Below are 69,428 nucleotides of genomic sequence, written 5' to 3' on the forward strand. Positions count from 1 at the left end.
CACCCCAGCAGGGGCTGGCCAGCCTCCTGGAGGAAGTGGCCAAAGCAGAAGGCAGCTAGGGAGCGAGGAGGGGAGGGGATGATGTTAGGGGAGGAAGTGCCAGGTCTTAGGATTGGAGGGGGCAGGCAGGGGAGGAAGGCAGAGATCCAAGCCAGGGCTCCCCCCATATCCCAGGTTCGGGGAGGCCTAGTGTTCCCAGAATCACAATGAGGTCCCTGGATAAGGGCTGGTGGGGGGGATGGAGGAGGGTGGGGGCTAGAAGTGGGTGGTTGGCCTGTCAGGGCGTGCCAGAGTGTGTGTGGGGTCCCTGTCTCCAGGCTGGAAAGCTAGGCCCAACCCCATGTTGGCCCAACCCCACAGCTGGGTATAAGGCCTGAGCTACTATGTAGCAAGTGCTATTCCACTCTGTGTGTGTGTGTGTGTGTGTGTGTGTGTGTGTGTGTGTGTGTGTGTGTGCTTGCTGGGGGTGGTCCTGGAAGCCTGGCTATGCGGCCTATCTCTTGTGGGAAGGGTATGTAACTGATTTGTTGCATGAAGTATGTGTTGTTGGGGTGTGTGTACGTTTCACGGCTTGTGGTCTGCGTGCTTGTGTGTGGTCTGTGGCTGAACTCTGTGTGTGTGTGTGTCTTCACACACTCAGGAGCCAACAGGTTCGGTGTGGGTTCTAGGTGTGGATGCTCTTAACGCTAGACCCACCGTGGGCTGTGCCTACACAGTGTGGTGGGTATGACTGGCCCGATCACAGCTGCCCCCATGTGTCAGGCTGTGTGCCCGTGTGTGCCAGCCACACACGCGTGTATGTGTTTTTCCAGGGCACCTGGACACTCCCTCTGCCAGCCTGTCAGTGGGCAGGTGTTGCTGTGCTTTGGCCTTGGCCGCCGGGCTGTGTGTCTCTCTGTGTGGACCGCCTCGTCCTGCTGGTCGTCGCTGTCCCCGAGTGTGCCAATCATCGCCTGCTTCGACTTGGTTTGCTCAGATGGTGTGTGTGTGTGTGTGTGTGTGTGCCCGTGTCTGGGCGTCCCTGTGGCCAGGGTGACAGGGCTGTGTGTGTGTCTAGACTGGCCCGGAGAGCTGGTGTGTGTGTGTGGGGGGGTGACTGCACACACATTCCTCCCCCCCACCCGCCCCCTGTCTGGCCAGTCGGGGTCATGTTTACTCTGCCCCCAGCCCGTGTCTGCCCAGCTCTCCAGGGAGGGGCCGGCCTTCCCGCCTGTCCAGCCGGCCGGCCATCTACAGGATGTATCCGAGACACTGTCTCCAGCCCCTCCCTCGGGCCACCCTCGGGTCAGGGTCAGGACCCAGGCGTGTAGGGTAGCAGAGACTGGGAGCTGCCTCCAGCCAGCGTGGTGGCGGCCGTGGGTGGGCGGGTGGGTAGGTGGAGGGTGGTCCCTGTCAAGGCACCAGAACCAGGGTGAGGGGGCAGGGAGGAGGCAGCGACGGGCCCAACAGGTTCCGGCTCATTCCTGCCCCGCCTCTCACTTCCTGGGTGCCCGCCCTGGGCTGAACAGGGTGAACCCCATGGCCTCCAAGTGGAGTGCCTGGGTGAGCCTGAAGTCTTAGGTTGGCACTGGGTGGGGGGACACCAGGGGATCTCAGGTGGGAGTAGCCCCCTCCCCCACTCCAGTTAAACGTGTCCACCTCTTCTCTCATTCACTTCCTCCAGTAAGCTGGACGTAATTATACCCCCTTCTCAGATGCGATCGGGGAGACTGAGGCCCCAGCCGGCCACAAGAGCAAAGACAAGGTTTTGAATCCAACCTGTGGGTGCCACCAACCCCAGACCCCTGGGCAGTAAATGCGGCCCCTCCTCCCTCTCTCCTGGGGTATACACGTGGGCCAGAGGAGGAACCAGGCCCCCAGGAGGCCTGGCTCAAGGGGGGGGGGCGCCTGCCTGCCTGCCTGCCGCAGGCTTGCTCTGAGTCAAAATGGGCCGCTGGTTGACATGAATAAGAAAACGGCTTTAACCGTTTCATCGCCACGGTCGGCTCTGCCAAAAAACTTCCTGTGGGCTGGGGGGGGGGGGGGTTGGTGGGGGGTGGCTAGAGGGAAGGGCAGGGTTCCCGGAGGTCTGGGGTGAGGGTGGCTCTGCGAACTGGGGTGGCCACAGAGGAGGGGGAGGGGAGCACACGGTCCTCCTGGCATCAGGGCCTGCCTGGAGGGGTGTGTGTGTGTGGGGGGGTGTCCTAGACTCGGCAGCCCCCTCCCCAAGGGCTTGAGTCACACCCGGGGAAAGCCGGGAGGGGTGAGTCACGGGGTTGCAGGGGGGAGGCAGGAGCAGAGAAGGGGGTTGTGGGGAGCCAGGCCGGCTGCGGCCAGGGGACCCCCGGGCTGGCCTGAGTCACACACATGCGGTGGCCTCGCTGACCCCAGCCCCCCATCTAGGGCCATCGAGGGGCGGGAAGCCCAGGGCCGGGTGGCCCCAGGAGCCAGAGGAAGGGCAGCAGGAGGGGGGACAGGAAGCCGGGCTGAGCGGGAAGAGCTGGTTGCCGCGGTAACTGCGCGGGGGATGGGGGGCTGTCTCAGCTGCACCGGGGTGCCGGAGTGGGGGGTCCTCCCCCAGCGGGGAATGCCCCCTGCGCGCTGGGGAAGCCCCCGCGCGCCCGGCCGAGGGGCCTGGAGTTTCAGGTCGGGGCAGGAAGGGGTTAACGGCGGGCCCCCTCCCGGGTTTCACCCGCACCCCTCTCCCCAGCCACGCGCCCCCGCGCGCGCACGCACGCACGCACGCACACGCACACAGCCGGCTCCCCGCTCCCCGCCCTCCGGCACCATCCTCTCAGGGCCCGCGCTCGCTCGCACGCACGCACGCACGACCGCGTCGGTCGGGCTCCACACGCGCACGGAGCGACCCCCGTCGTGGCTCGCGTCACGCACGACGCACGCGCCCCCCGCAGCGCGCGGAGGGGCCTTTCCTGCCCAGGACGCGGGGCGCCGGCGGGGGCGGGCTGTGCGCGCGCGTGCGCGTCCTGGAGCGCTGGCCGAGCGGGGTGGGGCGCTGGACAGCCCCTTGGTGCATCTCCCTCCCCATGGCCGTGCACACTGGACTTTAGGATACACCTGCCACGCGTTGGCACAGACCCGAAACCCCGCTTGCCCCCGCCAGCCAGGCGGCCAAGCATGGCCAGGGGTCACACTGGTCACACCCCGGACATCCCAGACGCAGATGGTCACGTAGGCGCCCTGGGTCATACGGCATTTGCCTTAGGGACCCGGGTCACGGGCGGATAGGTGACAGACACTCCGAGAAGCAGAGACATGGCCAGACCAAGGAGGGCCGTGCTGTCCCCTCGAGGGCTCACATACCTACGCTTGTGGGTACCTGAGCGTGCCGCAGTGGGGATGGGGTGGGGAAGGAGGACAAAGTCCAGGACACACGCAGGACTTGGCAGGACAAAAGTGGTCACAGATGTGTCGCTTAGAGCCACACGGAGGCTTGCGGCTGGCGTGAGGTTGTGACTGTCATTGCCTCCCCCTATACAGCGGAATGATGGGTCTAGAGACCCTGGTGGGGGTCCCGCACGGAGTAGGCACAGATTTGGGGTGCAGTAGGCACAACCAGAGAAAGCTAGCCGTGCCCTGTCTGCGTGAGCCACCCTGGGCTGAGAGATATACAGGGGTGTGTGCCGGTCTCCTGCCATGACCGCCACACACGCACACAGCCTGGTGTACAAGCCCCAGCATCCCGAGACCCGGGGACACACACACACCCCTGCGCACACTCAGAGATGGCATCTCACACCACCCCAGACAAGCCACACACCCAAACACTGTGTGGGTGAGGGGAAGGACAGCAGAGGAGGGCCTGGCTGGGTGTAGGCGGTCTGTGGCCCACCTGGGGGTCGGGGGGGGGGTGGGGATGCTGTGTTTTCCTTTGGGGACCTGGCAGCCTGTATGTAAAGGAGGGTGTCTCTCCCCTCTTTCCCCTTCTCCCCTCCCCCTGGGTAGGGAGAGGCCAGCCCCAATGGCTGGGTCCCTGCCCAGATGTGCAGGCCGGAGGGGCCGGGCCGGGGTCCAGCTGTGGCCGCAGGGAGGGGTTGAGTCACTGGTGCTTCCCAGCAGTTGCAGCCCAGGCTGGGGCCCAGCTGTTCCTGGAAGCAGGCTGCACTGGGGTGGGGTGGGGGTTGGGGTGGGGTCCCCAAACCAGCTGGAGGCCGGGCTAGGGGTGCTGCTGGGCTGCAGTGCACACTGGTGGGGGGCTTCAGATGACCCAAGGTCGCCTAAAACAGGGGTGGGGGAGGGCTTGCAGCTTGCCTCCCGGCAGTAGGAGGAGACTCCTGACCCGGAGTGGGAGTCGCTAGTGAGTTCAAACTCCTTGGGTTCCCCTCCAAAGGTGTGATTCCTTCCACACCCCCCTCAAAAAAAAAAAAACTGTTTTAAGAGGAACATCACACACCCAATTCCCTTTCCCCAAATCGTTGGCTTCCCAGCATTCCCTGAACATCTTGATCCGTGTGTCTGAAATGTCTGGGGACTCCAGCGCACCCAGCCTCTTCTTCCCTGGCTCCTGGCTCACCTCCCCCTGCTGTCAGGAGGCCAGGGTGGTCTGGTGTGTCCCCCCACCCACCCAGCCTCTCCTGGTGGGTGCCGGTTGGCAGGGTGGTCTGGTTTGTCCCCCCCCTCCACACACAGCCTCTCCTGGTGGGTGCCGGTTGGCAGGGTGGTGGTCTGGTGTGTCCCCCCACACACCCAGCCTCTCCTGGTGGGTGCCAGTTGGCAGGGTGGTCTGGTTTGTCCCCCCCTCCACACACAGCTTCTCCTGGTGGGTGCTGGTTGGCAGGGTGGTCTGGTGTGTCCTCCCCCACCCAGCCTCTCCTGGTGGGTGCCGGTTGATGGGATGGTGGTCTGGTGAGTCCCCCCACCCACACAGTCTCTCCTGGTGGGTGCCGGTTGATGGGATGGTGGTCTGGTGTGTCCTCCCCTACCCAGCCTCTCCTGGTGGGTGCCGGTTGACAGGGTGGTGGGGAGGAGCTGGACATGTCTGCTCCCGCGTCTCAGCCCCACTCCCTGCCTGCTTCCAAAGCTGGAGTTGGGAAAACAACGCTGGAGGAGGTTATGGGCGTGTGGGTCATTTAGCCAGTCTCTGAGGACCCGAGTGGACTAGACGCGGGTGGGTGGGCGGGCGTGGAAACAGGGTCGGGGTGAAGTGGATCCCATGGATGAGGGTGGCTGTGTGGGCGGCTGCTGGCCACCCCACCCTCTCCGGACTCTGCAGTGCCCTTCCCCTCCGCAGCAGGAGCCCAGCCCCTCCCTTCGGCTACAGCTAATAACCTTTTAATTACTGCACAGACTCCGCCTACTGCGTGGGGAGGACGCGCTGCCCAGGGACCCTAGGGTCCAGGGGCTGGGTGGGGGGCTTTTCCTGATCCTGAGGCCTCAGCAGGGGGGGTGAGGGGTCGTGCAGAGCCCTCAAGGCCGTGGACTGGACACTCCGTGCGTGCTGGCCTGGGGCTGCTGACCGGCGGGATCTCGGGGTGAGTGGGTGGACACTCCCCGGGCCCAGCGGGTTCCTGTGGCCCGCACAGCCTCGGTGGGACCTGGGTGCCCAGGCTGGGCGGGTATGGACGCCAGGCGCGTCTCTAGGGGAGGAACCCAAGATCCAGGCTGGGCACATGTCCCCGTCCGTCAGCCTGGACCTGTGTCTGGCGTGTCCCCCCACCTTCGCCTGCCCAAGCAATGACCTCCAGCAGAAAGACATCATCCCGCGGGAGACAGGGGAGCGCGAGCCTGGCCCACACTGACCCCTAGTGGCCAGCGGGAGGACGGGGGAGCGTCTGACCGCTGCCCGGATCCAAGATGGCGGGGCTGGAGTCGACCACGTGCTCCGGGGGCGGGGCCTGCGCCTAGGGGGCGGGGCGGGGGCGGTGCTCTAGGCCGAGCGGGAGGTCGGACTTGCGGGCGCCCCCTGGTGACAGAGTGAAGAAAAGTGAAAATAAAGGAAAAGCTTAGAAGATCAAGAGTCTAATTCTGGGGCAGGAGTTTTCCTGAGGTGTTGCAGCGTTCAGCACCCACTCTACTCCATGAAGGCAGGCACTCAGCATTCCTCTTTCCCCTCAGCAGAGCTTGGCACAGGGTGGAGGGCCACCTGAGCTCTCAGGAGCATGGCAAGTATTTGGGGCCGAAACACATCAGCTGCTCCCCAGGACAGTGGCAACCCTCCTCTTGCCGAACTTCTGTCCAGGCTGTCGTGGTGTGAAAGGTAAGAGGCTTGGCTAGGAGTCTGTGCCCCCCGAGAAGGTTGGCTTGTCTGTGGCTCTGAGTCCAGGAGCAGCACTGAACCCACTGTTCCGCTGGGCAAACAGAGGGCAGAGGCTGTGGGTGCACCGGCCAACAAGCACCCAGAGCTTCTTCCCCAACACCTCGGGGACCCTGACTGCACCTGAGGCCGCCGTGGTCGTTGGCACGAGTCCGGCGATAGCCTGTCCAGAGACATGGACTACGTTCATGAGAAGGAGAGAGAGCGGAGGAGGCGTCTGGAATTTTGTGCAAAAACCCAGGAGGCAGGGTCAGGAAACTGGCACGGTGTGACAGGTGCGTTGTATATGCAGCGTAGGTGTGTGTGCGCTGCCTGTAGGCTGGAGTGGTCAGTCTGATACTCCTACTGCTGCCTCCTAACAAACTCTGTGGAGGATTGAGGAGCCCTCTTGGCCCTGGGGGCCCTGCTGGTGCACAGGCCTGTCCAAGTTTGTATGTCCTTCTCCTGGTTAATCCGTGTTCCAACAAAAATCTATGGATCTTTTCAAGAAAATAATTCATGCACATTGTAGCCACTGGCTCTGTGACACTGTGGAACATCTCCATGAAATCATCAAATGAAAGTGAAATAAAGATGTTCCAGAACAAACCGGAACACAACGTGTTTGTCACCGCTCATGTGGCATTACAGATCATGTGTCTGGAAAGCAGCAGAGGGCGGACCAAGTGCCTGGGCACCTGCCCCGCATGGGAGACGTGGTAGGAGCTCCCGGCTTCTGGCTTCAGGTCAGCCCAGCTCCAGCTCTTCCAACTGCTGGTGGAGGGAAAGATTGAGTCAAAGATTTCTCTGTATCTCTCCCTGTCTATGTAACTCTACACTCACACGAATAGATACATTTTGTAACAAAAGCCCATGAACTTAATGTGAAGGTAAACAATGTATCAGGCATCACCCGGTTAGTGGCAGATTGCCCCGCTTACCTGGGTTAATCTTGAACAGTTACAGCCCCTGACATTTCTGTTAGCTTTAGGTCGTGCTGTCAATACATTCCCCCCTTTTTATTTGTTGTCTTAAACACGTGCTTGTAAGGAACAGACAGACAGGCCGGACTGGATCACACCAAGACACTTTGTGTATGAACGACATCATGAAAGAGAAAACACCCCAAAGAACTCCTGGCATCAAAATACACTGACAAGTAGGAGCAACAACAACAACATCAATAGAAAGAAAACCACAGACAGTGGGCACAGAAGCTGGATATTTCTGCAGAGATAAACATGTGGCCCCAAAGCAGTGTCCAGCTCCCTGATCATCAGTAACTACAGATGTGCATCTAGATTTTTCTCCAAGAAGGCTTTGCCGGTGTCTTCGGTGTTTCCCCTAGGTTTTCTTGTGCTACATCAACGGTTTCAGGCCTCAGGTCTGAATCCTCTCGGGGTTTAAACCTGCCAGCAGGCACCAAGGTCACCAAGAGTGAGGGGATGGCGTGCTACGGCCGCAAGGACCACCAGAGACAGGCTGGCAAGGAATGTCCACTTTATTCACCAGTTGCAAGTTTTATTTTTTTATTTAAGATTTATTTACTTTTATTACAAAGTCAGATATACGGAGAGGAGGAGAGACAGAGAGGAAGATCTTCCGTCCGATGATTCACTCCCCAAGTGAGCCGCAACGGCCAGTGCTGTGCTGATCCGAAGCCAGGAACCAGGAACCTCTTCCGGTTCTTCCATGCGCGTGCAGGGTCCAAAGGTTTGGGCCGTCCTCGACTGCTTTCCCAGGCCACAAGCAGGGAGCTGGATGGGAAGTGGAGCTGCCGGGATTAGAACCGGTGCCCATATGGGATCCCGGCGCGTTCAAGGCGAAGATTTTAGCTGCTAGGCCACGCTGCCGGGCCCCAGTTACAAGTTTTAAAGATTAAGGGAGGGTAGGAGGGCATCTTCGGGCAGGCCCCCCACCCACCGAACACACTTTCATTGGCTATAAGACAGGTCTATTTCCCTTGACCTTCTGGTCATGTCAGAGGTCATGGTGCACCTGTAGGAACGGGAGTTGTGCCTCAGGTGATGGGCAAGTAGGCAGTGACCCAGGCCCACGAGGTAGCAAGCAGGGGCCCACAGAATCCTTGAAACACGATGAGGTGGTGTTTCTCTAGGGTGCAAGGTGGTTTTTGTCAAAAGAAGCACCATCCATTTTGCCAGAGACAACAGTGTTTGCATGCAAAGCATGAGTAAAGCTCACGGTGTCCAGGCCTGCTATAGTCTGTAGGCCTCTTGAGGGCAGGAGAAATAAGGAGACTGCCACAACCAAACAGGGCAGGGTTCTGAGACACCCTCCATGGCAAGCAAGCCTGTTTTGGGGAACAGAGAAAGTTGAAGAGCTTGAGATGCTGTCGGGTGATCAAAGAGCAGGGCAAACCAGCAGCAGGCAGGCAAGGTTCTAACAGTGGCCATGAGGGACAGCGGGTGAAAACCAGGCCCAGAAACTGCAGAATGTGCCCAGTGGCCATCCTAGTGTCCCTTCCTGCACGTGAATAGTTAGGACAGCATGTTTTACGCACTGGAAGAACACGGTCCCCATTCAATACTTATACATACAGAAATTGTTTTTTTTTTTTAAATTTCTTTTTATTTGAAGGCAGATTTTACAGAGACAGAGAAGGTCTTCCATCCACTGGTTCACTCCCCAAGTGGCCACAACAGCCAGAGCTGAGCCGATCCAAAGCCAGGAGCCAGGAGCCTCCTCCAGGTCTCCCACGCGGGTGCAGGGTCCCAAGGCTTTGGGCCGTCCTCGGCTGCCTTCCCAGGCCACAGGCAGGGAGCTGGATGGAAAGTGGAGCAGCCGGGACACGAACTGGAGCCCATATGGGATCCCGGTATTGCAGGCAGAGGAGTAAGCTACTAGTCCACGGTGCCAACCCAAACATGGGGATGGCTGAACAGTATAGATTGGAGGGCGGCAATGATGGAAAAGTTTTCGAGTGTACAGTACTATAGCAGAGAGATCTGGGAGCTAAATCCAATGCCCTTCGAGCATCCTGTGCTCACGAAATACCACCGAATTGGGGGTCTCACCGTCTCTCCTTTGGGTAGGAGGTAAAGCCCAAAATACTGAAGCCAGACCAGTCACAGCTTCGTCGAACCCGTGTGTGACCACAGGGAGGCGCTGTCGGCACACGGCGTCGGTTCTCTGTTCACAGCTGGGCAGTCCCCGGAGGTGGCCAGGAGGAGGTAGCTGGGCCACTCAGGCACTGTGATTTCCGCAGCTCCTCCTGTGGGGACAGGGAGGCACAAGGAGAAACAGCGGGAGCTCAGTTGGTACCTAGAGACCACGAAGTTTTCTGTCAAGTGCGACGTTCAGTAAAGACCTGCTATTTAAAAAAATTGTTTTTTCCCCTTTGACCATCATGCAAATTAAAAGTCCATTATCTCAGAAATAATGAAATACTACTGGGAAACAGTAGTAGTCACAGGCAGACGGATGACTTTGGTGAAAAATGAACTTGACAACAGGTCACGACGGGCCAACGGCAAGCACCTGCCACTTTCTCAAGACAAATGTCAAACGGGAGGACGTATCAGGAAGAGAGTGGAAAAGGGGTTCCTGACTGCAGAACGGGGGCAGGGCACCAGGGAGGGGACCCCGACTGGCTGTGGCTGCCAAGTCAGAGAACCCGAGGCAGGAACTGGGAGCCGGCACAGCTGAGTCAGGATGTCCGGCCACATCTAAGTGGTAATAGAAACTCATTGGGGGTCAGTTGGTCAGTGTGGAACAGACTGTTAGACCAGGCACGTTAGGCAGCAGACCAGCTGTCTGGGTGACGTTGGGTGTCAGGGTCATGGTTAAAGTACAAGTTTCTGATCCAAGCATTCTGAACCTGCATCTGATGTGACTTGCTGGGGGTAGGGGAGGCTGAGGGGGTCGGTGTCTAGCTCCAAAATGAGAATGAGTCTTCAGAGGTGCCCAAGGGCCGCCACAGCTCACAGACTTTGCCAGACAACTCCAGCGAGGTAGGCTCGCCCCAGCAGGATAGAGCCCCACTGCCACCCTGGGGTGGGGAGGGTTGTGTAGCTCCCCTAGAGCGTCCAGAGGAGTGAATGACCCGCAAATATGGGTCTCACTCGTCATGCCAGGAAGACCCAAAACAGGAGCTCCAGCGTGCGTTAGGAAGGTGGGGTAGCCCCAGAACAGCCATCTGTATACATCACACCTCAGCGGTTGCTCTTTGGGGTCCCTCGTGAGCCTTCCACATACACACATACCCTGTGTTAGAGCTCTCTTTTCTCCCCCAGAAAATCCAGGGACAGTTTCCGGGTCAGCAGGACCCCACCGCTCTTCACCAGGCTGCTTGGAGCCCTCAGGTGGTCCTCCAAGTCTAGATGATTCCACAAGTCAGGAGTCCTTCATCCCCGTGTCCCGGAGGCCCGTCATGGCCACCTGACTTCAACAGAACCCCTGCACCCTCAATACTCGCATTGTCCCTGGAGTGCCCCACTTTCTCTCGGCTGCATGCCCCTTCGAAACAGCCAGGACTGTCCACGTGTCACGGCCTACTGTCCACAGCGCCAGCTGGGCCAGGGCTTCCGTCTGTGCAGCCACTGTTACCTTCCAGTTCCCCGAACGGTGCTTGGCACGCGGTAGGCAACAGATTGCGAAGAGAAGATGCCGAGTTAGTCTTTGAATGTTTGCTGGCTACACTTTGAATGTTGGTGTGACAGAGAGGAAGACAGACAGAGGGGGGGGGTGCCCTTTCTGGTTTGGGTCTCAAAACCCACAAGCTTGAACCACAGGAACCTCGCGCAGTGTTTCTGTTTGCAGAGGGGCGCATGAGGAAGCTAGGGGAGGTACAGGAGGCAGGGCCTGCTGGGTCCAGGGGAGGCTGGCACGAGGAACCGCTCTTACCGTCCTGGTGTGGCCAGTGGAACGGGACATCTCGCTGCTGTCGGTTTCGGCTCCTCTCCGCAGGCCGCAGAGCCACTTCCTGTATTCCGTTCGTACCTGGAAGATGGAGGGACGCCCAGAGGGCCTCGCTCGGGAGAGAGGCCTCTCACACAGGAAGCTACTGGCGCCCAGTCCCACTGCCCTGATCTCTCGCATGAGTTTTTTGGATTGCCCTGAGCTGGGCTCGTGTTGTTCCAGTTGAAATCCCTCTGCTGTAGAACAGGTGTTCACTACAGGACCTAATGTAGATTTAGGGAAGGAACCCGTATTCCTCTGGTACCCAGCTACAGGAGAGGTCAAGGCTTCCGGGAGGCAGAGCCGACCTCTCCGAGGCCATAGGGGCAGCACCCAGAACCTTCTTGCTCTTTCTCCAGAGCCCTGACCCCAGCCACTGCAGATTCATCACAGCCCCCCTGTTATTGTGGGTCAGGCTAGAACACTTAGCTGACTTCTGGAGGGTGGGGAGCCCACGCATGAAGAGGGGGCACCCAGAGATGGGAGAGAAGTTAATCAAGCATCCAAAAGAGCCTTTACACCACCATGCGTCTGATCTGCGCGTATTTCTACCCCCTCCATGAAGGAGAGAATCCAGAAAACATCCAGCAACCTGTCCTGGCAACATCTCGGGCACCAGAGGGCTCTGCCAGACCTGGATGGTCCCGCCTCGTTTCAATTCTCAGCCCTGTGAGACGGGCATCCACCGGATCGGGAAAGAACTGGGGTTGGAGTTGGTCTCTCTCCTGAGTTTAGGGCAGGTCTGCCCATGCCTGAAGCCCCACCTCCCTGTGGATCCCCACCTCAGTGAAGTCAGGAGCGACCACACAGTGGGCCTCACAAGCTGGAGTCCCCAGGGAGCTTGTCTCGAGGGTCAGGCCTTAAGCCCACCTCCCATGGCAAAAACAGTGTGGACGGGGTCACCGTTGCACAGCAAGACCCTAAGGTTGGGATGCCGAGAAGAGACGGACAGCTGTCAGCTCAGCTGTACCCTGCCCTATTCCAACCGACGCATGCTCTTGAACGATGTGTTGGGATAGGAACGCTCTGTCCTGGAATCCCACCACCCACACAAGCGAGAGGCCTCGACCGCGATCCTGACGCCCAGCTCCAGCCAAACTGAAGGAGCACTCTCTTACAACGCACTTAGACACGGCACAAGGGACCTTACCTGGCGGTCCAAGAGACAGTGCATGACAAACAGCAGAAGCCCCTGCAGGACATTGACGATGGTGAACAAGTAGGCCATCACCGAGCCGACCGTCTCCCCCATCTCCTCCACCATGAAGTAACCGAGGCCCCAGGAACACCCCAGCACGAACAGCTGTGCGATGGCTTTGAACGTCATGAGCCTAGGGCCAGGGTGGAGAGCGAGAGGAGGGTGATGTTGGTGCAGGCGGCTCAGCAGGTGCACGCAAGACCTCAAGAGCCTCGTGCCTTGCACCTGGCCACCAAGAGAAGGACTGTCCCCTACCACGGAAGAGTCTCTCCCCTTTGCCATGAGGGAGATGCCTTCTGGATACCCATTCTGAAAACCTTGACTTCTTGACATAGTGCGGGACTTCTTCCAGTAAAGTTAGTGTGGCATGGGGGTGCTGGCGGCAAGTGGCTTTGTGTGTGTGTGTGTCTGTCTGTCTGACTGTGGCTGCATCTTCATCATGGACACTCACATGGTTTGGAGGGCAGCAAGAACAGGACAGGATGCTCTGTCCTTCCGGGATAGAGGACAGTGAGGCTTAGAGATGCTGGCTGGATCAAACCAGAAGCAGGTCTGTGGTTGGACCGGTGGTCCTGGTAGTCATACGACATCCAGCGTGTTCTTATCACAGGTAAGCTGAGGAGGCAGCTGCCTCACGTGGTTCATGGGTGGAGCTCTGGGCCTCACAGAAGCTGGGATCGCAAGCAGCAATCCCTCTGGGTTGTCATTGTCCTGAATAGTCAGACTGACCGCAAGGAGAATGAAGACCCGGGGGTGTGTGTGGGTGGGCTCTCCAGGGGTTCACAGAGAGGACAGTGTTGATATTTTGGGCATTATTTGACACGAGGGGCACACCAAGTAAGAAATAACCTTGATCCCTCTCACCCTCTAGGCTGTCCCCTCACACCGACTTTATCCAACAACAGAATTTATGGCACATCTGTGGGTTGCCACTGACCGGCTACATTCTCACCTGGTGTCCTGGATGGTGGACACCTCTTTGTTAAGGGAAGAAAGTTTGCTCCTCAGAATCCACAGGATTTGGAAGTAGAAAACCAAATTTATCTGTAGAAACAGTAGGAAAAATAAATGGGGTGTATGGCACAGCACTGAAGGAAATCCCCCAACTGGAGAGAAAGGTAGGACATCTTTTTCTGGGACTTTGTAAGCACAGGATGGACAGACCCCAGACTCTCATGTGCCCAGCAGCCCGTGGGATGCCTAGTCAGGTGGCTATGGAGTTTTATCCATTTTTAAAGATCCTGGTTCGAATGGGAGAGTGCTTTAGTAGCTATGCCAGACCAATAGGAAGTCCCAGCATGGAATAGGTACTAAGGATTTGCTGAATAAATGAACACAATGAACTGAGATGAAGTTTGCAGAAGGGACACCGGCACACTGACTGGCGTCTTCCTCTTGTCTGCACCTCATTTCCAACATGCGCGGTTTGGGAACACACCCTTGGCTTGGCCAGTCCGAGAGAGACATACGCAAAAAGGTGACGACATACCAAGATAATGGCCGCCACAGGTCCCAGAAAGCTCCAGATGAACCCGTTGTCGGGACTGAGCCAGCAGCTGCGGAAAGACGGAAAGAACTTGGGGCGGATTCTGGACGGTCCCAAGACACATTTCATCTGCGACTTGGGTTCCAGAATGAGCCGTTAGCTGTGTGCTCTGAGTTCAAGTGTCCCTGGGCTGAAAGCGGATAATCCAATTACAGGTGATGCCTGTAGTCACAGGGTAATGTCTGCCCCAGGAATCGCTTTTTTTGTCTCCGTCTTAGGTGAGCTAGCCTGACGCTCGCCTCCTTCACATACACTTGGGAGCCCTGCCTTGAGTTCATATCTGTGACATTTTCTGTGAATTTTCAACAGGAATGTGTTGAAGTCCAGATAAAGTTGGGGCAGCGCTGACACAACATTCTGGCCTGGAACCTCCCCGTGCACGGACACAGGTGGTCTGGTTCTTTGGCTCCTTGACTCTGTGGCTTGTACTTTGTGGATTTCTTCATCTAAAATTTGTACAAAAGAGTACCTAAGATCTAAAAAAAAAAAAAAAAAAAAAAAAAGATTTAAGGCTTTACGTAAGCATGGCTGTTTGATGGTTGCCATGAAGAGACGTAAAACGGAGACCTGTGGCCATACATCAGCCAGTACCGAGTCCGCACGCTACAGGGCAGTGTGGTCTGTCTTCCGTCATGGCTTGGGTTTATGGCAACGACTGGATTTCACTCTCAGGGGTCTTAGGAGGTGAGAATCTGGCCCTCCCCAAGTGCTCTGTCTGCGCGTCTCTGCGTGGGTCCCTCACCCCCAGTCTCCTCCCATCAGTTCCTCACCTCTCCAACTGCAGGCAGTCACCACCCTGTGTTTAGATCGACACTTTGGCAGCCGCGTGGAGAGCATGGACGGGGTTTGTGTGACAGTTAGGAGCTCCAAGGCTCTTTGATAAAGATGATTTTATCCTCCCACTGGACTGCCGATCTCAGAACCCCAACCATGAAGAGAAGTGCAGGTTCCATGGTCTGACCCTGGAGTGCAAGTGTCAAAGCTGAGCCTCCTCAGAGCTCAGACGGAGCAGTGGACAGCATACCCAGGTGCACATGGAGGACAGGACAGCCCACTGGAACCTGCAGAGGACACCTGGGACCACAACAAGACGGACGACAGAACAGATCGACATCTACCCCAGCCATGTGTTGGCAGTGAAAATCTGGGCTAACGGAGACTCTAAGGTGGACTATGTCAGCCAGTGAATTCTGGAGAGATTACATCGGGCTTGGGATGGCAAGACTGACAGCAATTCAGAACTGTTGAACCATCAAAACCACTTGAGCAGGACCCTGGCAGCATGCCCCACATCAGGGACCTGGGATGGGTGGGAGGCTGGGTGCAACTTCGTCTCTTTATCTCTCCCCTTACCCCAGATACATAATAATAATAATAATTATAATAATAATAACAATGTGGAAACAATGGTCTTACCCACTTTCCTGTAGCCCTTGACCCTTTGTGCCCTAATTAACTATGTAGAGATTATCAAAATAAAATAATTACAGAAAAAAAGATGATTTTATCAGTCAGTGCATGCTGTATAAATGTCCTGAGAAACTGTCCAGCACCCCAGAAATACGTATGAGGATCACATGTTCATTAGAAATGCCCGGAGCCAGCACCATGATGTAGGTTAAGCCTCTACCTATACTGCCGGCATCCTCTATGGGTGTCAGTTCAAGACCCAGCTATTCCACTTCCAGCTCCCTGCTAATGTGCCTGGGAAAGCAGTGAAGGACGGCCCAAGCACCCATGGGCTCCTGCACCCATGTGAGACCCAGAGGAAGCTCCTGGTTCCCACTTTTGGACCAACCAGTTCTAGCTGTTGCAACCATTTGGGGAGTGAATCAGCAGACAGAAGATCTCTCTGGCTCCTTCTTTCTCAGTGTAGTTCTGCCTTTTCAAGTAAAAATTAAAAAATGCAGAAAGCCTTTGTGGAGTATAAAGATATATTAATATATAAAGACATATATTTATTTGAGGGGCACAGTTGCAGACTTAGACCAAAGTTTCATCTGCTGGCTCACTCCCCAAATGGTTACAATGGCCATGGGTGAGCCAGGAGCTTCTTCCAGGTCTCCCATGTGGGTGCAGGGCCCCAAGGACTCGGCCCTCATCCACTGGTTTCCCAGGCGCATCAGCAGGGAGCAGGATCAGAATTAGAGCTTGTCGAAGGTGGCCAGTTGCTGCAATGGGTGTAAAACCCCACCAGGGAACGCCCACACCCCAAACCAGAGGGCTCAGCTTTGAGTCCCAGCTCAGCCCCCAGGTGCAGTTCCCTGTTCAGGCACAGGTCAGAAGGGAGCAGGTGACAGCTCATGTCCTTGGTCAGACGGAGCTCCCAGCTGCAGGTTCAGCTGTAGCCCAGCCCGGGCTGTGACCCGCATGCACCTTCAAATAAATCATAATTTTAAAAAAGAAAAATAATTTTAAATGACACCCACGTGTATACAGACACACGTCACACTTACTGAGTGTAGGTCCCGTAGTTTTCGTATCCAACACTTGCACACACAATGACGATGACAGCGGGGACCCCGTAGCCCAGCGGGTACATGAAGCGCTTCTTGAACCTGCTGGCGCTGGTGTAGTTGGCCACCTGGAGGTTCCTGACGGTGAGGAAGAGCCGCAGCCCCTCGAGCAGCATCCAGACGAAGGCAGCCAGGTACAGGAAGTGCAGGGCGGCCGCCACGATGGAACACAGCACCTGCGAGGGGCGGAGCGGGGGTCGGCGCGTCCACTGAGCAGGACCCACCCACCAGTCCATGCCCGCCACACCCTCCACCTCACACACTGGCCTATAGTCTGGAACCAAAACCCTGCAGCCACTTTTCCAGGAATCTCTAGTGGACATGGACACCTGCTTCTCCTACGTCCGGAGGGAATCAGGAATAAAAACAGGATGCGGGTGGGCAAGCCCCCGGACGCATTTCATCCAAATGCGCCTTTGCCCTTGGCAGGGGTGACGCAAGTCCTGGGCAGTCCCGGTGACCACACCAGAACCCTGCCTGGTATTCCAGGCCCCGCCCCAGCTGTTGAAGTATTTGAGGGAGTGAACCAGCAGATGAAAACCGTCCATCTTAGTTAAGTTGAAACGTTTCAAAACAGGTGGTAGCTCTGATCTGGAAAACATGTTTGTTATCACCCTCTGGAAAGCAACTTTCTGCGGGAAGCCCCGGTTGCAGTCTCAGCAGGATTTAGCAACGTCCCTTTACGCGCAAACTTTGCACAAATGTCTTTAAAAAGGGGGAGAGGGCGGAGGACCCAGAGAAGCTTACCTCTTGGTTACAGTTTTCCATGAATGTTTGATATCAAGGAAGCCCCAAAGGAGAGGCTGCTCTCCTAGGCGGCACTGTTGGCGTTTTTCAAAGCAGAACGTTTCAACTTTAGAAGCCCAAACGCCTTTAGACCCAACTCCATGTAAACAGTGCATTATTTAAAAGATTTGTTTTTTTAAATTTTACTTTCCTGGAGATGTGCTCGACTAGCTAATGGTACACGAAGTGGCACATGACTGATGGAGAGGCAGACAGCTCCCAGGCACACCAGGGCGGAGGTCCACGCCTCAAGCGCCTGCAGGGACCAGCTGTGTCTGGGCTTCTAGAGGGAGATTTAACGTGCACCCTGGTAGATTCTGGTGACAGCCAGTGTCCCCCCATAATTCCTGGGAGACAGGGTGCTGCCTCCAGTCAGCAGAAGATGTGAACAGGGCACACAGGAGCCCCTAAAGCCTCCTCCTCCTCCTCTCTCTCTTCTTGAAATTTACATCTTAAGCTTGGGCCCAGCACAGTAGCCTAGCAGCTATAGTCCTTGGTTTGCGTGTGCTGGATTCCATTTGGGCGCTGGTTCAAGTCCCGACTGCTCCACTTCCCATCCAGATCCCTGCTTGGGAAGGCAGATGAGGACGGCCCAAAGACTCAGGACCCTGCATCCCTGTGGGAGACCCGGAAGAAACTCTTGGCTTCAGATCAGCTCATCTCCAGCCATTGTGGCCATTTGGGGAGTGAAGCAATGGACAGAAGATCTTCCTCTCTGTCTCTCCTCCTCTTTGTATATCCGACTTTCCAATAAAAATAAATAGATCTTTTATATATATAAAAAAAGTCTTTTGTTAGCAGGGCAGAATGATACCATTATCTTTCCTCCACTGGTTTATTGCCCAAATGCCCAGTACAGGGCCAGGCCCGGGGCAGGAGCTCTGAGCTCCATCCAGGTTACCCCGTGGTTGGCAGGGACCCAAGTAGAAGAACTGGCACCTCCTACCTCCCAGGGTGCACAGGAAGAAAAACTTGGTTAGAAGTGGAGCCAGGATTTGAAGCAGGGCCGCCAAAGGCTGTGTGAGTTGCCCACGCCTTTCTTTCCAGGCCATGCCTATGTGGGTCGGCTGTGCACCCCCACGCCGAGCCCCGCCTTTCTCTACTCCCCATCCCAGGATCACCCCACATGCTCCTGTGTTGGGACTGCCCCTGTCACAGTGTCCCCGTTCGTGCTAGTGTGTGGCCATGCGCAGGTGGCTAAAATAATGTGTCTCTTCTCCTCCTGGTAGAACATGCCTGATTCATCAAGGAACTAGGCAGGTACGGGGGAGAATGAGAATGAAAATAGGAAGAAAAAAAATAGATTTTTAAAAAATTCCTTGTGGCTCCCATACCCCTCCCCCGACCACTGGATGTTGGGAATAACAGGGAATTATTTCCTGGTAGTTCTGGAAGACGGACGTACAGGATGAAAGAAAGATTTCTCTCTCTCTCTCTCTTTCTCTCTTCCAACCCCTCCCTCCCTCTCCCCCCCTCTCTCTTTTAAATCACGGGTCTCATCCAAGGTTGCCCCTCTCCAGAGTTCACATGAATCCTGTGTCTTCTCTCCCATTGTTTCTCAGGACACGATGACAGAACTTGACCGTGACAGCAAGAGGGAACGTGTTTGCATCACCCACCTGGGACTCAGTTCTTTGGATGCCCGTGAGGAAGAGGAAGTGTGCCAGGAACAGGCAGAGCGTGAGCTGCAAGTGGATGGAGGTGCCTGTGCTGCGGATAGCCGGGCACAGCAGGAAGGTGAGGGCCGCCAGGAAGAGGCAGAGCAGGGAGACGCCCAGCCCCACGTAGGTGACCACAGTAAGCACAGGGTCCTCCTGCAGGCCCCAAAGAGAAGAACCTGTTAGAGTTAAGAACTCAGGCTGCAGGCCAAGTGGCACAGTAGGTAAGCCTCTGCCTGTGATATTAGCATCCCACATGGGCAACAGTTCGAATCCCGGCTGCTCCACTTCCAATCCAGCTCCCTGCTAATGTACCTGGGAAAGCAGCGGAGGACGGCCCAGTGCCTGGTCTCTGTCACCCATGTGGGAGGCCCAGATGGGGTCCCTGGGGTCCTGCCTGCTCCAGCCCTTTGGCTATTGTGGTGTGAACCAGTGGATGGAAGATCTCTCTCCCTCCCCCTTTACAATAAATCCATCAATCCCGTAAGACAATCGCTCCCTGTGGCACCGATCTTGGTGGACAGCAGAGAGCTGCAGAGGAAACTCCATGGAGCTGCAGGTTTTCTATACCCTGTTGGCCCCTGTTGTATTCCCGGCATAGAGGAGGCACCCCATCAATCTTTTTTCAAATCAGTGAGGCTGGGCCCGGCATGATAAACATAGTGATTAAAGTCCTTGCCTTGAACGCGCCAGGATTTCATATGGGCTCCGGTTCTAATCCCAGCAGCTCCACTTCCCATCCAGCTCCCTGCTTGTGGCCTGGGAAAGCAGTCGAGGACGGCCCAGAGCACTGGGACCCTGCACCCGCATGGGAGACGCGGAAGAAGCTCCTGGCTCCCGACTTCGGACTTGCTCAGCTCCAGCCATTGTGGCCACTTGGGGAGTGAACCATCAAACGGAAGACCTTCCTCTCTGTCTCTCCTCCTCTCTATATATCTGCCTTTTCCAATAAAAATAAATAAATAAAATAAAATCAATGAGGCCTTGCCTACGCAGCCTGCAGCCTGCAACCTGGCAGCTGTCACACTGGAAAGGCTTACTTGAGAAAGTTCAATAAAGGTCTGTGACCATGGACTCGGCTGCGATCTGTGTGGTCTGACCTGGGGAGCGGGGCAGGTCAAATCAGGACCCTGTGTTATGGAACAGTCACCACTCAACTGCCAGTTGTTGTGGATGTGAGCCCTCTGGGGGCTTCCACTGCCTTCGCCCCTGCAGGTGGTCACGATGCGCCACCCCCCGGGCACAGTGCACACGCACTGAAGATGACGGGGTGCAGGGGCGCCAGCCCTTCTGCCCTGTGGGCTTGGGGCTTCTCAGAAACATCTCAGGTGAAGTCACCACCTGACTCCTTACCTTAGGAAAAAAAAAAATTATTTGGAGCCGACACAGTGGCATAACAGGCGAATCCCCCACCATCCCACATGGCTACCAGTTCATGTCCCAGCTGCTCCACTTCCCATCCAGCTCCCTGCCTGTGGCCTGGGAAAGCAGTCAAGGATGGTCCAAAGCCTTGGGACCCTGCACCTTCATGGCAGACCTGGAAGAAACTCCTGGCTCCTGGCTTTGGATCAGCTCAGCTCCAGCCATTGTGGCCACTTGGGGAGTGAACCAGTGAATGAAAGATCTATTTCTCTATCTAACTCTTTCAGCCAGGGCAGAGGCAGGAGCCAGGAACTCTGTCCTAGTCTCCACAGGCAGGACGGGGGCCTGGGTACTCGGTCCCTCTTCTGCTGCCTTGCCAGCTGCGTCCACAGGGAGCTGGATTGGAAGTGGAGCAGCTGGGATTTGAACCGGTGCCCATGTGGGATGCCAATGTCGCAAGCAGAGGCTTAACCTGCTGTGCCACTTGGTCTGGAGCCCGAGTTCTTAAATTATCTCACTTAAGAAAGAATGTCTTTCTGTGAATTAGGACAGTAGGGATTGGACGTAAAGCAGCCAGGACTCGAACTCGTGTCCATGTGGGATGCTGGCATTTCACGTGGTGGCTTAAGCTGCTGTATCCATCACAATACCACATACCACAATACCACTGCTTGTCTAAGATATGCAGACAACAGCCCACACCTTCTAAGGTAGAAAACTTTGAGTTTTTTAGAGAGAGTGAGATCCTGCCCACTGATTCACTCCCCTAAGTGGCGGTGCCCCCCAGGGGATGGGGGGGACAAGACCCAGAGAAGGAAATGCCATCCAGGGTCCCCACATGGGGTGGAAGGAGCCCAGTGAGTGCCCATCGCTGGCTGCCCCTCGGGGGTCTGCCTGCATCGGCACAGACTCGTGGCAGGAGCAGCCCGGGCAGTACAGCATGGGTGTGACGCCTCTGCCCACCTCCCCATCCTCCATCCTCGAGTTTGGATACCTTGGGCGTCAGAGCCATGAGCACAGCAAAGCTGGACAGGTGGGAGCAGCTGCACACGGTGTGGGTCTCGTTGCTGTAGACGTGTGAGCAGCCGTCGGTGGACCAGCTCCCTCCCTCCGCCGAGGCCGCCCAATAGACACAGAAGTACATCCAGTTTGCACCACCGTCAGTCTGTCAAAAGAACGGCACAAAAGCAGGTGTCTTCAGATTCATCGCTAGTCCCACCGCACCTTAAGTTGCACGCTGGGCCACATCTGGGGGCAACATCTGGGGGCAAACGTCTTCCCAGCACACCACACCTGCTGCGGGATTTCCCCCCACATGGTCGTCTCAGGTCCCTGGGGACTGTCCCTTCTGGCCTGCCACCCTCCCAGTGGGTGCTGGCAGCAGCCACAGGATAACCCTGCACCACCACCAGCAGCCCCCTTCCCTGCCTCTTTCCTTTGTAGAATCCCAATGTTTGCCTCGATCAGTGTGCTTCTGAAAGTTCATGGGAAACAAAGCTTATTTTTTTTTTTTTTTTGCGGGAAAGTGTTTTTGAAATCCGTGCACACGAGGGCTCTTCCAAAAGGTTTGAGTGTTGATTGCTGCCTGTGCTGATGCGGCAGCCGAGGATGGCTCAGTTCCACGCGCCACACCACGACATCCGTGCTCAGCTTGCTGGAGAGCTTGCCAGCATATGCAAGAGCGATCTCTCTCTCTCTCTCTCACTGTCTTTCAATCAGAAGAAAGTACACACTTGCACAAAGTCATGGCAAGTGCACACGATGAGAAGTAAGTGTGAATTTCCAAGTGTCTCACGCCAGCATAATCGTCCAATTGCATTTTTCACAAACTAAAATAAGCACCATCATGAAGCTGATAGATACACCCATAATCTCACAGGATTACTAATTTTTTCATGGGGTGAGGACGCTTAGGGCTGGCACAGTGACTCATCAGGCTAATCCTCTGCCTGCAGCAGCGTGAGGATCTCATATGGCCGCCAGTTCAAGTCCCGGCTGCTCCACTTCCCATCCAGCTCCCTGCCTGTGGCCTGGGACAGCAGTGGAGGACGGCCCAAAGCCTTGGGACCCTGCACCCGCGTGGGAGACCCTGGGGGAAGCTCCTGGCTCCTGGCTTCGGATTGGCTCAGCTCCGGCCGTTGCGGTCACTTGGGGAGTGAATCATCAGACCGAAGATCTTCCTCTCTGTCTCTCTTCCTCTCTGTATATCTGACTTTGCAATAAAAATAAATACATCTCTTAAAAAATACATAAGTAAATTCTGAGTTGCTGATTTCAATTCCTACAGGGGCAGATTGCCAGGGGTGGGACTGCAGGCCCATGATCATTCCACCTCTAACTTTTTTTTTTGAAAACTCTCCCCACCTCTTCCCCAACTTTCTCCCAAACCATTTGCACCCCTACCAGTAGGTGTCACAGCACTCCTTTGCTCCACGTGCTGGTCTGTGCTTACCACCGGCCTCACTCAGTGTGGAAGACAGCCCCTGGGTCTCTGCTTGCCTAGCCTATATGGGGCCGTAGGCACATGGCACTCCGTGTCCCCAGAGGAACTCCTGATGGGAGTCTCAGCTAACCAATCACAGGGTCGTTGTTGGGTAGAAGTACTGTCTGACTGGCCTTCTTCCTGCCCCGCCCCCTTTTGCTACACTGTATAAGCCCTAACTCTTTGAAATAAACGGACATTCCCTCATCAGTTTTGTCTCCGGTGGTTTTGCTGCAAAACAGCTCCACAGTCTCACCCCTGGGTGGTCTCCAGCCCTACTGGACAGAAGCCCCCAAGACCCCAGTCCCTCCGCCCCCAGTGCGTGGGAGCGGGCGTGGCATCACCATCTCTTCCCAGCTCACAGGCGGACACAGGAAGCTGCCCACACACCCTCCATTGGAAAGTGTGGGGTGCAACAATAGCCTTCGGCTCTGCTCACCCGAGTATGTTGAAAAGTCAGGGACACGGGCTCATCCAGCTGAAGGGAGTGGCTCAAGCCCACGGTGCCGCTCACGATGCGGGAGTTGAGCTGCGCTCCCCGCACCCCTCTCCTTGGACTGAAGAAGGACGCGTTCAAAACATCCCCCAGAGACTGGTGAGTGATGAGGGCAACCGCATTGCGGCCTGGGCAAACAGAACAGAGGGGCTGTCAGAGGTGTGGGGGCCGTCGGAGGCATCTGAGCCTCAGGGACGTGGTACATCCCTGTCTCGGGCAGTACGCCACACAGGTGCCATTGCCCTTGGGTACTGGATGGGCAGCTGCTTTGCCTGGCCATGAAGACATCTGCGTTCCTCCTTAGAGGACCCGGGTTCGATGCCCGATTCTGGCTCCTGGCTGAGCTGCCTGCCCTTAGACAATGGGAAAAGAGCAGCGGAGGTTCCTGGCATGAGGTGGAAGTAAAGTAAGGGGCTTTATTCTGGTTAAGTTGTAGTGAGTGACTTGAAATAGTATGTTAAGTAATAGGTGAATAGTATTAAGGAATAGTTTAGTAACAAGTAAGCATCTAGTAATAGAATAAAGTTAAGTTAGTGATAAGGTGGTAGCCAAAATATATGAGTGTTAAGAAATAGTATTAGGTGATTAAATAGTATTAAATGAATAAGTAGCAATAAGGTAATTAAATCATACGTTGTGTTAATAATATTGATTGAGTGATTAAATGCTAATCTAACTCCTCAACTTACTGTGTAGAGAATTAAGGTAAAGCCATGACAGGCTGTGGGACAGCCTAGAAGTTTCCGTTTCCTAGAATTGATGTGACCACTGTCCCCGGAAGAAGGTTGTCACCCACCCTAAGCAGAGCCAACCAATCAGGAGTGACCTGGAAGGTCTCTGGTTAACAGGTGGTGCAGGTGAGGAAGATTGACCAGTCCTGAATCCTACCTGCATCTGTTCGTAGAAGTTGTCATCTACCCTTGGGATTTAGCATTATCAAGCCCTATATAAGCTATGTCAGAGAGGTGGGCGGGGGTCCTTGTCCAGGCTCCACTGTGTTGGATGAGGCTCGGACCCTAGCTCAAGTGAGCAATAAAGTCTCTTTGCTTTTGCATTGTTGCAGGTGGAGACTGTTCACGGCTGGGGACAAATTCCGGACCCAACACTGGCTTCCCCATAGGAAACAAGGATGGTGCCCCAGGCTCCCAGCTTTGGTGTTGTGGGCACTGGTGAGCAATCCAACAGACAGGCTCTTCCTTTCCCGCTCTAAGAAAATACAATGTTTTAAAAATCAACTCATTTTGGGCCTGGCTGCATAGCCTAGTGGCTAAATCCTTGTCTTGTATATATCTGGATCCCATGTGGATGCCAGTTGGAGTCCGGCTGCTTCATTTCCCATCCAGCTCCCCCTGGGAAAGCAGTCAAGGCCAGTCTAAAGCCTTGGGACCCTGCACTTGCGTGGGAGACCCGGAAGAAGCTCCTGGCTCCTGGCTTCAGATCAGCTCAGCTCTGGTCATTGCGGCCACTTGGGGAGTAAACCAGTGAACAGAAGATCTTTCTCTGTGTATCTCTTTCTCTGTGTAAATCTGCCTTTCCAATAAAAATAAATACATCTTAAAAAAAAATCAACTCATTTTTCAGTCCCCCCTCCCCGCTCTCCCACAGCACAGCTTTGAATAAAGAAGAATATTCCAGATTGGAAATATAAGAGGTCAGGGAATGGGACACTCCCGGGACTTTCTTGTCCACAGACAAGGTCTAGGGGTATCACGGAACACTCGTTACACCTGTTCATTGCTGCTCACGGCAGACAAGAGCCTGGATGACAAATTGCTAAATTTAGAGGCCATATCCCAGGAGAAAGACTTTGAAAATCTATGTGAGTCTCAACTCCCTCTCCTCCCCACCGCCCGGGTCCGTCCCCTGGAAAGGGAACAGCGGGAAGCTAGACTTTGAGCCAAGAGGCTCCGGTACCTCCTGTGGTTTGGAAGGCTCCGCTGCAGGAGATGAGCATCGTGTTGTTTCCGGCTTCTAGGAGAATGTGCTCGCTCGCCTCGTGGCACTTCTTGGATTCATAGACTAGAAATATCAAGAAAAGGAGTCGCAGGGCCAGCGTCCAGAGAGAGCCTGGCATGTGAGGCCCGGCTCTACTTCCTGCTCACACACAGCCCAGGAGTCAGCAGGTGGTACAGCAAGCACTCGGGTCCCTGCTGGAGCTCCCAGCTCAGCCCGGGCTGTGCAAGCATTTGAGAAACGAACCGGTGGACAGAGAAAGAACTTTCTGTCCCTCTCTCATTCCTTCTGCCTGCCTTTCAAGTTCACTCATCAAGAAGGAGTTGGCATCATGCAACATGGCTGAATAGGGAAGTGACATGCTGACGTTGGCCTTGGGAAGACAGAGTTGGGGGGGAGGAGTTTGCAGCGGACAGTCTACAGAAAGGAGAGGCCATTTCCTGAGAATAAGGTCTGGGGAAACTGAGGCAGCCCCGGTCATTCATGACGCTGCAAGGGAGATTCTTGCAGACCACACTAATTTGGAGTCTCGGGATGGAGGAAAAGGATGCCCTCCTAGCCCCTCAAAAGGGAGGATACATTTCTCCTTTTCCACACACAAGGGCACCTGTGACAAGCAGGGAAAGGGAACATCATCTTAACACACACACACACACACACACACACACACACACACACACACGGGATATATCTACAGTTCCCACCCACTTGGAGTCTGGCCTGGAGAGTTGCTGAGGGGCTGGGCACCCCCTCAAAACTGTGAAGTGCTCCGCTTTCTGCCAGGCTACGACCGTCCATCACAGTCACACAGAATCAAACCACCAAGGCAGAACACGCACAGGTGCCTGGCTGGCAGGCTGACTGGCTCTGGAAATACCCGTGCTCTTTCTGTGGGCAGAGCTGGTTCAGGGGCTGAGTGGCTCCTTGCTACTCCCTGGTACCATCGCTGCACAGTAGGGCATGGAGTGTGGCTGGGGCTATGGACAGTTCCGACTTTAGAGTCCCAGAGGTCCCTATGTGCCTGGGGAGAGGTCGTGCCACTGAGGACATCATAGATCCTGTGTGCGGCTCAGGTCTCTGCAGGGGTTGGGGTGCTCAGTCACTAAAGAGGGGGCTAACTCCGGGCACTAACCACCCGGTCAGGAAGGAGGGGAGGCTGTGATGACAGCAGCCGTTGGGGTCCTGCCCTCACCTTTGCTGACAGCAGAGAGTCACCCTGGCAACCTTGGGTGTTACCTTTGATTGTTGCCCCACTCTCAAGCAGCTGGCTTGAGCTCCCTGGCTCTGCCCAGCTGGAGGAACACTCTACCAAGCCACAGAAGCAACAGTTCAACGCTAAAAGTTATCAGAGAGGAAACCCGACAGAAGAGTCTATCAAATGCCTAAAGAAATACATGTACAGACCCAAGACACGTGAACAGTAAGGCTCCCCCAAAAGGCATATGCCAACATGTCAGTATTAAACGGAGGATGAGGAGGTTGACAACATGCCTGAAAAGGAATGAAAAAGAACAAGATGACTTTGAAAGGAGAGAAACAAAAAGCCGAACATGTGAGAAATACAAACACGTAATAAATAAACCCATGAGGTCACGTGCTCTTGGGACCCAGAGCGCTTGCTGGTCTAGCCCTAATGCTGAGCTGACCACACCCCTGCACACGTCACCACACCAGAAGAAATCAGAAACAGAGCAATCTGCCTTCCTCCCTTGGATGTGTGTGGATTACCGCCACAGATGCCCGGGATGAAGCCAGAACCCAGACCCTTCAGGCACGATCCTAAGGAGTCCGTCGGCATCTCACCTATTCCAAAGAGGGGATTTTCACCCTTGTGTGGAAAAGTGAGGCTTGCATTCCAGATGGCCAGCTCCACTTGCTGGAGCGTCTGCGTGGCATTCCGAGCAAACTCCTGTTTGCTCGTGTTTCTTCTCAGATTTATCTACAAACAAAACATCAGGTCCAACTCTCAATGAAACCCACGCAGGAAGATGCTCACAGGGGCCGAGTGAGCCGGAAGAGGCAACAGCGTTCATGCAGGTGCTGCTAGAAGGGGCGGAGAAGGACGTCTTAGCTAAGCACTGGACATGGGATCAGAGTCCCAGCTTGAACTTGACACCTGCCACGGGGGCATTCTTAGCTCTTGGGGGTTGCCCTGTTTACTCTAGGGTGTTGAGTGATACCCCTGGTCTCCCCTACACTGGATACCATCCGCACATCCACCAAAGAAGTAACATGTGACCAAGTGTCCCCAGACATGCCAAGCATCCCTGAAACACCAGATTTCCCCCTGATGAGAACAGTTCCCTCTGAGAAAGTCACCGGTAGCCAAACAGCATTTGAGCAGGTGCCTGACATGGCCAGATCAACCCGCTCTTCCCCAAGCCCAGGCCTCATGCAACTCACCCAGACATCCCCTGGCGACTCCATCTTCTGATTCCTGTCCTCTGAGGGGGCAAAAATATCTGTTCCTTGGGATACGAGAGAAAACACACTCTGACTCCCACTGCTTTCCCGGTTGGGGTCTTTGCCTGACAATTCTGTACCCATCTGAATCCCTAAGAGGGCCCAAATGTGTTCTGCCATAGGCTTGTATAGGAAAATGAGTGTAGGGCTTCCAGTATAGGGCACAAGGCATGTTGTAAAACCACGTGGATGTAGGTTGGCTAAAGGGTTCAAGGGCATTCTTTCGGGGAGCTGTGTAACCTCCCCCGTCAACTGATTCTTGGATCCAGGGACACCTTTGTAATGAACAGCTTACAGTGAAAGTCACAGAACATCACTGCTAATGTCAAGTGAGTATGACTTCTGATTCCTGCGCACCCTCTAGGCTCAGGTGGTTGACGCGATGGAGCAATAGAGAACAGCCCATATCGGACCACTGAGAGCTTTCTCCCACCAGCCACCAGCAAGGGACCAAGCAGTGGGATCCACGAGCTTTCAGGGGTCTGAGTCCTACCAGCAATGGAGTGTGTGGGCTCGGGAGAAACTCCTGCTTCTGTTGGGTCTTCATAGGAAACCGTTGCCCAGGGCCACACCATTTCCCAGGGCCACAGCGTGACTGCAGCTATGGGAAACCCAGAGTCAGACCCTGGAAGCCACGCCTCAACTCCTCGCCCACCACAGAGAGGAGATCATAAGTACACATTGTTTCAAGCCACTCCATTCTGAATTAACTTGGTACTCAACACTATGTAACTCTTAAAACAGGTGTAGTGTAACTGTGCTACAGATAAAACACATCGAAGCTGTCTGGTACCCGGAAGAACCAAAACTTCCATCCTGTATACTTGACTCAAAAACAAAACAAAACGAAACAAAACCAGGTAAACAAATAGATTTTAAGCAGACCAGTAAATGTTGGGGCTGTAGGGAGGGCTAGGCTTCTCAGTGTTGCAGACTGGAGTTATAAATAAGGAAAGAGGGGGCCCAGCACGGTAGCCTAATGGCTAAGGTCCTTGCTTTGCTGGTTCATGTCTGGTTCGTATCCCGGTGGCCCGGCTTCCCATCCAGCTCCTTGCTTGTGGCCTGGGAAGGCAGTCAGGGATGACCCAAAGCCTTGGGACCCTGCACCGACGGGGGAGACCCAGAAGAGGTTCTTGGCTTCTGGCTTTGGATCGGCTCAGCTCCAACCGTTGCAGCCACTTGGTGAACGAATCAGCAGGCAGAAGATCTTCCTCTCTGTCTCTCCTCCTCTCTCTGTGTATCTGACTTTCCAATAAAAATAAACTGAAATAATAAATAAGGAAAAAGAGAAAGTAGGGTAGACTTTGGTGTTGGGCTAGACCCACCGTCACCAGTCGGAGCTCAGACACGGATAGATAAATGGACATACAGAAGAATGGGTGATTGGACAGAGATGAAGACACAGAGGGAGCGAGAGAGATGGACTCAAAGAAATTGAATTTAAGGTAAAAGAATGACAAAGAAGTGGAGGATCTCAGACCGAAAAAAAAAATAGAGATGTTCGTTTGAAACTCCAAGGAAGAGAATCTACAGAAACATCTTGAGGCATAACAGAGCGACAGTCCTTGATGAGCCAGGCTGGACACGTATCCTGGAAAACGCCACCAAGGGCAACACAGGGCTGGAGGACAAGTGTCAGCATGGAGCTGGGGTCTCTTACCCCCAACCTGGCAGGACTCTCAGCGACCCCTCCCCTGCATGGTTGGAAGGCAATGGGAGGGGGTCTTACTGTAACAATCCGGATGGTCCACAGTGATGAAGCTAGCCAGCAGGTTCACCCAGAAGGAGGCGTTGACCACACAGCTGCAGATGTAACGTCCTATCCTATTTCTGCAGAAAGCCACCGGCTTGCACCTTGCCGCCCCCGTCTGACACTCGTCAATATCTATAATCAACAGCAAATCAGTTGCAGCAAAATGGTCCCAACTGGTGACCATGGTGCTCAATGAAATACGCCAATCCCCGAAGACAAATACCATGACCCTCCTATGCAAGGCAACCTTCCTGCAAAATACACGATCGTCAGATATACAGATACACAAGTATATACCTGTATTCGTCCAGAGGAGCTGTGTATGGGAGACTAGCGTCCCAAGAAGGAAAGATACGTTGCAGTATGCATTCCTACTCCCTACTAAAAGATGAGCTCTTAAATGTATCTCGACAATAGGATGCCGGACTCTCTGCCGTTGTCTATACCTGCAATGTCAGGGTAGATTCAAACAGCACAACGGTGGACTTGGGACCGTTGCTGAAGGACTATACTACTGTAATCATGTGGCGGACATCAGTGAGGAGGAGGGCGTGGAAGAAGTTGGAAGGGGAAATCCCTGAGCCTGTGGGACTACATCATGAAACATTCTTAACTTTTTTAAAACGAGAAAATCATTTTTTCCCCCTAGGGTTTTGCTTTATCTCCTCCCCCACAGCATCACTATTGCCCAACACTGTCCACAGAATCCCCAACGTCTCCGACCCTTGGACAGGGCTGAAGCCACACTGTGACGATAAACATATCTTTAAAATATATATATATAAGATGAGGACCAGCCCTGCCAGCCATTAGAATGTACTTTCAATCCTCAACAGAACAGACCCAAAGATGGAACGGAGACATTGCAAAGACGATATGTCAAAAATCACCACAGGATATTTGGAATACCAGGGTTTCCTTAGACTGAGTTTCTCCCATCAATCACATGAGTAGCAAGGGGATCTAGGTAGGATAAGCCACGACGTTGCACAACATTACAAGGGAAGTAGAAGGACCACACGACTTGACACGTGTCTTCTGCAATGTTGGCATTTGTTCATCTCTCTAACCCCCAGCCTTCCGAGTTGATAGATCAGAATTGGAGGTCAGGCAGGGTTACCCCCAACTTGCTCGCTCTGTAGCACTTGGGAGCCAGAGCGCCTGATCCCGCAGCTCCTGCTCTGGCAGCTTGCCTGCTGAGGAAGCAGCTGTGAGTTTGGTCTGGGCTGCAGGTTGACACGGGTCTGGGTAGATGAGTCAAGGAACAGAAGAGCTACCACGCATGAGTGATGGAACTGAGACCCCCTCGGGTGTCCTTACCTTCACATCTCTCATAGAACTTCACAAACCTGGGCTGGAACCCCTCGGCGCAAGCGCAGTGAGTACTGTTGTGGCATCTGGCATTTTGAGGACACACGGGACACTGAGCTGCATGGAACACAGAGGATAGCTCACCCACTGATTCCAAAGGTGTTTGTCGAATGATTACAGTGTCCCAGACGCAACGGAAGAGCCTCTAAGGGAACAGTTCCGGAAGTGTCTCTTTTGAGCCTTTCCGCAGCTGGATCCAGGTGTTCCTAACACCTCCTCCCAGCCCACCTCTGCCACCAACACACATCTCGCCTGAAAGCTGAGTTTCCAACAGCCGGGACCTGTACCCGAGAACCTGTTCCGGGCGTCAGATCCTATTCACCCACACCGCACGTTGGCGATGCGCTGTGCCTGAACAACAGCCTGCCCGATCACTCAGTGACGGACACTCCACCTCATCAGTGTTAACTTACAAGCTCTAAGTGACAAGTGGCGGTGAGGATGTGGAAGCATTGGGACTCTTGCCCACTGCTGGTAGGAATGGGACAGCCTGTGTGGAAAACAATACGGTAGTTCTTTCTTAAAAGATTGATCTGGTGGGTTCTTTTAAGCAACTTAGATTGAGCGTGTGATCAAGCAAGTCCGCTTCTGGGTGTCCGTCCCAAAGCTTTCAAGTGGGGTCTCAATCAGATGTTAGTAGAAACATCCTGATCAATACATGTATGGATAAACAGCCCAATCGACACAGGTATAGGTAAAAACAAGCATGATTTATCCGCACAATGGTATACAAGTAGGAAATTCTAACCCATGCTGCAACATAGAGGCTGTGTTCAAGGAAACATGTCAATCGCAAAATGATCCCACTTTGAGGGAGCACTTCTTCAAGCAGTCAAGTTCCCAGACAGGAGAATGAAGACTGCCCCTGGCTGGGGTTGTGCAGTTGGGGTGAGTGTGTAGCAGGCAGGTGTGGGTGAGGTTTCCATTTTAAAACACAGACAGTCTGGGGACAAACTCGTGTAACAAGCGCATACCAATGTGAGCAGAGCTCGATTGTACACACTTGACCTTGGCTCAACGGCACATTTTGGTGTCATGCATACTTCTCCACGACTTGTGATAATAACAACTTCCTTACCCGTGTAGGGAGCCAACTCTAAACCGTGTCTAATGGGTCCCACAGAGGTGCCCACCTGTCAGGTAACAGGTCCTATACTAACTCCACCACCCCTCCCTCCTTTCCCATCTCCAGTCGCTGCTTCCTGGGGCCCCCTGCACCCCAAGACTTGTTCTCAAGTCCTTATCTCAGGCTAGCTTCTAGGGCAACCCAACTCAAGACAAAGCATTTCCTAGAATGACTTAAAGCACGGTGTTGCGGGACAGCGGTTAGCATCTGGGCTCGGCATCTACCACGTGATGCTTGCACCACCTTGCAACCTAGAACCTTCCACCAGCAACTTCTCCAGAGGACCATAGTCAAGTGGGGAGCATGCTAGTACTATCTTTGTCATGATGTCCTGGGCACTGAATGAGGCCGGCTGTGTAATTTGCCAAGAAAAGACAGCTGATGGTAATATTGGGGGAGAGGCATCAGTTCTTGGCCATCTCCAGGGAGTTAGGAGCAAAATCCCATGACCCCCTGTGAATGCGGCCCCTCCCCTTCCCTGAGGGAAGATTCCAGATGCCAGTTCTCTTTTCTTGGGCATAAACTCACCTCCAGAGTTCTTTATCCCTGATATGGACAAAGTCAGCAGGACACCCAGGGCTGTAACAGAAACAGAAGAGGGTGAGGCGGCCATGCTTCACTGGCTGCCTGTTAACTTCCACGTTTGTGGTCACAGTGAGCTTGTGGGGGGCTGGGGATTTCAGCAGTGTGTCCCAATCTGGGGGAACCCCATTGCTAAGCCAGCAGTTCCTACAAGTCCAGAACTAACAATGCATGTTTGGTCTCCTTTGGAAGCTCCACAGTGGCTCTTTATCAGTCCAGACCTCAAGCCCTGCCCTGGGCAATAGAAATAGCAAGTGAACCGCATAGGTTTTCTTCAAGTGTCAGGCAGCCACATGTTTACAGAGCTGAGTTCATTTCAAGAATAGATTGTATGTCACCCAATATGGCCAAGAGGTCATTATTCTAATACCCAACCAATCTAGATCACTAATACTCCTGATTCTCATTCCCTTTCCCTCTGTGTTAAATTTCTGAAATCCAGAATATATTTTTGTACTCACAACACACCTCCATTTATAATAACTGTATTATCTTTTATTTAAACAGACACAGAGATGGGTGTGGTAGGCCAAGCAGAGAGAAGCTCAGAGCTCCCCCAACCATCAGTCCGTTCTTCAAATTCTCCCAGTATCCCCCAACTTGACCACCAGGAAACCAGGAGCTTGGGAGCTTGGAGCCCCATCCTGGTTTCCCATGAGGCCGTCCCCTGCCACTGCCCCCAGATGTGCAGCCGCAGAGCGCTGCAGAGACGTCAGGCACCCCAACGTGCAATGCAGCTACTCCAAAGGGCGGCTCAGCTGCTGGGCCACACACCCACCCCTAGACTGGTCACAGTTTGAGTATTCCATGGCCACACATGGCTGGCGCCGTGGTGTTGGACAACAGAGGTTTCATCCATGGTCATCTAGGCTTTCTCTCAGGTGGGAGGATGCTTGAATGAGAATCATGTCAGGCCACCCCTGCAGAACAGCTGGGCTGGAGAAGGACGTTTGGAGAGCTGGGGAGGACAGCCCCACCTGTCTCTTCCTGGTGGTCTCCCATTGTTCATAGTGTAGTCAACACGTGAGGAGTGGGAAAACCACAGGAATCTAAACTAACGGGCTAAAAATGAAGCCCCCAAAGGACCATTTTTTTCACATTCATTTTTTCATCTTCTCTATCGACCCCCATGTATCAGAGCAAACAGGTGACATTTGTATTTCTGAGCCTGGCTTATTTCATGCAACCTAATGGTTTCCAGTTGCATTCACTTTGTTGCAAAAGACAGGATTACATTCTTTTTAGGGCTGTCATCCCCCTCCCTACTCCCACTCTCCCAAAAAGGCCATCGATGCTGGCGCTGAGGTATGGGGAAAGCTATCTCCATCCCCAGTTGGTAGGAATGTAAGCTAGTCCAGCCATTAAGGAAAACAGTGTGGAGATTTCTTGGGGATCTGAAACTAGATCTACCGTATGACCAGGCCAGCCTGCAGCTGGACATTCACTGGAAAGGAATTGGATAGAATGGAAAGGATGAAGCGAAATGAAATAATTTATTTCTACTCCCCTAGTTACTGCATTTCAACTCACAGGATACGAGATAAGCCAGATGTCCGCCAGCTGAGAACTGGATCAAGAAAGTAGGAGTTATCTTTTTAAGTGTTTTTTTTTTTTAAGAGGAGTGCTTCGTGGCACATATTTCCAAGTCTGTAAGTGTCACGGACACAGCCACACCCAGGGAGATCCATGAAGCAATGGCAGTGACCACAGCAGGGGGCTCAGACAGCACTGAGACCCCACACAGGTCACAATGCTGAATGCATTGGGCCCTTAAAGAACAAAGCTATTCCCACAACAGAGGCCCTGGAACGCTGCCGGCCTGGGAGATCTCCCAGCTACCCTTCGGACTCACCCGAGACCCGCGACAGGCACCTGCCTCCCATGGCACAGAGGTACCAAGACGACAGTGAGAGAATCGCAGACAGGTGACAGTCCACGTTGCTGGAATAAACAAGAATTGTAAGAACCAACTCCGGGGATGGACAGGGGTGGGTGGGTGGTCTCAGAGTTATCAAAACCATTCCCCATCTGCCTTCGTTTTGAACAAGTGATGATTCCACTTAACGTTCAGCTCCCTGCTAACGTGCACCGTGGAAAGTGGCTGGAATCAGCGCAAGTCCTTGGGTTCCTCACACCCACGCAGGAGACCTGGGTGGAGTTGGAGGTTATGAGGCATTTGGGGAAGTGAATCAATAGATGGAAGATCTGGATGTCGCTCCTTCTCTCCCTCTCTGCTGGTTTATCTTTCCAAGAAGGGAGGGTGCCAGGGAAGTGACTGTATGTGTGAAGAACAATCCCCAAGCCGGGTGATACTCTGACAGCCCTCCTCCTGATTCAAACTCCCAAAAGGCGGACCCTCTTGTTTGACAGCTCCCCATAACCTAACGCCCTGCTTCTGTAAATTCAACTTCTTCCTTTGCCCAAAAAGAAAAAAAAGCCAAGGGGTAAGAAAAAAAAAATCTAGAGAAATCTAGATTAAAAGAGCCCATTAAACGAGTCAAACCAAATCATGGTTCAAAGATCCTAAGGTTGAAGATTGTCTGATTTCCAAAAATACGATCATTTGCCCCTTGGTCCATCCAGGCTACTGTGCCCAAAGGAAGCTATCAGTATATTAAAGTGATGTTTAGTGAGGACTCTAGGATGGGTGTGTAGCCTAGCAGTTAACACAACAGCACTCCCATCAGAGGACCTGGGTTCAAAACCTGGCTCCAGCTTCTGACTCCTGGGCTGAATTCTCACAGCCCTGGCCATCACGGGCACTTGGTCTCTCTCTTCCTCTTCTGTCTCCCAAATATTTTAAACAGGGAGGGGAAAGGCCAAGCCCAGACATACGCTATTATGTAAATAACTGAATGCCAAGGGGGGAAATACATATGATGACACTTGCAACAATTATGTAAAACAGATGAGGGTAAGAAAAAGGTTGGCATACCCCAACGCATTCAAAATAGCTACATACATATTATAAATACACTTCCATAACAAGGCAATCTCCGTTAGCATGCTTTATAGTTAACAGAATCCCTATTTAAAAAAAAAAACTATGTGTAGATTTCAAGTTTAACATACAAAAAAATTGTGCATAGTGACGAGTTACAAGCTGAAATAGACACACACATGCTGTATAGCGTCCCACACAGATATACACACTCGTCTCCTCAAATATTTACAGAAAAAAAAAAAGTGGGACCTGCACTGTAGCATGGTGGATTAAACCTCTGCTTGCAATGCTAGCATCCCACATGGGCGCTGCTGGCTCGTGTCCTGGTAGCTCCACTTCCCATCCAGCTCCCTGCCTGTGGCCTGGGAAAGCAGATGAGGACGGCCCAAAGCCTTGGGACCCTGCACCTGTGTGGGAGACCTGGAAGAGGCTCCTGGCTTTGTGTCAGCTCTCAGCTCTGGCCGTTGCAGCCATTTGGGGGCATGGAAGATCTTTTTCTCTATCTCTCCTCTCTGTGTAATTCTGCCTTTCAAATAAAAACAAATAAATCTTTATACATACATATACATATATATATGTATATATATATTTATAGCTGAGACGCAGTATTGTGGCATAGTAGGTTAATCCACCAGTTGGGGTGCCCAATGCAGCTGCTCCTCAATTCTGACCCATCTCCCTGCACAGGTCCACCCTGGGAAGCAGCAAGGATGACCCCACTGCTCAGGGTCCAGCTTCCCAGGCAGGAGGCCCTGGTGGAGTTCCAGGCTCCTGACTTCAGCCCAATCCTGGTCTAACCCTGGCTGTTGCTGCTCCTTGGGGAATGAACCAGCAGATGGAAGCTCTCTCTCTCTCTCTCTCAAACCAACAAATAAAACTGATATAAAAACACGCTGCCCATCAGTGACCTGTTACCTAGATTCTCTTTCTCGAAGCTCCGTTTGCGTGCGTGGAAAGCTGCACCAGGAGCCGCCCACCACTTGCTACACGGCAGCCTCTCCCACGGTACTCCCCCTCGCACCCAGGCAGAAGTGAGAGCAGGATGAGGGGCTCCCACGCAGGGTCCCCGAAAGCAAGCAAGCGACATGGCGAGTTCTCCCGCGACACGTTTCCTTCCTTTGTCTAGATACGGGATCTGCAGCAAACATGTGCCCATAGTCCATGAGAAGCCCCTGGACCCGGTGCCTGCTTACCCTGCAAGGATGACACGGACTTGGTGCTGGCGCCTTCCGCCAGCTGCTCACAGCTCGCCCAAGAGGAAGTGCCTCACTGCTTATCTTGAGCCCTGGGGTTTCTCAAGCAGTGTTGTGGGTGGAGTGGGAGAAGGCTGCACTGGGGGGTACATTGGGGTTCTGGGGAGGGAGGGGGGTTTGCCTACCCACCAGGCAGCCCATCCGTTCCCCTTTCTGTGAAACAGCACAGATAGGGCAGTCCCTGGGTGGGGAGCCCTGTGAGAGGCACCTCTAAAAGATGAAACTTGGCCATGGTGATGTTGGGGTGTTGAGGGGAGAGGTAACATTGCTTCCACATTCTCTGTTTTTCCCCCGTCCTACCTCTGGGGGAAGGGAGGAGACAAGGGGAGAAGCCACACCCAGCCTCCAGACACCTCTGTACCCTGGGATGGAGGACAGCCGCCACCTGATGCCACCCCACGGTCCTCGATGTGGGGCATGCTCCAAGGGTCCTGCTCAAGAGGTTTTGATAGTTCCACAGTTCTGAATTATTGCCGACCTCGCCACTCCAAGCACGAATATTGGTTTTACATATCAAATGGCAGATAAACAGGGCTTGAGCCAGTTCTTACAGCGGAGAGAAGTGGAAAATATCAGAAGTTAAAACTTAATTACCTGGGTGCAGGTGGGACACCTGTATTCCACAGTGGAGTGTACAGCTTGAGCCCTGGCTGCTCCACTTCCCACCCAGCTCCCTGCCTGTGGCCTGGGAAAGCAGTGGAGGACGGCCCAAAGCCTTGGGACCCTGCACCCGTGGGGCAGACCTGGGAGAAGCTCCTGGCTTCAGCTTGGTACAGCCTCTGTCATTGTAGCAGTTTGAGGCATGAACCAGTGGGTGGAAGATCTCTCTGTCTCTGTCTGTCTCTCTCTCTTTTAAAAGAATTCCTGCATGAAATGTTTCCCCATTGAATCCATTTGCTGAACCCAAAACTTCTTAGCGAGTCGCCAACTTCCCACTCCTGTGCATAAACAGACTCTAAGTGATCCACCCAGAAGGCAAACCTTCCCTACCAGGAGTCACAAAAAGGGGAAACCACACTGCAAGAAAGGAAGAAAAACATCCCCTTCTAGCTAGAGGCAGCCAAAAGCCCAGATGAGGAACATCCCTTCCTCCTTTGCGGGTCGTGCCAAAAAAAAAAAAAAAAAAAAATCACTTGACCCCCAGCCAGCATCATGGGTGGCTGCCCGGAGCAGCACTGGGCAGTGAGTCCACCTTAGGAATGGACATGCTGTGGCGTGGGACGTTTCAGGCTACAGTGAGCCATGGCTATGTCCTGACATCACAGCACAAGGTGTCTCGGTCCAACTCAGAGCCAAAAGGGCCTGGTACGCACACACACACACACACACACACACACACACCAAACACGCGCGCACGCCTTTAGGCACTTTCCAACTCTGTTCTAAATGACACAACAAAAAGCACAGGCTCTACGACTTTTTGAGTGTTTATGAACTTACTCTTGGTATAATATGGGGGGAATCAGTGGAGGAGAGGGTGGAGGATAAGGGAAATCCCAGAGCCTATGGAACTGTATCATATAATATAATAATAATAATAATAATAATTAATAGAGAAGAAGGAAACATTGTAGGCTCAGGACAAGCCTGACCTTTTTTTTTTTTTTTTTTTTAAGATTTATTATTATTGGAAAGCCGGATACACAGAGAAGGAGAAACAGAGAGGAAGATCTTCCGTCCGATGGTTCACTCCCCAAGTGAGCCGCAATGGGTCGGGAACCAGGAACCTCTTCCGGGTCTCCCACGCGGGTGCAGGGTCCCAGTGCTCTGGGCTGTCCTCGACTGCTTTCCCAGGCCACAAGCAGGGAGCTGGATGGGAAGTTTAGCTGCCGGGATTAGAACCAGTGCCCATATGGGAACCCGGCGCGTTCAGGGCGAGGACTTTAGCCGCTAGGCCACGCCGCCGGGCCCCCAAGCCTGACCTTGAGAGTGTTTGGGGACCCAGGAGGTGAAGACGCAACAAAGATACCCCACCCCGCCGCCCTGCACACTCCCCACTCCTCACCCCTGCATGGCTCCAACGCCTGCACTAGGAGGAGACAAACACAACAGAACCCGCCTGACTCATCTTAAGGCACCTGTTCGCGTAGAATCCTTGTAACTTACAGCTTCCTTCTAAGCATGGTCTCAGCATCCAGTCTGCCAGGCTCAGCTGGGCTACTGCAAACAGCGGGACCACCTCAAGGTTGAAATAACGTCGCAAGTTTGTTTTTCCCAGAGGAACATTTTAAAAATGTCATTGAGTTCACTCTTATGAAAGCCAGGGCTCTGGACAAGGAGGCTTTCAATGCCCTGAAACCTTTATTTATGCAATGTTCAAAACTTTTTCAAGTATTTTAGGATTCTGGGCAAGGCAGCCCATTGCAGGTGGTCAATAACTTTGAGTAAGTGGGCACCCCAAATTATTCAAGTTAAAGGGTTAAATTGAGGAGTGGGCTCCCTACAATCACATGGGAGACTCCCAAAATGGAGTTCCCGGCTTCAGCCTGGCCCCACCCAGGCGGCTGTGGGCATTTGGGGAAATAAATTAGATCCCTGCGCATGTAACACATCTGTAAGGAGAGTGGAAGGATTTCACATCGAGGAGATTGGAGAAATCTTGTTGTTCTCACAGTCTCTTTTCGCCCTCTAGTGGACACAAGTAAGAGTGCAAAAAGTGTCCACCGCTCTTACGCGGTCGCTCACCGTCATACCAAAACCCAACTCCCAGCTCCCACCACCACCAAAACCCCCGTGAGGCCACAGCCAGATCCATAAAAAACGACCTTATCTGCACCCTGAGAGGCCTTCAGACCTCAGCGCCCCCAGCCACGGGCTTGAGGTGGGCTGGGTTGGCTCCAGCAACCCATGACTGCAATGAAAGGCCGGAACCAGGGTGTCGTGACCACGTGTCCCCCCCTCGGCCCCTCCCTGCAGGCGAATTCAGACCTTTTCTCACGGGGCTGGGAAAGGGAGCAAGTGTGGGCAAAGCCGACCATACACCTGGCAAGAAGGCCAACACCCCCACGGGGTAGCCTGAGGTTGAGTCCCACTGACCCACGCTCGGCTGGCCACCTCAAGCACCCTCAGATCCAAACCTGGAGAAGGAGGGGGTTGGAAAGGGATGGAGAGGGGATGTGGGGTAGAGGGGGGCCACCAAAACCATCAGCAACACCCCCATACACACACAACTGGCTGTGACATCCCCCCATCCCCTCTGGGCACTGGACAAGCCAAGCCTTGAGCAACCTCCCCCAACCTCCGCCCCCAGAACAGACCATGATGGCGCCTCCAGCTAGCGAACTTGACCTTGTTATCCAAGTACCAGGTACCTGCTGCTCCTGAACTAACTGCATCGTCCAAGTGGATACCTCATCTTGTTCTGGACACCCAACCCTGGGATTCAAGCCTACAGCAACAGTGAGGCAAACAGTCCAGACACCTCGGACTCCCCACCTCTCCGAGCCTGCCTCCTCATCTTCAAAGACAAGATCAACCATTCACTCATTCTACTTATTTATTCGGGGGAAAACAAATACAAAGTGGAAATTCCAGGCTCGTGGGGCTCACAGCTTCAGGACCAGACACAAAAGCAGCAGGAACACAGCAGGCCTCCCACCCCAAGTGCTTGGGAACTAAGCCAAAGCCAGCGGCACCTGCTCATGACTGCCCGCTCATACAATATTTCTAGCCAAGAGCTGGCTGTACCAAGCGTTGCTCAAAGACACACACACACACACACAAGTGTTCACGTTCAAGGGCAAGTGGACGATGCAAAAACTCCAAGAGGAAGAGATGCTTCCCTTTTTCTGGCTTTGGGACAGGGTTTGTTGGCCGCTCGACCGACCGATGGAAAAAGGTTCTAGAACAGTGGTTTTCAGATCACCGCATCTCTCCAGATGTCAGTTGGGCAGGACTAGTTTTGAGACAGATCTTTCTTCCGGTCTAGCCCTCCGGCAAATGGGTCCTGGTACTCTTCTTCCATGCACCCACTCCCTGGGCAGGACGGGGAGGGTCCCAGCAGGCGCTGGTATCTGCTTGATCAGCGTCCACCTCCTTCCTCTGGCCTAAAGCTCTCCAGGGGTTCAGGGTGGACGGCCATATCTTTGTGGGCAGAGTGAATCCTAAAGAAGCTAACACAGGAGGGGGTGGTGGGTGGCTCCCAGCCAGCTGGGCAGGATGGAAGCAGAAAGTGCATCAGCCTGGCTCAGTGAGACAGTGGGTAGACCACAGGTGATGAGGGTGAGGGAGCAGGTAGGAACAGGTGCAAGCAGGGCAGGCCACGCCCCCCACATTCGCAGAGAAGAAAGCCGAAATGGCGGCTGTAAATGCTGGGTGTTGCCTGCGAGTGCCACGTTTGTAAAACCCCAAGTCTCAGAACCCAAGTAGGGGAGAAGGGCGGCCCCACAAGAGCAGCCCGGCCCAACCCAGGCCCCAAGCCACAGGGTCTTCCAGGTAGCAGCGGTGGGCTCTCAGGTCCCAGGAGGTCCGGCCCATTGGCCAAGGGTGCCCCATGGCGTGTTGAAAAGCAGGAGAGGATTTCAACTCTGAGAAAAAGAAAAAAAGAGACAGAGGTCTGTAAGATGACCATATGTGTGTGGCTGCTCTGAAGACATGGTCAACGCCACAGACCCGTGGACAAACCCCACAGCCATTCCCAAGCCTTCGCCAGAGCAACTCCTCTCTCTCTAGACACGAACAGGCCAAAAGCATGACTTCCCAGATGCCTTTGCTCCCACGAGTGGTCACATGACGGAGGGCTGCTCAGTAAAGCGACAGCCATCGAGCGTGCTCTGCTAGGAACATCCTAGTATTTCACTGTACAGAAAATAGAGTCGGGAGCCAGAGCTGGGACTTGAACCCTGGGCACGCGGGCATCCGACGCAGGCATTGCGGTGGAACGGGATACCATCCTGTCTATATGTTACCTGTTTCTCAGTCGTACTCTCAGTTAGGGGCAGGGCTGTGGATTTAAACCCAGGCCGTCTGTCTCCTGCACCTCAACTCATTTTTAAATTTATTTAAAAGCTCAAGTAACAAAAGGAGAGGGTGGAGAGAGAGAGGGAGAGGGAGGGGAGAAGTTACTCCTCAAATGTTCATTAATGGGCTAGGGCAAGAGCCCAGGAGCTCCATCTGGGTCTCCCATGTGGGTATCAAGGGCCCAAGCACTAGGGCTGCTTTCCCAGACGCATGAGCAGGGAGCTGGATGGGAAGCAGGGCAGCTGGGACACGAGCCAATGCTCTGATGTGGGATGCAAGTTAAGCTGATATGCCACCACCACCCCCCGCTTTATTCAACCAGCTGAGGGCGGTTGGCAGCAGCCAAGGCACAGTCCCTCACCGTTTTGGAAGAGGAGAGGGTGGACGTCAGAACCATGCCTGTGGTCTGGGACTGGGACACGGTCACGGACTGCCTGTAGAACCATCGCCGGTACTGTTCTCGAACCTGGGGGTGGAGACGGAAGCCCAGGCAGAAAGCATGGATCCAGAAGCCACAGCTCACCCAGGGGCAGAGAGGGCAGCGGAGGAAGGCGGCATCGGGAGGTGGAGGTGGGGGCAGGGCGGGTACCCACTCACCTGGCGGTTGAGTAGGCAGTGGATGAGGAAGATGAAGACGCCCTGGAAGCTGTTGATGATGGTGAACAGGTAAGCCATGACAAGTGCTGCAGATCCAATCTGGAAAAGGCCCAGCACCCAGGAACAGCCCAAGATGAAGAGCTGGGCGAAAGCCTTGAAGGTGAGCAGCCTGTTTTGGGATGGTGGGGGAGGAATCACAGAGAGTCAGGCTCCCACAGGTGCCTGGAGGGGTTGGGGGGCATGCATCCAGGGACAGAGGAAACCGCCATGTAATGGCAGGTGCCACTGTGGGGGCCATAGAATGGAACCTCCGAGCCCACATACAAGCAAACCCAGTCAGGTAGGCATGTAAAAGCTACCCAAAGTGAAGGGGCTTTGGGCCCAGCCACGGAGACACCAGTTGACACGTCTAGATGCCACGCTGGAGCACTGGGGGTCAAGGCCTGGCTGCAGCTTGCTGCTCACACAGAGTGGCAGACAGCAACTGATGGTCTGAGCGCTCGAGTCCCTGCACCCACGTGGGAGACCCAGATGCAGTTCCCAGCTCCTACATTTGGCCTGATCTAGTTCCAGCTAGTGTGGTCATTTGGGAAGTGATTCATCAAGCGGGTTCTCTCTGTCTCTCAATCAAGCTGTACAATACACATACACAGCCATGTGGATTGTGGGCAGTTCATTTTTTAAGATCTAGTCATTTTCAAAGGCAGTGTTAGTTCGTTCACTGATCCACTGTTTCACCCTCAAATGTTCACAATAGCCAGAACTGAGCTGATCCAAAGCCAGGAGTTTCTTCCAGCTGGGCAATGGAGCAGCCAGGACTCGAATCAGCACTTACTTGGGGTGGTGGCACTGCACCCCGATTCCTGTGTGTAGTGATTACAGGCTAGACAGCCTCTCATGTTAAGTCTCAGGGACACGTTAGACATGCCAGTAAAGCCCACATGAGAAGCATTACTGCAGAACAAGGTGGGGAGGCGAGAAGCGGGAGCCACACCTGGTGTCCCTGAGTGTGGAGACTTCAGTGTTGACACTGCCAAGCTTCTGCCGCAGGATACACAGCGTCCAGGTCAGCAGGATGGAGTTGACCTACAAAGCCACACAGAACGAGTTGAGGGGAGCTGGATGAACTGGCCATCCCAAGGGAATCCTGACCTGCATCCAACCCCCTGCAGCAAGCAGCCCTGGGTGAGCGGGACACGGCCCATCACAGACAGCTTCCTTGACTGTTATCCCTGCGGCCAACCCGGCAGAGGGCCAAGACACACCTGCAGGCTGTCCAGCTCCCACACAGGGCCACCCATGGCTTCCCTGTCCCAAGGTCTCCCGGCAAGCTCCTCCGCCTCCCTTCTCTGTCATTCTCCCTTTCAGGTGGATGGATGGATGGATGGATGAATAGATGGATGGATGGATGGATGGATGGATGGATGGATGGATGGATAGGTGGATGGATGGATGGATGGATGGGTAGGTGGATGGATGGATGGATGGATGGATGGATGGATACGTGGATGGATGGATGGATGGATGGGTGGGTGGGTGGGTGGGTGAATGGATAGGTGGATGGGTGGATGGATAGATAGATAGATAGACAGAGCTTTTTAACAAGATGACAAAGGGTTGGTGTTGAGCAACAACAAGGCCTGAGGTCCCACATGACCACCAGTTCAAGACCTGGCTGCTCTATTTCCGAGCCAGCTCTCTGCTAGGCTTTTCAGATGTTAAGAAAAAAAAAGTGTAGGGGGAGAATTTCCAGTGGAACACAGCTTCCACACTGTCTCTCATCAACCCTCTCTGACCCTAGGGTCTCCTGCTTCTAACTCCAGAACACTCATTCGCAAATCCACCTGCTCACTCACCACTATGATGGTGCACACCGGGCCCAGGAAACTCCATACAAACCCTGACTCCTTCTCCAGCCAACAGCTGTGGAGAGAAAGCGCCAGCCGTTAGGATCAAGTCCCGACCCCACAGCGACTCCTGCTGCACGGGTACCTTCCTGGGCAAACAGCCTTGAGACGCTGCTGGCCTCGGGCTGGGACTCTAGTTTATTCTCAACCCCTGGCTCTCAGTTTTAACTCTCCTTGGGGAGCCCTGCCTCGACTCAACCATCACTTCTTTGGGGACACTTCCCCGGCTACCGCAAGCTAAGCTATCCCAGCCTCATCCCCCATCTCTCCAGCAAAGCCCACTGCATTTTTCAACACATATACTCTTCCTCCTGCTCCTCCTCTTTCTCCTTCTTTTCCTCTCCCATCCCATCTCACCTACCATGTCTTACTCTCCCAAATTCCCAGAGAAGGTGTGTTAACCAGTCTCCGACCCACTGGGTCAAACCTGCACGTTGCGTTTTTAAAATCAGAGCTGACATCATCGCATCTTTTCTTGTGACACCAGCATCCGCTAGGGGAGTCAGTTCGAATCCCAGCTGCTCCACTTGCCATCCAGCTCCTTGCTTATGGGCTGGGGAAGCAGCGCTCGTATGGGAGATGCTGCGTCCACGTGGGAGACCCAGCTGGAGCTCCTGGCTTCGACCTGGCCCAATCCTGGCTACTACAGTTATTTGAAGGGTGAAGCAGTGAATGGAAGATCTCTTTCTGCCTCTCCTGCCCGTGTTACTCTACAGGGATGGCACTCACCTATGCTCAGTCCCATAGCCGCTCGGCTTCACACAGGCGGAGATAGCCACCACCAGCCCTGGGACCCCGTAGCCGAAGGCACACAGGGGCAGCATCCTAACGTGGCGGGTGCCGAAGTAATTCACCACTTGCAGGTTCCTGACCGTCAGGAAGAGCGTGATGGCCTCCAACAGCATCCAGGAGAAGCAGGCGAGGAAGAGGAAGTGCAGAACGCCAGCAATGAGCGCACAGCCCAGCTGATAGGGGAGCGACAAGGAGATCAGGGTCCCCCACCCCCGCCAGGAGGCAGGGGTGGACGGGGCAACAAACAGGGACGGAGTGGACCAAGCCAGAAGCCGGTGCCATTCCCCCCAGCGGGGTGGCCGCTGGGATCAGCAAAACACATCCACTCGCTGGTGAGCTATGTTGTCTGTGACGTGTTATTGGTACACTCTCTGGTGACATGTTTTTTCCAATAAAGTTTTATTAGTACACAGCCATCTCCCCACTTAATCTAGTCTCTGTGGCTGCTGTCGCATCACCGCAGCGGAGCTGAGTAGTCGCAAAGTCCCTAAGCCCTGGAACTATTTTCGGGCTGAGGTTTTAGGGATCAAGTCGGCCCTGATCAGAACAAGTCTGAGAGGCAAGGGACCAGGCAGCTGAATACAGACGGCCCCTTGACCAAGAGTGACCGTCACACCAGCTGACTTCGTGTGAGGGTCCCACAGAGCTCTCCTGGCACCCCACAGCCTCACCCATGACAACCACCACCACGGGCTCCCGCTCCCGGAGCAGAATGGGGACAATGGAGCCGCATCTCCCCCATAGCATTGCCCACTTCCATGATAGTTTGTACTGGCCTCTGCCCCACAAAGATGCCCAGTACAACTCCGGCTGTGGTTCCCTGTACTCCCCCGCCCCATCCTCACAGGGGATGTTTTCGGTGGCCAGAGAAGAGCCAGGGAGGAAGCACTCTCCCACGCGCACACACACACACACACACCCCGGCTGTGGGAGTGAGGAAAGTGGAGGACTCCTGCAACCCCCAAGGCACCTGCAGAAGTGACATCCCCCTGACACCTGTCACCTCTCCAGGGGAGCAGCTGGAGAGCAGCCAAGCCCCCACGGCCATGGGATGGAGACAGAGCAGGCACAAGGGGCCACAGAAGGCCACAGAGAGATGGCAGGACCCAGTACCGGGGAGGGTGACACAGACCTGGGGGTTAGTCTTGTCGAAGCCGATGAGGAAGAGCAGCTTGGCCAAGAAGAGGCACGCGCACAGGTGTGCGTGCATGTAGGTGTTGTGGTTGCGGATGGAGCGGCAGAGCAAGAAGGTGAGGACGGCGAGGGCGAGGCACAGCAAGGACAGGATGATGCCCACGTGGCTGATGATGTACAAGGTAAAGTCCACCTGCCGGGACAGAAACGGGAGACGCAGCCAGCTAGGAGCAGAGGGATGAGGTCTGTCGGTGCTGTCTAGCTTGGTCTCTTGCTCCTGCAGTTCTAAGCCAAGCGTACCTCTCACGGGGAGCTACCTATCCGCCAGGGATGTGTGAGCGCTGGCTGGCTGGGACAGGCAGAGGCTGTCCTAACAGCGCATTCCCTCTCTAACATAACAGACCACGTCCGTCTCATCGTTCTGACCCAGCTCGGAATCCTTACAGCTCAGACGCTTCCTTGACCATGTGGGTTGGTGGAAGTCAAACTTTGGAGTCAGACTGCCCTAGGTTCAACTCTCACCTCTATCCATCATTATCTTCATGACCCGCTCTCAGTCTCCCCCCCACCCCATTTCATGTGGGGAGGCAGCAGTGTGGCATTAGGGGCCAAGCCACCATCTGCTGCGCCGGCATCCCACAGGAGTGTGCCGGTTCAAGTCCTGACTTCTCCACTTCCCGGTCAGTGACCTGCTCATGCACACCTTAGGACCCAAGGGCTTGAGTCCCTGCTACCCACATGGAGAAGAGCCGGATAGAGTTCCTGCCCAAGCCCAAACCGTTGTAAAGCGTCTGAGGACCGAAGCAGTCAATGGAAGACACTTCTATGCTCACCTCTAACTTTTTTCAAACACACCTAACAAACTAGTCCAGCACACAGCAGGTGCATGACAAAGGCAGCTTGTGATTGTTAATAAGTGCCCGCAGCTTCTTGGAATCAACCTTTCTCAGTCTGGAGTCCAACCAGACGGTGATGTCCCCCAAGGACCCGCACCCTCTGCTCCTTGTTTAACCTGGGACTCAAGAGATAGCATCACCAGCACTGACCGTGACCTCCCGAGGGGCCATGATGACCGCCAAGTTGGTGATGTGTCTGCAGCGACAGACGGTGTACGTCTCGGAGTCATTCAGGATAGAACAGCCAGAGCGAGTCCATCTTCCACCCTCCTCATCGGTGTGCCAGGAAACACAGACGGGGGTCTCATGCTTTTGCTTTGGCTAAAAGAAAAAAAAAATTAACTCTGAGTAAGTAGCGTCCGTTGTCCCACAAAATGCACACAAGCCTCTTCAACTTCTTTCGCTGGAAAAATCCGGAAGCCTGGTTCCCCTGCAGCTTCGCCTCGAATGGACTCACTGCAACCCACCTCAAGGGCAGGCATCCAGCCCAAGGGTCAAAACCACCTGGATCATAACGCCTGGCTGGGACCAAGCCCCAGCTCCCTGCAGGTGCACACCCCCAAGAAGCAGCATGAGAGACCTAGAAGATGCTCCTGGCTTCAGGTGAGTTCAGCTCTGCCCGGGGCAGCCACTGAGGGGGTGAACCAGTAGACGGAAGATTCTACCTCTCCCTCTCTACGCAACTCTGCCTTCTAAATCAATCAATCCATCACAAAAGAAAACTAAAAGACATGGGAGAGTTCCTTCCTCTAGGGACGGGACCCTGTCAGTCCCCGGGGGTTACCATAACAACAGAAATGGTCTGTACCTTGGGCGATGTCCCAAGCCAGGATATGATCTGTCTAGTTTTACTACCCAGGCAATCTAGTGTACAAGCAGGCAACAGAGCTTCCAATTGGCCCCAAACGCAGACAGTTCAAGCCACTGGGAGAAGAGGGGGCGCACGGGGGCGACAGGGAGACAAAGGGTTTCCATAGAGACCGTCCCTTGCAAGACCTGGATGTTTTCCAGCCAGTAGAGTACATCTTTCTGAAAGCCGTTTTTCTTCTTCCCGGTCAGGATGCCGCTCACAACCCGGGAGTTCATCTTCAGTCTGTCCACAGAGAGGTCCCAGAGGTCTCGGAAGAAGCGTTCATCCACGAGAGATTCCAGACCCACGAAAGAAACGAAAGCCACGCCAGCTCTGCCTGGAGGACCCCCACGCAAGAAGAAGAAGTGGGGCTAGATTGCCAACCACCTCGCGCGGGCATGCACCACCAGCTGTGATGGACAGCCCGCCCCCCTCTTCCCCCTCCCCCGGAGGGGTGCCATCCTCACCCGTGGACCCCGACTCCTCGATGGTGGAACAGCTGATTCTCATAGCATCTCCTTTGGCTTCCAGGTTGAATAGCACATCCTCTTCCTGGCATCCTCCCGCGACAACTTGGCTCTCCAGATCTGCAAATACAAGAGTGTTCAGGGCATGGACCCAGCAGGTGCCAGGCAGCCTGGCCACGCTGCCTTCAGCAGCCACTCGGCCTCTGCTTCTCGTTTCTCGTCCCTGACACAGCTCTGGCGACAGGATCCATTTCCACTGGCTGTCTGACAAAAGTCAAGTTGGAGAAGGATGTTGGCTGTGGGTTGGGGGGGTCGTTTGTGCTTCCGGAAGAAGTTCAGGGTCCTCTCATGGACCACTAAGAGGTCTGGTATTGCCGGCTCACACTGGGACATGCTCTCCTAGGATGTGTTTTATGGAGACCCCCCGCCCGCCAAAAAAAGAGATATTGGAGGGGTCTCAAATGCAGAGACCTCGTCTGGCCCAGCCATGAAGACGCCACTGGTGGGGCCACCACGTCCCTCATCAGCCTGCCAGCTGTAGGCAGAAGATGGCGGCCCAAGTCGTCGGGTCTCTGGTCATCTACCTGGGAGATCTGGACGAAGTCTTTCTGCTCCTGCCTTCGGCCCTGCCTCGCTCCTGCACCTGCCCACCACCCGCCCCCGCAAAATATCTCTATCCAGCTTGTGTCTCTCTCACCGTCTGTCTCCCAGACAAGCCTGCAAGGAGTGATGCGATTAGATTAACATGGACAGAAACCACACCATCATCTCTCTCTCTCTCTCACACACACACACACACACACACGCAGGCTCTTTTGTCTTTGTATTTTTTAAACATTGGTAAAGCAATCCTCACCCAGGCATGAGCCAGCCGTGCCCGGCAGATCCTACTCACCCAAGCCCGGTGTGCGAATGGTCTGGCTGTGGTTCCCAGCGGCGGAGGGCAGTAGGAGGGCCGCCAGGACGCTGCTCTTTGTGCTTTCCAGTAAGGCCGTGGCCAGGGTGGATGCCTCCTCCCTGGTGAAGTTGCTGGACCTCTTGGATGTCTGCTCAAGCACAGAGGTGAGGTTGTTCACTGCCGTCTGCAAGGAAACACAGCTCTTCTCTCTCTCTCCCTCTCTCTCTCTCTGGCAGTAGAGGCCCCAAGAGAGATAGAGGGGTCCCCTCCCATTTCAGTCTTTCTGTCCTGCTCCACTGGGAATGCTCACGTCCCTGCTGGCAGGCAGCAGCAGGTGAGCACCTGCGAGAGTGTAATTTGCACATATGTACCCTCAGACCCAGACATTTCTCCCCGCCAGGAATCAGTCCTCCCAGAAGCACACCTAAAGCGTTCAAGGAAGCTCCCCCCGCCCTCCGCCGGTGGGGTTCATCTTAGGATCATTTGCAGAGAGCGCAGGAACCTATGGTTTGGAACTGGTGTGGTGGCGCAATGGGCTATGCCACCATCTGCCAAGCCAGCGTCCCATACGGGGCACTTGTTCGAGTCCCAACTGCTCCACTTCTGATCCAGCTCTTCTGCTTACGAGATTGGGGAAGTAACAGAGAATGACTCAAGTGCTTGGGTCCCTGCATCCATGTGGAAGACCCGGCTGGAATTCCAGGTTCCTGATTTAGCTTAGCCATGTCCTGGCTGCTACAGCCGTGTAAGGAGTGAACCAGCAGATGGAAGAGCTCTGTCTCTTTCTCTCCAACTCAAAACTTTTTCAAAAAAAGTTGAGCTTATTTTTACATAAAAAAACCCCACGAGATCCTTGTATAGTCTCCATCCCATCCATCTTCTGTGGGGGTGCACACCGTCAGTCCTACGCCCACAGCACGTGACACGGTAACTCACAGCCTGCTAACCCCACAGGACCCTGCACTCCAGGCAGCCCAGACGCTCAAGGCTGATACGCCGGAAGGAAGGCAGCCGATGCCACTGCTACCTTCAGAGTCGCTGCGGTGGTTTCGTTCTTACAGGTGTTGTCCAGCACACCCAAGGCGGAGTTCATGAGCCTGCAGTAAGCGGCCTGTATTCCGGGGGAGACGATGTGTCAGCATGGATCCGCCTACCCATCCCCACACTCCACCAGTGTGTCCCATACCAATGGGGACCCCCATTCCCCCAGCCGGGGTAGTCCTGGCTTCTCAGAGCATCACAGTTCGTGGTTGTAAATGGACCAAGTACAAAGCAGGCATCTATGATACAGCACACAAGGGTACTTCCAGTCTTGGATAGACAAAATTACAAGGTGACTTTAGGAGGGGGTATCTAGGGCCTCTTGCATTCTGTTTCGGAGTGCCTGGCTCGAATCGCAGATCCCTGCTCCTGCACACCCCAGCGGGGAGTGGAGACGCCCCGAGCACGTGGGTCCCTGCCACCTGCCAATGGGAGACCACGCTGGAGTTGAGGGTCCTGGACATGCCCCACCCAGCCCTGACTGAAGCAGGCCTTTGGGGAGTAAAGCAATGGATGGATAATCTATACGCATTTCTTTACCACTCTGCTTTTCAAAAGGCAAGTTTCTTCAGGAACAACAATAAAAAATGTTTACTCTGGGGCCAGAATCCCATAAGGGCACTGGTTCAAATCTTAGCTGTTCCACTTTTTATTGTTTTGCTGCCCCTACTTCCCACCCAGCTCCCTGCCTGTGGCCTGGGAAAGCAGTGGAGGACGGCCCAAAGCCTTGGGACCCTGCACCCGTGTGGGAGACCCAGAAGAGGCTCCTGGCTCCTGGCTTCAGATCAGCTCAGCCACTTGGAGAGTGAATCACTGGACGGAGGATCTTCCTCTCTGTCTCTCCTCCTCTCCGTCTCTCTCTCTCTCTTTGCAATGAAAATGAATAAATCCTTAAAAAAAAAACAACCCGTGGGGAATGGGGTGGAAGCTGACCTGTGGTTTCTGGGGAAGTCTCAGGCATACTTACATCTTGTGGGTCCCTGGCTGCTGCTGCTGTGTGGCATTGCTGCTCCCACTTGCCGAGAGAGTCCACGTCACTCCTGCACTTGAAGGGAGCCTCTGGAGAAAAGACAGAAGCCGTCACACCACACTTGCACCTCGGCAAGACACTGGCGAGGTCACAGCATGCTAAGCCACCGCCTGCGGCACCAGAATCCCACAGCGACGTAGGTTCAAATCCCAACTGCTCTACTTCGCAGCTAACTCCCTGCTCGTGCGCCTGGGAAAGCAACAGAGGATGGTCCAAGCGCTTGGGCCCCTGATACCCACATGGGAGACCAGATGGAGCCCCCGGCTCCTGGCTTTTTAAATATGTGTATGGGTAGAATCCATCACTACTAGACCAGTTCTGCATAAAACATGTTGGCAAGCAAAATAGCCAAGTCCTGGCTGCTCGACAAACCGATAGTCTTGCCAATGAGATGAGAAAAATCTAACACTGAGAAGAAAAGAAACAACAAAAGAAAAAAATAACCCCCCCCCAAAAAAAAAACCAAAAAGAAGAGAAACGTATACATGACTAGAGAGCAGGAGACTCAAGCTGGGTCAAACAAACATTTGGCACCCAGAGCTGGACCCGCGGGGGGCCTTGGCCGACACCCAGCCGGGGCTATAGTTACTTTTACACCTGCTGTTGCCGTGTCCCTGGGCACTTTCCGGCCAGAAGCCGGGGGCACAAGTGCAGCTGTAGGAGCCCAGGGTGTTGGTGCAGATGGAGTTGGGGCTACAGGGGTTTGGGTCCAGCAGGCATTCATCCGCGTCTGCAAGGCATCGGAGAAAGGGGCAGGCGGGGCATGAAGAAACAGGCCAGCCTGGGGGTGTGCTTGCATGCTCCCCGGCACGGCCCTGGTTTACAGATTCCATCAGACATGTGGGCCGGCTACTGTGGGCGGCGCTCAGGGTGCTACCTTACAATAAGCTCCTTGGAAGGGGCAGAAGGAACACATTCAAAAAGAATGGTTAAAAATACACTAAACACGAGGCCAGCACTCTGGTCCCACTAATCCTCCACCTGCAGTGCCGGGATCCCATACGGGCACCAGTTTGAGTCCCAGCTGCTCCACTTCCCATCCAGCTCTGCCTGTGGCCTGGGGAAGCAGTGGAGGACGGCCCAAAACCTTGGGACCTTGCACCTGTGTGGGAGACCTGGAAGAAGCTCCTGGCTTCTGGCTTCAGATCAGCTCAGCTTTGGTTGTTGTGGCCACTTGGGGAGTGAATCAGTGGATGGAATATTCTTTTCTCTTTCTCTCTAACTTGACTTTCAAGTAAAATAAATAAATCTCCTTTAGAAAATTAAACTTAAAGATCCCAAATGAACAAGTAACGAGTGAATGAGATGTTGTTGTTGTTAAGAAGCGCAATTTTCCTTAGGAATTGAACAACGCAAAATGCCCTCCTGCAGTATGGTGGATACACAGTTCATCTCAGGCCAACCTTCTAATTCCTCCTAGTGGGGGATGACGATTGGGGGGTGCAGCCCCTTTGCAAGCCAAGCTAGCCCTGTGACAATTACCAAGAGCATGGGATGGAAGTCCGGACCACCACGGGGGACAGAGAGCCACCCAGTCCCGAGCGCCGCTTGGCAACTTCTCTCCTTAGAGACCAAGGGCCAAATCTTTCCCTTGGAAGCCAGAAGGGAACCAGAGATGGTCACAAGAACCCCCAACTGGTGACCAGCTCCAACTGCTGGTCACGCCAACAAGACCATCCTGGAGCCCTGAATGACATCTCGTTTAACCCAGGGCCCGTGTGACCAAGCCCTATAAACCCTACAAGCAAGAACGGGCAGCCCCGTTCCGTGTTTCTGTTTGATACCCACGGAGACACCATTACCTGTACATTTCAAAGCCTTGAAGTCCTGGGGGGTCCAGACGCCGGTAGGGCGGAAGCCAGGCATGCAGGAACAGTTGTATCCTCCCACTGTGTTACCGCACACCGAGTTAGCACCGCAGATGGTACGGTTTTTGGAGCACTCGTCTATGTCTAAGGAGAAAAAGGGGGTCCCCATCAGGGCCAAAGCGCCAGCAGCTCATGTGGTCGCCGCCCAACCCCCGGCTCCAGCCTTCCCTTCTAGAACACACAGTCGTCATTCAGGGAACAGCTGTGCAGAGACACGCACTCACAAGCCTCAGAAATTCACCACTCGCCAAAAACCCTGACCCCTTCGCTAGCTGGATGAGACCTTGGGAATCCGGCCCTAATGGAGCTTGCCGACCTTGCCCTTGACTTTAGAATTACAGAGAAAGATCTTCCATCTGCTGGTTCACTCCCCTCCCCAAAGGCCTCAATGGCCCTCAGCCAAGCCGACCCAAAGCCGGGAGCCTGGTACCTCCTCTGGGTCTCCCACATAGGTACAGGATCTCAAGGTTTTGAGCCACCCTTTACTGCTTTCCCGGGCCACAAGCAGGGAGCTGAATGGGAAGTGAAACATCTGGGCCTTTTACTGGCCCCTCTGTGGAATGCCAGCACCTCCAGGTAGAAGATGAGCCAGTTGAGCCATTATGCCAGCTCCTCGCCCTGGCTTTCTAACCCTTTCACACTATAGGGTCCAGATTCTCCACCGCTGTTCCTTCCATGTGCTTAGATGATGCCGTCTCTCTAGGATGCACCTCTACTCGTTTCCCAAGATCACCCATCACCATAGCAACACACAGCTGCAGATGGGAGGGGTCGGGAGCTGGGACGTTCTCCATGCCAAGTCTGGCTCTGGCAATGCCCTGGGTGGCATGGTCTTCACTGCACCCCCCCACCCTGCTCCCCATAAATTCCCATGTCAAAGCCCCAACACCTGGGGTAAGTGTTTGCTGCTTCCCTACCCCTAGCACTCGACGTGATGCTTGGACAGGGTAGCCGCTCTTCTCACGGAAGAATGCACTGATACATAAATGACTCTCAGTCCAGAAAGTTTGAGGCTTATCCCAACCTCCCCACTTCTCTCTCTCTGATAATAGTCCTGGACTTGAGTCTCCCCAACCCCCAACCCTAGACAGCTACACCCACCTTCGCACAATTCTCTCCGTCCCTTGAAAAGGACTTCGCCACTTGTGGAGTCGAATCCATCCTTGCAAACACAATGGTAGCTTCCGACTGTGTTGTGGCAGATGGCGTGCTCAGGGCAGGTTTGGGTTTTCTTGCATTCATCTATGTCTAAGAGAGAGAAACACAAAAACAGCCCTGGTTAAGGTCCAGCGCCCAGCCTCCCTTGCAACCAGGCGAGATGGTAAGACATTCCCATCAATGGAGACAGCCGATCAATGGCAAAACGTGACGATCACGGGTTGAGAGAGCTCCTCCTTAGCATCTACAGCTCTGGCACTCACACGGAGCTGGTGTTTAATTAGGTGGTGTGTAGAGAGCTGCCCCGCCCCCATTCCTACCTTGACAGGCTGAGTTGTGAAAGACAAACCCGTTGTGACAACGACAAGTGTAGCTTCCTGCAGAATTGACGCAGTCGGAATCCCTGGGGCAGGTTCCATTGCTGTGGCATTCGTTGATGTCTGGACAGGTCCAGAGAAGAGCAAGGAGGGTGACCGTGCCGAGCGTGCAGACCCAGCGGAGCCCCAGAACCCCGCCTGCCTGTGAGCCAATAGTACCTGTGCAGCTGAAATTGCCTGAGTTGCCTGGAACCCAGTTATTGCCAGTGGGTGAGGAGAAGCCAGGCAGACAGCTGCACCTGTACCTTCCCCGCATGTTTCTGCACTCGGAGTGAGGCCCACAGGGTGTGGGGTTTTGGGAGCACTCGTTGACATCTTCATGGAGAGAAGGGCAGACAGAGAAGAGAGAGCGAGCTCCCCCCTTGCCCCCGTCCCTTCCCAGTCACAGACTGCACCGTCCAGAGACGTCGGTAACCTCCTCTCCCATCCAGCAGCGTGCTCTCCGTGCCGTGTGACACTGGGTGGTGATATCTGTCCCTCCCTTGGAACCCGAGTATGTGGCAACAGCACCACGCACTTCTGCCTCGTTCTCCTGAGACACCCGCCCGTTCTCAAGACTCAGCCACCACACCGTGAGGAAGCCCAGCGGCCATGACATTTGATAGGCAAACAGGGAGTTTTCATGGAGAGAGAGGGAGCGGGTAAGACGGAGATGGGGAGATGGGAGTGGAGAGGGGGAGAGATGAAGAGAAGCAAAGCGGGGTGAGGAGGGGAGAGGAGAGAGAGCAGGAGAGGGAGGGAGGAAGAGGGGACGAGAAGGAGAGAGAAGGGGAGAGAGAGGAGGGAAGATGGGAGTGGGGAACACAGGAGAGGCTTCGACGCCTGGGGGTCCTCACCGCCCACCACCTCCCCATCTCCCACCCAGTGCTGGAGGGGGTCCGAACGCCCACACACTCACCTTGGCACGTCACTCCCAGCTCTACAAAGCGGTTTTGTCTGTTGCTGGGCTGATAGCCCTGCTTGCATTCACAGTAGTAACGGCCAGAGGTCATGTTGTGGCAGATGGCATGATCTGGGCACATGGTGGAGTCCACACACCCACCAATACCTGCGAGACAGAGGGGAGGGCGAGAGTGAGTAAGATCTGGAGGGAGAGCGAGGCTGAGCGAGCGGGAACTCAGAGGTGACACCCCGCACGCAGGTGGCCAAGAAGACAGGCTGATGGCTTAACCCCTGGGACCTGCAATGCCGTCGGTTTTGGAAATCAGGCAGGTGTAAGGTAAGACAACGCAGCACTGAGCCTGGAATCCAACGTTGCTGGGTGATCCCGACAGATGACGGGCACATGGAGAATGGGTTGGAGTGATATGTCTATGAGCCAAGAATTATTATGTGCTAAGAGAACGGTCATGGTGGCTGGCATCACAATGCAGTTAAGCTAAGCTTTTGATTGCAGCGCCGGCATCCCACAGAAACGTCAGTTTGCATCCCGGATGCTCCACTTCTCCTCCAGCTCCCTGCTTGCAGGCTGGAAAATCAGTGAAGGACGGCCCAAGTCCTTGCGACCCTGTATGCATGTGGGAGACCCAGAAGAGCTTCTTGGCTCCTGGATTCAGATTGGCTCAGCTCTGGCTGTTGCGGCCACTTGGGGAGTGAAGCAGCGGACAGAAGATCTTTCTGTCTCTCTTTCTCTCCGTTACTCTACCTTTCCAATAAAAATATTAAAAAAAAAAAATAGACTAGCTTGTCCAGGTGTGACCCACGCAGCCACAGGGCTCTCTGTCAGCCACACACAAGACCAGGAGACAGGCAGAAGAAAGGGATGTGTGGGACATGACCGTCAGCCGTCGCCCACAGAGGTGGAGGCAGGACAGTGATAGTTCGAGCCCCGGTTGCTCCCATTCTAGCCAGCTCCGTGCTAACAGCCAAGGAAAAGCAGCAGAAGATGGCCCCGGTGTTGGAACCTTGGCCACCCACAAGTGAGAAAATGGGTGAAGCTCCTGGCTTCAGCCTGGCCCAGTTCTGGCCACGGTGGCCATCTGGGGGGAAGAGAACCAATAGATGAAGGAGCTCTCTCTCTCTCTGACTTGAAGTCTTCTCCAAAACCAAATCCAGTGTACCCCAAGCATCAAGGAGGCTCTGACTGGCAAAGGAATGAATTTCCAAGCAATTTCAACTCCCGTCATTGGTTGTTCCCAGCCCGCCTCTCCAATGGCCGAGACGATCCGGAAGCAGGTGTGTGTGTGTGTGTGTGTGTGTGTGTGTGTTTACAGACACTGGCACATCATAGATGCTCAACTAGAACATGTGGGAGGAATGGGTCACTCTGCCTTGCCAGGCTCAAGGGCAGAAGCAGAAGGGTCTGAGGAAGACCAACAGAGTAACAGAGAATGCAGTTCTAGACCCAAACAGACAGTTCAAGCAAAGAGGAGGAGGCACAGCCAAGAGCACGGGCGCCAGAAGCGACTCGGGTTATCTGGAGTCAAGGGGAAAGGAAGTGCTAGGGCCCTGGGGGGAGACTTCGCAGATCGCCAGGGAGGGGAGGAAGTGAGGCAAGGAGGTGACACATACAGAATCTTCCAGAGTGTGATAAGACTTGTTAGCTCAGAGAGAGCTGGGAGCCTTGGGCAGCGGGGGAGGGTGGTTGGAGCAAAGCAAGGGTGTGCGTGTTGGAGCACCCTCCTGCTGGCGCCAGGGATGGTGGGAGGCGGGGAGGAAGCAGCCTTGCTTGTCTACTAGAAGAAGGAGACGGTCATACCCCCGCAGTGGCAATGATGAAGGCAACACTGCGTGTGTCTTCATTTATCATTCCAAAGGCGAAAGAAGAGACAGAGAGCAAGCTTCCACCGGCTGATTCACTCCTTAAATGATCGCAGTGGCTGGGGTGGGGCCAGGCCCACTGCCAGCCGCTCACACAGGGTCTGAGGCAAGGAAGGCCACAAGAACGCCATAAACGCACAAGAATGCAGGAAGACGTCCCCGGCAGAGGCACTGGAAGGGTGGGGGTGGGAAATTGCAGACCTCCTTCCGGAAACGACACACCATCCGCCCACCCTTGGGCCTGTCAATCCCACCCCCTACCCCCAGTATACACACACACACACTCACACACACCCATGCATGCGCCCTGCCTCGGCCAGCTTCCTCTCTGTGCTAGACCTGCCCCTTTTCTGCCCCCACCCCTTGCATGCCACCCCCTTCTTCCTCAAGTTCAGTGTCTCCCAACGCAGATCCACCCACCCCAACCCAGACCAGACCAACATCCCAACCCCATGCCTCCAGACACCCCACTTTGCCACCATTAGACATTCCCCCCGCCCCAAGAAGCCGCAATTCCATGGTTGTGTGATTTTTTAAAAAAACTTTCTCTTTTTGTTAGTACAACCCAACTTCTGTGAGGTCAAGGCCAAAGCAGTGGTAAATTTCTTGGAGCTAGTGCTGTGGCACAATGGGCTAAGCCACCTTCTGCAGTGTCAGTAGCCCATGTAGGTGCTGGTTCGAGTCCCAGCTTCCCTTGCTTCTCATCTAGCTCCCCCTCTAATGCATATGGGAAAAACAGAGGCTGGGCCAGGTGCTGCTCACGTGGGAGACCCGGATGGAGCCCCTGGCCGTTCCTTCCTTCATGTTCAATCCTGGCGCCCAACGTCAGCACTGCAGGTGCAAGGTCACAGCACACCCACCCAGGGTCAAATGCCCACTCCCTGTACTGTGATGGACAGCCTTGTCTTCCAATTGCGGCTGAGCCCCCCTGCCAGGTGGCCAATAACACTACACCCAGGCCTGGCCAGCGTGGGTGTGGCCAGCATGGCCACCAGGTGGGGTTAGCTACCGCGTGGGACACCGGCATGCTTCAGGAACGCCCAGAATTCAGTCCCAGGTTCCAGTCCAGCTCCCGGCACACGCACACCCTGGGAGGCAGCAGGTGGTGGCCCAAGTACTTGGGTCCCTGCCACCCACGTGGGAGACCCGGCTGGAGCTCCCGGTGCCCAACTTGAGGCCAGTTCAGCTATAATAATTGCAAACATTTGGGGGGGTGGAATCAGTGGATGGAAGATTCTGTCACTCTGCATTTCAAATAAATATATTTTTAAAATTATTACACAAGGTTTCTGACCTCAAATAACCTTGCATATTTATTGGGGGGGGTACAATAGGTTTGGATAGAAGCCGATTATGTGGAATAATCAACCTCATTCTTAAATCCAGCATCTCCCAGACTTATTATTTTTATCAATTAGAATTTTTTACATGTGGGGCTGGGGTGGTGAGCCAGTCTATTGAGCCTCCACCCATAACGTCAGCATCTTTCACAGGCTCCAGTTTGAGTCCCGGCTGCTCCGCTTCCAACCCGGCTCCTTGCTAATGTGCCTGGGAGAGCAGTAAAGGATGGCCCGAGTGCCTGGGCTCCTGCAATTCATGATCCAATTCCAATATCATCTCAAAAAGCAAGTCCTAAGTGGGAATTATGAGGCCAGTGTTCCAACCATGGCAGGGCTGTGGGAAAGATGCTGGCGCGGTTGGCCCTTCGGTGCCCCTGACCCAGCCTGAGAAGGGATTTCTTGGTGTTTGGAGAACCGAGAGACACACAACAAGAACTCTACCAATCAGACTCGGAAGGGAAAAGGTGTTTGAGAGTCACAAATGAACAAGTGAGGATTGGAGCTCCAGAAGGGAGTGGCTCCATCATACCAAACAGAGAGCAAAGGGGATTATCATGGCAGTCAGGAGGTGCCCTGAACCCTTCCCTGCCCAGCTCCCAACCTGTGGGTCCTTACCCAGCCTACTTACCCGTCGAGGTGGGGTCTGCCCCAAGTGGACTGGGTGACACCCCTCTGCAGATGCCACAGCACCCTGGGGAGACAGAAAAGGAGCAGGAATGTCACAGAGACCAGTGTTATAGCACAGCAAGCGAAATCGCTGCCTGGGATGCTGATATTCCATAAGGGCGCCGGTTCGAGTCCCGGCTGCTCCACTTCCTGTCCATCTTCTTGCTTGTGTGCCCGAGAAAGCAGCGGAGGATGGCTCAGGTCCCTGGGTCCCTTCCGCTCACGTAGGCAACCCGGATGGAGTTATGAGCTCCTGGCTTGAGCTGGACCCAGCTCTGGCTGCTGCAGGCATTTGGGGAGTGAGCACTCTCTCCTTGAACTCTGATTTTCAAACAGATCTTTTTATCTTAATGCAAGCGTAATTGTCTTAAATATAAAAGCTGCATTGTCGGAGGGATGGTGCTTCTCTTAACAGGAGTTCCCAGGAGATGTCTGATATTCCCCTTACAGATCAGACCCACATGAATATTCATGTTACAGTGTATTATATTAACACTGCATTGTGGTATTTAAATTTTACAACCAAGTAGGGCTTTTCATTTGCATTTATTTATTTGAGAGACAGAGCAAGCAAGCAAGCACCAAGCCACTAACTGACTCCCCCAAATGCCTGCAACAGGTGGGAGCAGGGCAGGCAGAAGTTGGGAGCAGGGGACCCCCTCTGGGGCTCCCACGTGGGTGGCAGACAGCCAGCGTCTTGAACCGTCACCTGCTGCCTCCCACTGTCTACACTAGCGGGAAGTTGGAGTCGGGACACACCGATGCAGAAAACAGGCGCCAACCCACAGGCCAAATGTCCACCAGAAGTGAGGGGATCCATTCTTTAGTACTTTAAGGCTGTGTAGCCCTGCTGCCCTCCCCCCCAGCATCACCACCATCTTCATCAGCATTATCATCTTCATCACCATCATCATCATTACCACCATCATCACCTCCTTGATCACCACCACGCTCACACCCTCACTGCCACCACCGCCGCCATCACCAACATCACACCCTCGTCACCAGCACTCACACCATCCTCCTCTCTGCTCATGAGCATCACACAGGATGAGGGGTGACATGACTGAAATCTGTGCCAACACCCAAAGCAGTGACACAGCAGGTCACTACCATCCCATACCGAAGCACCGGTTCAAGTCCTGGCTGTCCCACTTCCCATCCAGCTCCCTGTTCAGGCACCCGGGAAAGTACAGGAGGCTGGCCCAGGTGCTTGGGACTCTGCGCCCATGTGGGAGACCCAGATAGAGTTCTGGGTCCCTGGCTTCAGCCTGGACCAGCCCTGACCATGTTGGCAATTTGGAGAAGCGAGCCAGTGGGTGAGAAACTGAACTCTCTCTTCCTCTACACGTCAGTTCGGCTTCACCGGTGACCAGCTGAGCAGCTTTGGAACCCATTTGTAATCTCTGGGCTCTGCTCTGCTTGCCGTCATAAGAACCAAGATCCAAACCCAGGAACCCCACTCCAGTGACCAATGACACAGGGCCCAGGGGGACACAGAGACACAGGGAGACAAGAACCCAGACAGGAAGGCGCTATCTCATGGCTCAACTTTGAGCAGAAATGTGACCAACCCAAAGAGTATCTCCCCAACTTCCCCCTCCACCCAACCCCAGTCGCCACGACAGCTGCCGCTATGGGAGGGGAGAGAGAGGAACAGAGAGGAAGGGGTGGTGGGGAGGAAGGGAGGGAACAAGAAGGCAAGGATGGAAGAGATGGAAATGGAAGTGAGAGAGAGAGAAACTTGCACTTGCTGGTTCACTCCTGAAATGGTCACGCAGCCACGGCTGAGCCAGCGCCAAGCCTGGAGCTCCATCCAGGTCTCCCAGGCAGACAACAGGGCCCCCAAGTACTTGGACCATCCTCCCCCACTCTCCCAGGCACCTTAGCAGGGAGCTGGATTGGAAGCAGAGCAGCCAGAGCCCAAAGCAGCAAGCAAACACTCTGACGTGGGGCACCGCTGTCAAGGGCAGCAGCCCCTTCCCTTAACGCTACGGAAACACAGACTACTTGGCTTCCAACCTTGGGTCCAAGCCCATTGAGCCGAGCATCCTACCCGTCTGCCTCCATCACACACCTCAGGCTCACGGGCACAGGGACCATCCCCTGTGAGCTTGCCCAGCTCCCCACCATGACCTCAGCAGCCAGAGCGACATCCAACATGGAGCGGGTGTTCTCAAACCCCGTGTCTGGGCTGACACCTGCCAGTGTGGCAGGAGTTGGCCAAAGCCCCCCAACACACACACACACACACACACACACACACACGCCAGTGCAGGTGTCCACAGTGCCCAGGCCCCAGGGATAACCCCCGGCTGCCCTGCCTGTGGTCTCTCCACCCACCCTGCCCCCTGTCCAGCTCCCACTCACCCCAGAAGAGGAGCAGTAGGCTAAACTCTCGCATGGTGCCGGGGTTCTGCCTGCAAGGGGAACCCTCCGTGCAAGCTATCTACCAGGAAGGCAACGTTACTCAACGCCCCACACACAGCGTGTCACCGCGCCCTCAGTCGCTGACCCCGGAGGAGGGCAAATGGCCAGCCCCAACTCTTCCCTCTAACCTCAAACATGGGCCGGGCTTTCTTCTCTCCTCCCAAGCTCCTTCCCTCTCCTCTTCTCCCCCTCCCCCATGTCCATCTCCCACACTCCATGTCCCCTGATACATGAGCTGCCACTCCTTGTTGCAGAAGACCCAAGCTCCTGTTAGACTGACCTGTTAGACTGGCCATCATACAAGCTTCCTCAGGTAGGGAAACCCCCACCTCAACTCCCCAACATACATATTAAAAAAGCAAAGTGAGGTGGCTGATAGTGTGGTGGTTTAGTAGACTAAACCTCCACCTGCAGTGCTGCCATCCCATATAGGCACTGGTCCTAATCCCGGCTGCTCCATTTCCCATCCAGCTCCCTGCCTGTGGCCTGGGAAAGCAGTGGAGGACGGCCCAAAGCCTTGGGACCCTGCACCCTGAAAGAAGCTCCTGGCTCCTGGCTTCGGATCAGCTCAGCTCTGGCCATTGCAGCCACTTGGAGAGTGAAGCAGCGGATGGCAGATCTGTCTCTCCCTTTCCAATAAAAATTATCTTAAATTTTTTGAAAACTTAGAGGAAGTGTGGTCTTTCAGTTATGACATACCAGTTACAGTCATGGGAGAGCAGTTATGGACTTCATGGGCGCTTTCAACCCCATGTCGCCATTCTTGCCTTTGTAAATTTAGAACTGTTCTAAAATTATAAAGTTAAAAAAAAAATTCTATCTGAATCCCACCTGCTGAGGGAATCTAACTGTAGGGATGAAGGAGCCAACCCCTGTGCGTGTAGGAGGGACACGTGACCCCACCAGCCACAGACAGGGGCTGAAGACCCCTAACCCCACTCCCCACCCTGCCCGAAGGGGCAGGCAAGGTGGCTACAGCCACCCTCCTGGAGTGACAGCCCAGGATGGGGAGACAAGAGGAAGCGGAGGAGCAGGAAGTAGCCGTGCCCAGGCAAGCAGCTAGGGGAGGCCTCCCACCACCTCCCTCAGCCAAGGGGAAAGCTCGGGGCTCTCAGCTCAGCCCGGAGAGCAGGTGCGTGGCGCGTCACCTGCCTGGAGCGCCGAGCGCAGTTGGCAGTGAAGTGGGGAGACTCTAGGTTGCCCCCCTGCCAACAAGGCCACGTCCTTCCTACCCTCTTCACCTGCCTGTCCCACATTCACCTTCCTGGTGTCTTCGAGGTGGGGTGGAGGTCCTTAACAACAGGGTGAGAGGACCCCCCGCGTACACCCCTAGTCTCACTCTGGCTTCCTTGTCTGACTTCGGCAAACCCGCTAGCCCAAAGCCCCCTCTGTGGTGCCCTGCTGAGTCCCCTGGACCCCCAGCTGCAGGCAGAGGTATCAGCTCAGACAAGCTCCCCATGCCTCAAAACCAACAACAGCCTGACAGCTCAGAGACCTCGAGTCCTAGGCCACTACCCACACCCGGATGGGTCCTGCCCCTTGGATTCCAGAATGCCCCATGCCATTCTCACAGTCAACTGAGCTCCAAATTTGACCTCAGCACCCCCCCACACACACACCTGCAGTGTATGCTCAGCCCCCAAGTCTTATGCATCTTTCTGATATAAAAGAGTGTCACCTCCTCCAGGAAGCCCTCCTTGATAGCCAGGTCAATGTTAAAAACTCTCCCCCTCTCCTTCCCCATCTCAGTATACTCTGTCTTATCTGTGCTTGCTAGGCAACTTCCTCAGGACAGGGGACGAATTTTTTTTTTAAAAAACAACAACAACAAAAACCCATTTGAAAGAGAGATATTGCCCTCACTCCCTGGTTTATTCTGCTAATTGACCACCATGCCAAACTAAAGCCAGGAGCCGGCGCTCCATCCGGGTCTCCCCTGATGGTGGCAGAGGCCCCAGGCACCTGGGCAGTCATCCGCTGCCCCCAGGATGCCCGTCAGCGGTGACCGCAGCCGAGGCTGCTGACCCAGGCCATAGCAGTCTCTTAGGCACTCAGCCCAGACCCCTGCTCTGGGGGAATGCCAGACAGACACTGCCTGCCTTCGCAAGATAAGCTACAATGTAACCATGGACTTCCTCAAACACAGAGACGAGGGGCTGTGTCTGTCTGCGCGCACCTGCACCGGCTGGTGAGTCACCTCAGGAGTTCGGCTTCCCCTCCTCCACCCCAACCTGTCCTGAGTCCCTTTACACCCGGCCACTCCTGGAGCCTGGGAAACACACACGGCCCCCTGCACCTGCAGCTGACCATAGAAGATGCTGGCCGAGTCAACTCCCTCAGTGGCCCTGCTGCCCCAAATTCCCAGGAGGTGAGAATGCTCCTCCCCCAGGCAGGGTACCAGGGAAGTGAGAGGGGGGACCTCCAGGCCAAGGCCAGGGAGGCAGGGACCCTCAGAGCGAGGGCCTGTGGAGTGTTCATGGGGCGGGGACAGGCCACTCGGATCGCACAGCCGAGGACCTGGGTTCAAGTCCAGGCTCTGCCGTCCCCCGCCCCGACTCCACCTCCCTGCCCAGTGAGGACTCACGTGCCTGGGCCCTTGCCACCCACGTGGGACACCTGGCTGGGGCACCTGGCTCCCAGCTTGGCCCTGTCCTGCAGCAGCTAAGGCAAATTTTCTTTCTTTTTTTTTTTTAACGTGCTTCCCCCCTTTTTTATCTGTTCTTGATGATTTCTTTCATCAACTTTTGTTGACAATTTTTTAAAAGATTTGTTTATTTTTATTGGAAAGGCAGATGTACAGAGAGGAGGAGAGACAGAGAGGAAGATCTTCCGTCCGATGGTTCACTCCCCAAGCGGCTGCAATGACCGGTGCTGCGCCGATCCAAAGCCAGGAGCCAGGAACTTCTTTCTGGGTCTCCCATGCGGGTGCAGGGTCCCAAGGCTTTGGGCCGTCCTCCACTGCTTGCCCAGGCCACAGGCAGGGAGCTGGGTGGGAAGTGGGGCTGCCAGGATTAGAACTGGCGCCCATATGAGAACCCCGGGGCGTTCAAGGCGAGGACTTTAACCACTACACTATCGTGCCGGGCCCAAGCTATGGCAAATTTTCAAAGCAGGAGCCATAATAAGCACGTGGGCTGTCTTCCACTCTCCTCCTCTTCATACTCAAATAAGCAACATTTGAAAGAAATTTAGCTCCTCCTCCCACCCCAGAGGGTTAAGCCACGCCCCCCAGTACCAGGTACCAATTTGAGGCCTGGTTGCTCTACTTTCTAGCCAGCTCCCTGCTCTGGTCCCCACGTGCGCAACCCAAATGGAGCACCCAGCAGCTCCTGGTTAGCAGCTGACCCAGCCCCAGCTGTTGCATTTGCCGGGAGTGAACCAGCAGACGGAAGACTGGGTCTCTGTCTCCCTCCGTCGGTTGCCTTTTAGAGAAGTCTTTAAGAAAAACGCTTGGTCTAGCAAAAAGTTCATTTAAAAAAAAAAAAAGCAGAACTAAAAGGCAAGTTCCTGTCAGGGCGAACTATTTTGAAGTCATCTGTTTCCCACCAACATTGTGAGGTCCCGTCACGTGTGCAAGGATTTCAACATCTGGAACGCGAGAACCACATCGCGACACCAGGCAACCTCACTGTAACTCCAAATTCGGGACCTCAACTCCAGTGTATCGCCTAGCAAGGCACCCAGGGCTTGGCTACTGCGGGGCCGTAGCAGGATTGGCTGGAGCCTCCCCGAACCAGCTCCAACTCCTCCTGCCCCCAAAGAGGCTGCAGACGCAGACTTTAAACCGCAAGGGCGGCCACAGGTAGAGGCAGTTCAAATGCGCTCAGCCCTCTGGCCTTTTCCTTGGAGCACCTGCCGGATTGCAGCTGCGCGTTGCTGCTAGCGGGGGGCGCTCAGCTGCTGGCTGTGGACCCGCACACATCCTGGTCCACCCGGGGCAGCACTCCGTGCAGGATGTAGCCTGGTGCAGGCTGGCGGTTGGCCATCCAACATGCCTGGGTCGCGGCTGCTGGCGTGCGCACGGGCGCAGCCATGCCCAGCCTCCTACCGTAAACTCTGAGCCCTGAACACAAAGCCTGTGTCAGCTCCTCCAAACTGCAGCCTGGCCCTGTCCCCTGGCACTGGGGGAGGGATGTGATCAGAAGGTGTGGATCACGTCCTGCTGGGTCCTCCCCGGGCCAGCCCCCCACCAAGGTGTAGCCGGGCCCTCCAAGGAATTTCCACTATTCAATAGTCCTTTGCCCTCTGCCTCCCCTTGCCCTGGTCGTGCAGCGTTTTCGTGCAACACCGTGGGTGGGAACCCTCGGAGGTCCCCGGCAGAATCGTGCCCTCCGTCTGTCGGAAGTCGGTCCAGGGAGAAACAGAGCCGTGATGTCGACCTATCACAGGAACCCCTTGTGGAGGCCAAAGCCGCAGCTCATAGACACGGTGTGTGAACAAGCTGTCCACAGTGTACGCATACACGGATGTACACAGACACGCATACGTGGACGCAGGGACACACACACACACATACATGTTTACACACACACACTTCCCACTGGTCTGGTCCTTACTGCCACTGTCCAGCAGGTGGCAAGCTTGGCTCTGATTTGGAGCCGTTCACAGCTGGTCCAGCTGTCCCTGTCCAGCTGCCCCTGTCCGTCCGTCCGTCCGTCCATCGCCAGACGTTTTCCAATGTTTCAGCTTCACTCCGCGGCCGTCGACCCGCCCGTGTTTCATGTATGTTCCCCCTGCCATGGATCTCACACGGACCCATTAGTGGGATTCTGGTCTTTGTGTTAATTTATCGCATCTGAAGGACAGAGATGCCCGCGCAGGTGGATGGAGAGGGCTGACAGGCCTTGCGCACCCCCAAATGTCTCCAACAGCAGCAGCCAGAGCCGGGCCAGCCAAGAACTGGGAGCTGGAGGTGCCCTCCAGGCCCCACACAAGGGAAGAAGACGACTCAGCGCTGGACTGTGATCCTGGGGTCCTATGAGGGTCTCCACAGCTGGCTGCCTGCTGCGTGGACCTGGTGCCTGTGGGCAGGTGCGTGTGTGTGTGTGCTTTTGGGGTGTGTGTCAGCTCCCGGTTGTACCCCTGGCTCTGGCCAGCACCACTTCCCCTGCTAGGCTCTACAACTCCTCCCACATGGAAAACCTGGGCTCCGTAGCCTGTACTCAGCTAGAGGATCCTATTTCTCTGGGGGTTCAGGAACCAACTTGAGTGTGGCCAGGTCCCCACCTGCCAGTGGAGTGAGGGTTAAGAGCATCATTTGGCATGCCAGGGTGGTCATTTGATGTTTGCTTGGATGTCTGCATCAGAGGGCCCTGGGGCTGGTATCTCAGAAGCCTTTGCAACTGCAGCTCGCTCGCTCTCCAACTTTTACAAACAGAGTGGTTTTGCCTTTAAAGATTTATTTTTATTTGAATGGGAGATTTTACAGAGGGAGGAGAGACATAGAGAAAAGGACCTTCCATCTGCTGGTTCATTTCCCAAATAGCCAGAGCTGAGCTGATCTGAAGCCGGGAGCCAGGAACTTCTTCCAGCCCTCCTCTGTGCATGGCAGGGCACCAAAGCCTCGGGCCATCTTTAGGGACTTTTCCAGGCACATTAGCAGGGAGGTGGATGGGAAGTAGAGCAGCCAGGACTCAAACTGGTGCGCAGAGTGGGTGGCAGCATTGCTGGCAGAAAATTAGCTTGCTACGCCACCATGCCAGACTCTAGTGCTAATTCTACAGGATCAAAGAGGACCTCAGAGTTTGTCTCCCAACCCCAGAGCCTGGCCACTGTGGCCCGCTGCTCATGGTAACCCTGAGTGAGACCCTGTTAGACAGTAGGTGTGTGTGGGGGGGTGGGGGATCACCATGACAGTGCCGGCAATGCCAAATTCCCAGCGTGGCAAGCAGTCTATACTCAGCAGTGAGGGCACTGACTAGAGGTGCCCACTGTTCCCCACACCCCCAGATTGACTCACAGCCCAAGTCCATGCCCGGCCTGACTGCTCGCCTCAACCCGCTGTCCTGCTGATGGCCGTGACTCCATCAGCCTGTGGGAGAGGGACCAAAAAAGCCATTTCCTGGCTTTTAAACTTCAAAAAGGGCCTATTTTGAGATACCCAATCTTGGCTTGTGAGCCTGAATTTATCTAAACAAAAGAGAATTCTGGATTAAAAAAAAAATCAGCTGCAGCAATTGCCAGGGGACAGTGGCAGCCACAGTTCATGGGGAAGGCGGTTTGGGGTTTTTATCAAGAAGAAAGTTCTGGAGCCAAGGGAGGGCTGGTGATGACGCAGCTGCGTGAATCCGTCCAACGCTATTCCGCGGGCTCACCCCAACCACGCAAGGATGGCCACTGTGATGCGTGTGTGTGACCACATTTTTTTAAAAATATATCACTGTATTAAATAAAACATGAAGCCTGCCCATGAATAATAAATGCGATAGGATGCGTAGCAACCTGAATCAGCTTTTCCTGCAACCAAACAGCTCTTGGGAGGTAGGGGTTGGGGAGGTGTTAGGAGCATTGAACAGAGCTACAACCCACGGGGGCTCCAGAATCCAGAGGAGGGGTCCACTGTCCCCCCTCCAGGCTACACAGCTCCAGGCAGTGGGCCACTCAGATCCTGCATGAGAGCTGCGTGGTCCCAGCTTCCTGCTCATGTAGACCCTTGCGGGGGGCAGCAGGTAATGGCTTGAGTCTGTGGGGTCTTGCTGCCCACGATGGGGGACCAGGCCTGGGCTCCCAGCACCCGGTTTTTGGAGAGACAATCAGAGGAAGTTGTCGAAGACAGGCATTCTATGGTTTACCACGCAACTGGAACACTCAGGAGAAGGCAGAAAGATCATGACCGAGAACTACCACAGCATAAAAGTAGGGGGACACTCCAGGCATACAAGGGTCTACTGTTGTCCCACTGGGTATGCAAAGGAAGATGGCTGGATGTCTTCCCTGTGCCTAGAGAGCTGCAGAAGATGGTCAGGATCCACGAGTCAGGTGGGGACAGAGAACAGCTCAGCCAGTGGCAGCAGCACAGAAGATGGACTGTCCCCCCAGGCCAGAGCCCCAGGAATCAGCATAAGATCTAAGGAACGTACAGATGAGAGAGATGGATGGATGGGAGGGTGGACGGATGGATGGGTGGGTGGATGGGAGGGTGGGTAGGTGGATGGATGGGTGGGTGGATGGATGGGAGGGTGGATGGATGGATGGGTGGGTGGATGGATGGATGGATGGATGGATGGGTGGATGGATGGATGGGAGGGTGGATAGGTGGATGGATGGGTGGGTGGATGGACGAATGCATGTGTAAATGGTTTAAAGTTTATACCATTTAGCAAAATTAGGGGTAGGAGAATGCAAAATAGTAATTAAGCTCTTGCATAAGAAAAGCAAACCAATTGTACACTTGCTATCCTCAATCTTTCCAGTGTGCCATTCTTTCCTGCTACTTGGAAATCCCGAGTTTCCACCTCCTAGTCCCATGGCGATGGTGGAGGGGGTGCTCACTGCAGGGAGGCAGGTGTGGCTGTGTGAGGGACACCTCACCTCCTGAACGACACCACTGCACCTTCGGTCCATCATTTTATTACAAGCAGTAGTCCTGAGCCCCACCTTCCTGAGGGGACCCCAGAAGCCATC

General features: G+C 54.6%; 3 protein-coding genes across 3 annotated transcripts in view; all 3 read right to left on the reverse strand.

Annotated features, from left to right (window-relative positions):
• Positions 1-9,307: 9,307 nt before the first annotated feature.
• Positions 9,308-32,484, reverse strand: ADGRE3 (adhesion G protein-coupled receptor E3). Its single transcript, XM_058659767.1, has 16 exons — positions 32,385-32,484; positions 30,680-30,787; positions 29,336-29,491; positions 28,100-28,207; positions 27,547-27,611; positions 26,947-27,082; positions 25,105-25,209; positions 23,134-23,318; positions 21,207-21,377; positions 18,812-19,006; positions 16,347-16,582; positions 13,834-13,900; positions 13,297-13,388; positions 12,297-12,477; positions 11,093-11,188; positions 9,308-9,461 (listed from the first exon to the last, which is right to left on the reverse strand). The coding sequence occupies exons 1-16, from the start codon at positions 32,467-32,469 to the stop codon at positions 9,384-9,386; spliced, it is 2,064 nt and encodes a 687-aa protein (XP_058515750.1). The 5' UTR covers positions 32,470-32,484; the 3' UTR covers positions 9,308-9,383.
• Positions 32,485-41,137: 8,653 nt separating this feature from the next.
• Positions 41,138-61,894, reverse strand: LOC131477914 (adhesion G protein-coupled receptor E1-like). Its single transcript, XM_058659769.1, has 21 exons — positions 61,746-61,894; positions 59,338-59,400; positions 55,508-55,657; positions 54,769-54,924; positions 54,553-54,672; positions 54,176-54,322; positions 52,892-53,158; positions 51,764-51,936; positions 51,144-51,608; positions 50,163-50,246; positions 49,133-49,319; positions 48,238-48,357; positions 47,917-48,107; positions 47,071-47,241; positions 46,023-46,217; positions 44,828-45,063; positions 44,048-44,114; positions 43,186-43,277; positions 42,192-42,360; positions 41,956-42,060; positions 41,138-41,161 (listed from the first exon to the last, which is right to left on the reverse strand). Exons 1-21 carry the CDS (start codon positions 61,777-61,779, stop codon positions 41,156-41,158), a joined length of 3,198 nt encoding a protein of 1,065 aa, XP_058515752.1. The 5' UTR covers positions 61,780-61,894; the 3' UTR covers positions 41,138-41,155.
• Positions 61,895-69,358: 7,464 nt separating this feature from the next.
• LOC101523885 (proto-oncogene vav) overlaps positions 69,359-69,428 on the reverse strand; it is a 27,792-nt gene continuing 27,722 nt past the window's right edge. Inside the window, exon 27 of the mRNA XM_058659776.1 lies at positions 69,359-69,428. This exon is cut by the window's right edge and continues 218 nt beyond it. The gene's annotated coding sequence lies outside the window, so the exon portion shown is untranslated.

Source organism: Ochotona princeps, unplaced genomic scaffold, assembly GCF_030435755.1.
Source record: "Ochotona princeps isolate mOchPri1 unplaced genomic scaffold, mOchPri1.hap1 HAP1_SCAFFOLD_170, whole genome shotgun sequence".
NCBI lineage: Eukaryota > Metazoa > Chordata > Mammalia > Lagomorpha > Ochotonidae > Ochotona > Ochotona princeps.

Excerpts from the sequence above, each read along its gene's own strand:
- LOC131477914 (XM_058659769.1), bottom strand. The coding sequence starts at position 61,779 with ATGCGAGAGTTTAGCCTACTGCTCCTCTTCTGGG. Across the intron at positions 50,247-51,143 it reads CAGCCAGGGACCCACAAGAT|GCCGCTTACTGCAGGCTCAT; the intron begins GTAAGTATGCCT and ends CCCGGAATACAG. Across the intron at positions 49,320-50,162 it reads CCACCGCAGCGACTCTGAAG|ACGGCAGTGAACAACCTCAC; the intron begins GTAGCAGTGGCA and ends GTTTCCTTGCAG.
- ADGRE3 (XM_058659767.1), bottom strand. The coding sequence starts at position 32,469 with ATGGCCGCCTCACCCTCTTCTGTTTCTGTTACAGCCCTGGGTGTCCTG. Across the intron at positions 25,210-26,946 it reads AAATCCCCTCTTTGGAATAG|TCTATGAATCCAAGAAGTGC; the intron begins GTGAGATGCCGA and ends TGATATTTCTAG. Across the intron at positions 23,319-25,104 it reads AGCCTTCCAAACCACAGGAG|GCCGCAATGCGGTTGCCCTC; the intron begins GTACCGGAGCCT and ends CTGTTTGCCCAG.